Genomic DNA, 72,089 nt, shown 5'->3' with positions numbered 1-72,089 from the left:
ACCGGGAATTTGAAACAGCTAAATGAAATAATTGGGCTTAGCGTCCTAGTTCTACACTCCTATTTATCTGCTCCATTCAGGCGAATGAAGACGGACATGCGCTATGCGTGCTTTGAGGGACATTTTGCCGGGAAAGCCGCGATGCGATCTAGTCTTCATTCTAATTCCAACTGTCAAGGGTTCACTTACGAGCGCACCGATGAGACCTCGGTTTTTCCTACCATTCGAAGGACTAGACACCGTTCCTTGCACGGCCGTCCACACTGCTCAATTGACAAGAGGAAACCACAACTAAACGAGTCAATGGTTTAAATTAAATGTACACGCCCAACGTACGTCGATCATCGTCAATATGACATTTAATGTATTTGTCTTATCAATGTAAATTCAATCCAAGTTCAATATAGATACTATAGACCTACTAATATGTCTATATTAGGCGTTGTAACGTATATTACTAAGGGGCGTGATTATCCTCTATGTGGGGGTCACTTCTATATTTATTGTGAATGCATCGTCAAAATATAGGTTACCACTCGACACCATTTATTACAGCTTGTAAGCTAGGCCTATATATAGTATCTATTTTGTTCATATAAAATGTGAAATTTGCTTATTTGTACGGTGTACACGTAAGAGAGAGAGAGAGAGCGAGAGAGAGAGAGAGAGAGAGAGAGCGAAGGATCCGAAGAAAACCCACAAACAAGCGAGGAATCGATCGAATCCACACCAGTTGACTAAAAGACAGACATTATGATACAACGCTAACCATTCGCCCCCCCCCACCTTATTTCAGTGATAAAAGGCCTTGTTTTCTACAAACTACATTACTACACAAGGACGTTAAACCCCATTTCATTTCATTTCACAATACTACACCTCTAGTCTAAAGTTTAAATGATAATGACAAAGGATGCTAGATTGACTGATGGACAATTACCTTTGACCTCAAATTGAAATCTTGGTGAAAATCCTCGAAGCAAGGTTATAATTGAAAGGTGAACAAGATTATTCTCGAGATAAGTTTTACGTTTCGTTGTTCAGTCCTCCACACAACCCAGATAAGGGACCGTTTAGTGTTAATTTCTCAACGGCCATTAACAATTACGGCAAGATACTATTTAAGCACGATATTAAATACTATTTGGATGGCCTAGTGGTCTAGAGTGCTGCGCTTCGACCTCTAGCTGGCCGGTCACCTTTGGCTTGCGGCTGTGGTTTCGATCCCTGGTGTGAGCGTATGTGGCTTGGAGATAGGGGGCGCCTACTCAACCTCGTGGGTTTACTCCGGGTACACTGAGAACAACACCAACTATTTACCTTTACCCAGTGATGTGGTTGGAAAGAAAGGGGACAATTACCGAAAAGGTTGAACCACCCTAATAATGTAAATTAGTGACTGATGCGGTTCACAATTCATATGTTAAAATTTCTATCCACAGACGACCTGCAGCCACGGTGGCTCAGTAAGTAAGACGTTGGATCGCTAACCTGGAGGTCCCATGTTCGATCCCGGTGTTGCCCGAGAAAGTTCGTGTATGACGGAGCTTGTGGCAATGGACTACGTTAAGTCGTTCAAATGGTACGGAAAACGGGGGTCCAGCATCCACATTGGCTTGAACGTAAAAGACCCCTGAATAGTTGGAATTCAATACAAGATTAGGCCGTAGTGCCGCTGTCCGGGCAAAATGTTGCACATAGCACACTGTATGGCGTATGTCCGTCTTCATTAGCCCAGTCGGAGCAGAACAGCAGGACGTCAACCCCCATTTCATTTCAGAAGACGACCTTTCCGTTGTAACAGGTCATTTATGTTTATAAGTAATGGTGAGCCTTAAGATGCCCCTTAACAAAACCAATTTACCTGCAACGATCTCGACATTCGTTTGTGCTTCAAATTAGAGACAAGCAGCGTTTAATATCAATTTTCATACTTTAAAAAGACAACACAACATTAATCTTAGTAAAAAAAAAAGTATCTTTTTAATAATTTTGTTAAAAAAAGGGTACGTATATTCAACAACAATAAAATGATTAAGTTAATATAATTCAACAGATGGGGTATGTATTAGGAGTTTTTTTTCATAATTCACTTCAGATTTAGTTTCACAGACTAACATATGGTTAAATGTTATTTGAATAATTCGCTTCAGATTTAGTTTCACAGACTAACATATGGTTAAATGTTATTTGAATAATTCGCTTCAGATTTAGTTTCGGGACTAACATATAGTTCAATTTTATTTCAATAATTCATTTTAGATTTAGTTTCACAGACAAAGTTTATCACAAAGATGCTTGCTAGTACATGTACTGGAGAATTTGATGGTTTAGAAACATTTTCTGTGAACGATAGCTGGACCGGATTCATCATATTCTTGTTTGGAGATCCACATCTGTTGGAAGGTCGAGAGAGAAGCCAAAATAGAGCCACCAATCCATACGGAATATTTTCTCTCTGGTGGTGCAATAATTTTTATCTTCATTGTAGGGGGAGCCAAGGCTGTAATTTCTTTCTGCATTCTGTCGGCAATACCAGGATACATGGTAGAACCTCCAGATAATACAGTATTGGCGTACAAGTCTTTACGGATATCAACATCACATTTCATTATAGAATTGTAAGTTGTTTCATGAATACCAGAAGATTCCATGCCTAAGAAAGATGGTTGGAAAACAGCTTCTGGGCATCGGAATCTTTCGTTACCAATAGTGATGACTTGACCATCAGGAAGTTCATAACTCTTTTCCAAAGATGATGACGAGGCAGCCGTTGACATTTCTTGTTCGAAATCAAGAGCAACATAACACAACTTTTCTTTGATATCTCGGACAATTTCTCTCTCAGCTGTGGTAGTGAATGAGTAACCTCTCTCGGTCAAGATTTTCATCAAGTAATCGGTTAAATCTCTACCAGCCAAATCCAATCTCATGATGGCGTGGGGAAGGGCATAACCTTCATAGATGGGTACAGTGTGGGTGACACCATCACCAGAATCCAGTACAATACCAGTGGTACGACCAGAAGCATACAAGGATAATACAGCTTGGATAGCAACATACATAGCTGGTGAATTAAAGGTTTCAAACATGATTTGGGTCATCTTTTCTCTGTTGGCTTTGGGGTTGAGGGGAGCTTCAGTTAAAAGGACGGGATGTTCTTCTGGAGCAACTCGAAGTTCATTGTAGAAAGTGTGATGCCAGATCTTTTCCATATCATCCCAGTTGGTGACGATACCGTGTTCAATGGGGTATTTCAAGGTGAGGATACCTCTTTTGGATTGGGCTTCATCTCCAACATAACTGTCTTTCTGTCCCATACCAACCATGACACCCTGAAAAATACAAGATACAATTCATAAGTTTAGAAGTAATCATTTTATTTCGTATTATAGATATCTATAATAGATGTCTTTCTAGACAATTTATTTTGGAGAACTGTAGTGAAAATATACTGAAGTGTTCATAAGCCAATGTTTTGTTTATGTTGATATTCTATGGCAATCTTTGTCAATTATGTTGATGCCTATCAACTTCAAAATCAAACGATCGTTATCTAATCCGTTTCAAATTCAACTGCATTACTTCAATTTAGTGAGACGAAGAACCTTTTCGTTAGTCATGGCCCCTTCTGATTAAAGCTTGTGAACGCTCTAGCAGCTAAAGCGATCGTTGTTGACATGAGTGACCTTATAATCAGACTGAATTTCAAAGATTGGCGTTAATAATGTCTAGAGTTATGGCCCTTATTTAATTTATAAAATGTTGTGAAGCTTCTAGCTGTACAGGTTATCGCCCAATCTGCTTGAAATTTAGATTAGTGAAATTAGCGAGTAATAACAAGCATCCTCTGGGCCGTGGCCACAACAAAACGACAATTATATAGGAACTACACAGGAAGGTGGAAGCAGTCCCAGTTATGGGCAAAATCACAACAGAAACGATCCTATCATAGTTCGCAACCTGATTAAAACAGATCCTATTTCGTTTCGTTTTTATAGTTCAAAATTTCGTTTTACTTGTCTTTACTACACTATGATCTGGAAGAGTTGTTATCATTGACGCGTTCTGAATAGTGTGAGGTATTAGCCAATGAAACGGTCTGTTACGGCGAGCTTTAGGCGTGTTTTGCACGAAATTGTGAGTAATTCACTTAGTAACATCAATGCTGATTGGTTAATCAAATGTCTGACGTCATAGGGTCAAAAGCCGCTCCTATGACTTCTGACACGACCTATCGCTACAACCGGTCAGATCTTCATGTAGTGTAGGCCATGGAAAGTATTAAAAAAAACGAAACGAAATATAGATCTGTATTTTAATCAGATTGTCATAGTTCGACGATTGTAATCATCTGATCCGCTTTATATTTACGTTATTTTTGATTTTGTCGATGAATAATAATTACAGCAGTTTCTGATAGTTACATATAGAGTTATTGCCCTTGGAAGGGTGTCCCGCCATAAATAAATATCTCCAAATATCTCGACAATTACACCACAATATCTATATATCCACCAAGCTTTTATGACCATTTATTGACAGGGAGTAGGGTCGCCTGTCCAACCTCGTGGGTTTTCTCCGGGTCCTTCTACTGCTAAAGACCCCTACGCGCAAGCGTGTTATTGAAATAAAAAATTTAAACCATATTATGTTAGTCCCGAAATGACCTAGTTTGTGTCGAGTGGACGTTAAATCTCTCTCTCTCTCTCTGGCCATCTAATGTAATTCCGTCGGCTTTTCGGGTAGAAATCGTGAAATAAGCTTTATTTTGTAGGTTTTGATGTTTATTGACAAAAAAACAATGTTGACATTTTTTCTGAGTAGGTCTTCATACTATGGGAGGGTATTATCTGAGGGCAGCCATTTTGCGATAATATTGCAACTTGGTTTTTTTTATTTTCACCTTATTTATCATGTTATCGACATATCAACTGTGATTTGGCAATGCTTTGATATTGACAGGGGTCATGACTATATTTCAGATTTTTTTCCATCACTTCATGAAGTTATTTCCAAGATGGCGACCATTTTGGGCGGGAAAATCGGACCATGTGCTGATTTTGATTAAGTACCAGTGTTTGGTGTCAATATATATGTTTTCGGGGTCACAGATTCCATTCCTGACATTTACAGTCTTGTCTTGCAAAATGATCACGTGTTCACATACTTAGCATATTTCGAAATGGCGGCCATTTTTTACGGGAAAATGGGACGATGTGCAGATTTTGATTAAGCAGTAGTGTTTGGTGTCAATATATATGTTTTCAGGGGCGCAGAATCCATTTCTGACATTTACAATCTTGTAAAATGAGTATATGTTCACATATTCATCATATTTACAATATTGCTGTCACTTGTGGCGGGAAAATCGGACGATATTCTGATTTCGATTAAGTAGTTGTCTTTAGTGTCAATTTCGCATATTTCCAAGATGGCGGAACGTTTTCTAAACACATTATCATCATTTTGTTCTGTGTCCAATTCTGCTACGTAGGCTATTAGCTTGTAGCACATTCCTGAAAGCCGGTACCGTGTCGCACCCATTTGGTATATTATCCAACGATGAAAATTCCTCATCCGAGATGATCACTCAGCTGAAATCGATTTTCCTATTCATTCGGTCTCCTGACATGAAGGCGAGGTAACGGCAGCATGGGGCGTGTGGCAAGAAATTGACACGCGCACATCATGCTCATGCCACACCAAGCGATTACTACGCCCAGTGCGCTCCAGTCAAGCTGTGGCTACGCGCAAAGTGTTCCACCATGATCTTGCAGTTACCCGTCAGACCGGGATACGTTCTCACCACACTCCAGTGACGTGCCTACCGGGCGCAAGACGCTCTCTTGCCACGCCTACAGAGACTGTGCAGTGCTCACCCCGTCCTCATTCACTTTCAAAGCAGATAACCACCCAAAGTCAAGCAATCAAGAACATTTTATAGTTTTCTTGATGTTTCCTCTTTGGATGCTAGACTGGAGTTGATGGGCGAAGCTCAGTGTCTTCCCTATATAGATATAATGGCCATAACAGCGTAGCAAGCATACGGCCATGAGCTTCGTTCGACCTTGATCTTGCAGTTACCCGTCAACCCGGGACACGTGCTCACCACACTCCCGTGACGTGCCTACCGGGCGTAAGACGCTCTCTTGTCACGCCTACAGAGACTGTGCAATGCTCACTCCGTCCTCATACACTTTCAAAGCAGATAACCAGCCAAAGTCAAGCAATCAAGAACATTTTATAGTTTTCTTGATGTTTCCTCTCTGGGTGCTAGACGACTGGAGATGATGGGCGAAACTCAGTATCTTCCCTATATAGACATAAGGGCCGTAACAGCGTAGCAAGCATGCGGCAAAGAGCTTCGTTTCAGCCTGGTGGCAACGTGGTTAAGGGTGGTGGGGACGTGGCTGTAAGTGAAATACATGCTAAGTAGCCCTCGTGGCATATATTAAGTTATAAACTGACTTCCAGGCTGAATGTGGAACGAGCATGTGGAATACTGTTGAGTTGGAAACATAAAGTATGTTACCACTTACACAACAACGTGGCCGGCCACAAAGGTTTCTTATAGCAAGTATTACTATTTCACTTGCAGTCATTAATTTTTTTTCTCCGTATACCGCTTTATAATATACATTTCTGTTCTACTTTTTAATTTATTAATTACCTTTTCAATAGTTTCATATTTTTAACAATCGTTAATTTTGTATCTATAACTGACAGACAACATAAACTAAAAGTCTCGATGAAGCCACCAAGTTTGAAAAACAGATTTGAGTCCCACTACTAAAACGCGATCGACCAAATAAATGTGCTATTTTACTGGTACTGGCTTTCGGGAACATGCTACAAGCTTATACATAGCAGAAATGGATTCAGAAACCTTTTCAGTAATGTGTTTAGAAAAATTTTCTGCCACAAAAGGCGGCCATCTTAAAAATATGCTGAATGGATGAACATACCATCATTTCACACAGTTGTAAATGGCAGAAATCGAACTGCCGCCGAAAACATATATTGCACAAAAACCCGACTTCTTAATCAAAATCAGCACATCGTCCCATTTTCCCGCCACAAATGGCAGCCATATTGGAAATATTCTAAATATGTGATCATTTGACACAGTTGTAATTGGCAGAAATGGAATCTGCGTCCCGAAAACATATATCCTGATAGCAAAGACGACTACTTAATCAATATTAGCTCATCGTCCCATTTTTCCGCAAAAAATGTCCGTCATCTTGGAAATATGCAAATAGGTAAACTTGTAATCATTTTAAACAGTTGTAACTGGCAGAAATGGAGTCTATGCCCTTGAAAACATATATATTGATACCAAACACTAGTACTTAATCAAAATCAGCACATCGTCCGATTTTTCCCAACAGAAATGGAAAAATATCTGAAATATAGTCATGACTCCTGCCAATATTAATACATTGCTAAATCAAAGTTGATATGTCGATAACATTGTAAATAAGGTGAAAATAAAAAAAATAAGTTGCAATATTATCGCAAAATGGCTGCCCTCAGATAAATGCCTCCCATACTATGAAGACCTACTCAGAAAAAATGTCAACATTGTTTTTTTTGTCGTTAACATCAAAACCTACAAAATAAAACTTATTCCACGATTTCTACCCGAAAAGCCGACGGATGAGAATTATGTAACAAACCGAATCGGACTATTAATCATCCATAAATAATACACTGAAAGATGGTTACGAGTGTCGGCCATAACATCCGAGCACATGTGAGTAAAAAATAGGTTACGTTCCCTTGTTTTGAAAGTAGTCTCGCTTAACCAGTCTACAGACCATTCTACGTTTCATTGACAGGCCAGGATAATCAAGACTACTTTTTTTACGAAACAACAGAAAGCTGGAACAAGAAATTGAATTTAGAAACACGCACGTTGGAAACTCAACAATTGTTTTAGGAACCTTGTAAAAGTAAAATGAAACTACTGCTAGTATCATGTTCTTGCCCAACGCAAGTATTTCAGAGATATTATGTGTACTAAACCAAAAGATGCCACTCCTAACGCTACAGTTAATGATAAAGCAATTTAAAAAATAAAACGAACGTAATTTCTAAAGCTGCTGTAATAACCAATAAGCTAAATATTACAGCTATTCAGAATCGTAAACAATAGATTTTTTACGGCTGTAATAGTTGATAGATGTGTAGAGAATTGCACGTGCGATGGCTATTTATAGTATCATAGACCCTACCGCTGAGTATTATCATACTGTGCCGTAAGCGAGAAATCAATTCGAGAAAAGCCACTGAAGCGTGTACATTCGCCGTGTCGAGACCAACTTTCTGTTCGGTAAATTTTGGGTGCACGGGTCACTGTACCCTTGGTATATTTCAGAATCTTGTAAACGGATCAAGGATATAAAGCAGGTATCAGGATTTTGCTTTTTATTTACTTAATAAGCTGTTGTTCTCACAGAACAAAATGAGAAAAAAAAATGAGAAAACGCCCAACCCTAATCTATGCCAATATTGTTTAAATATCGGTTGAAAAAAAGTCCGCCGCTGCATGGCTACGAGACAATTCAGCTGAATATATAATACAGATTGTTAAAATACAGTGATATAGACGTCAATGGGAAATTCAAATTGCTCAAATAAAATTTCAATTTTCACATACCTGATGTCTTGGTCGTCCAACAATTGATGGGAAAACAGCTCTTGGGGCATCATCACCGGCGAAACCGGCTTTGCACATACCAGATCCATTATCAATAACGAGTGCTGCTACGTCTTCGTCCATTGTGAAATATTTTGTATTATATTATAATAGTTATATGGATATACATGTACTAACAAACTGAGCTCTTTCCTGAAGCCCGGCTGTTTCTATAATATTGAACCGCGTCGTTCGCTCATTGTATTTATATGCGCTCGAGGATTAACCCGCGTGGGGTTACTGTTTAAATACCATATAAGGACATACTACACTGCTTTCCAAGAAATCGCATCGCTTGAGTGATTCTTGACTTCTCGCACAGGCGTACCAGCCAGGGGGCGGGGGATGGGCAGCAGCCCCTAACTTTCGGACACTCACTTTTCGGGCAGACGGGTACTGAAATGAAATGGGGTTTAACGTCCTACTGTTTTGTCAGACGGGTACAGTGAAAACAAAAATTATTTAGTTGGAAAAATAAAGTGCCCGAAAATTAATAAAACGCTTTACTCTTTCTTTAATTGAATACCACAAATTTGTACTGATTGAAGTGAAGTGGGGTTTAACGTCCTACTGTTCTGCTCCGAACTGGGCTAATGAAGACGGGCATACGCCATACAGTGTGCTATGAGGGAAATTTTGCCCGGACAGCGGCACTACGGTCTACTCTTATATCGAATTCCAACTTTCAAGGGATCTTTTACGTGCACGCCAATGTGTACACGGGGCCTCGGCTTTTCGTCCCATCCGAACGACTAGACAGCTGTCCTTGTCAGGCCCTCCGTCCTGCATCTCTCACAAGGGGATGGGGAGGAACTACGCCGAAAAATCTGGACGAACTTTCTCGGCCAATGCAGGGATCGAACACCCAACCTCCAGGCTAGCGAGCCAGCGCCTTAGCCACAGTGGCCCCAATTTGTACTGAATTTACTATGGATTAAAGCATTTTGTCCGTAGCCATTCTACTTTGTATAACATTTTTCTGACATTGATTATAATTTGTGAATGCAGCTGGAACGGTCTGCTTGGGTGGTTAGAATTCAGGTCGGCATAGAGTGGGATCTCGGTTGCAAACCTTGAAGTTACTTAATTCACGGGCTAGAATAGCAGAAATACGCATTTGAGAGTCCCCCATACCCCGTGATATGTCGCTACCCGACCCAATCTTTTTGGGTTAAAATCTTGTCGATCAGAATTTTTTGGTATCCAATCCAAAAAGCACTAGTCAGGAATTTTGGGTCAAATATTTTGACCCCAAATTATCAAGACGTGGCAAGGAACAACGTTTAATCCTTCAGATGTGACGAAAAACGGAGTTCCAGCATACACATTGGCGTGCACGTAAAAGAACCCTTAACAGTTAGAATTCGATATGAGTAGGTTGTAGTGCCACTGTCCGGGCAAAATTTCCCGCATAGCACACTGTATGGCGTATGTCTGTCTTCATTAGCCGAGTCGGTGCCGTACTGGGGGTTAAGCCCCATTTCAGTTCATTTCAGCAGACAATCTTCCCATTGTATAAAGTCATTTAAAGGAGCTTAATCGCTCATATTTGGGAACTAGAAATTGACACAAATGTAATATGAATGTATTGATTTACATTCAATCGTTTCTGTTTTTACTGTAATTTCTAATCCGCTATGTTCGGTGAAATACGAAATATAAGAATTCCCTCTTTTCCCGGTAAGATCACAACAACGTTGATTTAAATTGACAAATAATTCGGTTTTCAATGTCGAAGACTTTAGATGATATTGGAGTTGGAGACTTATTTAAAGTAAATGACAAGCCTTGGGACGCCCCATAAGAAAAATCAATCTAGCTGCGATGATCTCGACATTCGATTGTACTTCAAGGTTACAGCAAGAAAACACAAAACAATCTTACAAAAAAAATTGATTTTTTTTTAATTTTGTAAAAAAAAAATGGTAGGGTTCAACAACAATAAAATGATTAAGTTAATAATTTAACAGATTGGGTATGTATTGAGAGTTTTTGTTCATAATTCACTTCAGATTTAGTTTCACAGATAAAGTTTATCACAAGGATGCTTGCTAGTAGATGTACTAGAGAAGGGGATGGTTTAGAAGCATTTTCTGTGGACGATTGCGGGGCCGGATTCATCATATTCTTGTTTGGAGATCCACATCTGTTGGAAGGTAGAGAGAGAAGCCAAGATGGAACCACCAATCCATACGGAATATTTCCTCTCTGGTGGGGCAATAATTTTTATCTTCATTGTAGGGGGGGCCAAGGAGGTGATTTCTTTCTGCATTCTGTCGGCAATACCAGGGAACATTGTGGTACCTCCAGATAATACAGTATTGGCATACAAGTCTTTACGGATATCAACATCACATTTCATTATAGAATTGTAAGTTGTTTCATGAATACCAGAAGATTCCATGCCAATGAAAGAAGGTTGGAAAAGCGTTTCTGGGCATCGGAATCTTTCGTTACCAATAGTGATGACTTGACCATCAGGAAGTTCATAACTCTTTTCCAAAGATGATGACGAGGCAGCCGTTGACATTTCTTGTTCGAAATCAAGAGCAACATAACACAACTTTTCTTTGATATCTCGGACAATTTCTCTCTCAGCTGTGGTAGTGAATGAGTAACCTCTCTCGGTCAAGATTTTCATCAAGTAATCGGTCAAATCTCGGCCAGCTAAATCCAATCTTACGATAGCATGGGGAAGGGCATAGCCTTCATAGATGGGAACTGTGTGGGAAACACCATCACCGGAATCTAGTACAATACCAGTGGTACGACCAGAAGCGTACAAGGATAATACAGCTTGGATAGCAACATACATAGCTGGTGAATTGAAGGTTTCAAACATGATTTGGGTCATCTTTTCTCTGTTGGCTTTGGGGTTGAGGGGAGCTTCAGTTAAAAGGACGGGATGTTCTTCTGGAGCAACTCGAAGTTCATTGTAGAAAGTGTGATGCCAGATCTTTTCCATATCATCCCAGTTGGTGACGATACCGTGTTCAATGGGGTATTTCAAGGTGAGAATACCTCTTTTGGATTGGGCTTCATCTCCAACATAACTGTCTTTCTGTCCCATACCAACCATGACACCCTGAAAAATACAAGTAATTAATTTATTTCGTATATCTTTAGATGTGACGTCATCCTTTGATGTTGGTGTACCATTATTTCAGTTGATTGTACGGGCAAAGTGCCAAGCGTACATTATTTATACAAGTTGAAATATTGAAACGGGGTGACATATTTCATTGAAATGCACGGCTTAGTGTCTATATTTTAAGTTGTTTATACATACATTATGCAAGAGGTAAATCTGCCTATTTCTGATCTTTCTTTAGGCCTGAAATGTTATCTAAATTAATAGACATTAACTTGTCCTAGACCATAATCAACTCGATGACATCGCTAGCCCACGATATTTACTGGATTAGGAACCGATTTGTTGCTCAACTTTTATTCAGGATTTAATCATGAAATGGATAATCAAGGCTATTTTTTTTATAATAACGACTTTAGTAATGACGATCAAGGCTAGGCCGAAAATTCAATCGCTAAAATCACGGTTCATAGTGAATCAATTGGATTGAAATTTTCAGCAAATTTCCTTTACATTATCTAGTTTGTAACTATTATAGTGAAAACTGTCAGCTCTTTATCTAATCTCCCATAATGTGCCCCTCGTGCAATATCAATATATTACTTAATGTCTCGCACTCGACCATTAAACTACACGTAATAGATGGCTTTCTAGAATATTTAAAGTGAAGAACTGAACGTAGTAAACATATACTCTAATTTCAAATCAGTTATGTTCGGCAAAATACGCCAGAAGTCCCAATCGAATGGCAACTTCTAGTGTCCGGTTATTCCAGTCTATTCCGCATGCTCTCCGAATAAGAATATATAGTCACCGTTAGACATAATTTCTGGGGTATTCTAGCCTTGTCCTTCGAGTCCCTTGTTACAAATTGCGCTGCAACGCATTACGATACACGATTCGTGTACCAATGGTAAAATGTTTATTTTGTCTTAAAAATATTGGATATCAGAAGCCCATCTTTTCCAGGTAAGGTCACAACATCAATGTTGATTTAAATTAAGTAAATCATGTTTTCAATGTGGAAGACTTTGGATGATATTGAGTTTAGAGTCTTGCCTCCTTTAAAGTCATATTGAGTTAAGAGTCTTGCCTCCTTTAAAGTCATATTGAGTTAAGAGTCTTGCCTCCTTTAAAGTCACTGATCGTCACATGAGATAATTGGATTCCTTTGCAAACTACAATTTATGCAAGTTACATCTCTAAAAAGGAAATGCAGTCCAAAATGGTTAAATTCCGTTCAGTGTTCACAAAGATATATCGGGGGCTACGGTGGCTAAGTGGGTAAGACGCTGGCTCGCTAGCCTGGAGGTCGGGTGTTCTTCGATCCTTGCATTGGCCGAGAAAGTTCATCCATATTTTCCAGCGTGGTTTCCCCTTGTCAGTCATGAAGGACGGGGGGAGGGGGGCTGACAAGAACAGCTGTCTGGTCGTTCGGATGGGACGAAAAGCCGAGGTCCCGTGTACACATTGACGTGCACGTAAAAGATCCCTTGGCAGTTGGAATTCGATATAAGAGTAGGCCGTAGAGCCGCTGCCCGGGCAAGATTTCCCTCATAGCACAATGTATGGCATATGCCCGTCTTCATTAGCAGAATAGTAGGACGGTAAACCCCATTTCATTTCATTTCACAAAGATATGATGGATTGAAAATTTGGCAACTGCAGACGATGTAGGATTCTAAATGGGGGAGGAGTGGTGGCTCAGTGAAGCACGCGTTGGCTCACATACCAAACTGGCATTTCGTGAAACGATGGCGGTTTTTCGAACTTTCAAATTCAATACTAATTTTCACAAACCTGATGTCTTGGTCGTCCAACAATGGAGGGGAAAACAGCTCTTGGAGCATCATCACCGGCGAAACCCGCTTTGCACATACCAGATCCATTGTCAATAACGAGTGCTGCTACGTCTTCGTCCATGGTGAAATATTTTGTATAAGATTACTACAAGTATATCGGTATTAACGAAGTAATGTCTTTCCACAAGCCCGGCTGTTTCTAGAATGTTGAACCGGTCAGCTCGCGTATTGTATTTATATGCTCGATGTATAACTCGTACCGCAGTACTTTCCAAGAAATCGCACCACGTGGGTCATTTTAGACTAATTAATATTCATATCCAGTCTAGCATACTGCATTTCGGCGGACGTTGGCTCTCCTTATAAGGCAATTGCAATAACGCACGCGTATCGTTGGCGTTCTAATCTGATTGTGTAACCACTAATCGGATTGTCAGACACTTCGGACTTTAGCTGAAACAACACTCTCCTTTGCAATCAAGACACTTCGGCATCGGTGATAAACCATGCATACAACTACCATGAAACTTATTATTTCAGAAGAATTTACACAAAATTAACCAAAAAACTATTCATCAGAATAAAGTAACATGTGATTTCAAAAGAAATGACGATGGGTTAAACGTCCACTCAACACAAAATATGTCATTTCAGGACTAAGACATGGTTTAATTTTATTTCAATAATAAAAAAATTAGCTTGCTTGCGCGCAGTGGTCTTTAGCAGTAGGGGGAACCGGAGGACCCAGAGAAAACCCACCAGGTTGAACAGGCGACCCTACTCCTTGTCACGTCCAAGCGAGAAATGGAAACCTCGCGTTAACCATTCCCCCACCCCCCTTCTTCAAAGAAAGGAAAATTGTTTGAAATTTTGTTAACGGTCATTTGTCCTGTTTTATTTTTACAGGAGATTGCAAAGGAAATGATCTATGTTCCGAATTGACTTACTATGGTATGATCTACCTGGTTTCAAGGGCGAATCATCTCAGGATAGATTATTACCTAATAAGGCTCTGCTGTAGGTATTTTCCTAGAAATTGTATGGGCGCTGGCCAACACGTGCATATGGCTATTAATAGATTGGGTATTACATTCTTAACGTTAATCAACAACTTCTGGCTGTTACATACGATTTACTTTCATTCATGCATGTTTAAAAACACAAAAACAAATTACTTGCGAATTTCAAACCCGCTTTCATTATTACTAAGAACCTCTATTTTAAGTTTGTGTTTATAAAAATTTAAAAACAAATTACCTGCGAATTTCAAGTCGGTTTATATTATTATTAGAAACTGTTTTCTAAATATATGTTTAAAAATATTTAAAATTAAAGTTCTTGCATCTGAAATGTTGTGGTCGTTGGAGGAGCCACGTTGATCTACAATTTAACTTACATTATGCAAGAGCTGAATCTGCCTATTGCAGGTCTTTAGACCAACAAAGTAATTGTTCAACAAAATATCATACAACGATATCGAATTAAATTTTCAACGGGTGGATGGAAACGAAAGTCTTGCCGAGCCAACAAAATTTACTTGTGATTTTTTCGAGTAGAGAAAAACACGACAAAGTCGCCCAGTTTAATTGTGTTGGTGTTGGAGGCGTAGCTATGTTTCCTACCGAAAAAATATATAAGAAAAGTTTGGCTTTCTTTGACATTTTGAATGTCGAATGTGCCTAAAGTGCCTGGGTTTTTTTTACTCTTTTTATGCTGGCTGGACTTGAAATGTCTGGGTTTCCTTTACTTTTTAAGAGTTGGGTGCGCCTCAAATACCTTGGTTACTTTTACTTTTTTATGCTGGATGTGCTTAGAGGAGCTAAATCGCTAATATTTAGGACCTAGAAATTGACACAAATGGGCTGCAACGCATTTAATAATGTAATATGAATGTATATAAACTGATTTACATTCAATCGTTTCTGTTTGTACTCTATAATATTTAATCAGTTATGTTCGGCGAAATACGCTAGTAGTCTCAATCTAATAACAAGTCTCAATCGAATGGCAATCTCCAGCGTCTGGTTGTTCCAGTCTACACCGATAGTATTTGTTGCGCATGCTCTCCAAATAAGAAGTTGGCGTCACTATTTGGCATGACTTGTGGAATATGCCCAGCCTCGTTCTTCGAGTCCCTTGTTACAAATGGAGCAGAAACGCATTATGCTCGGTTCCTTGTCCATATAATACGCATGTACCGGTTTTGGAGACTGTCGGGTTCCTCCCACTGCTAAAGACCCCTACGCGCAAGCGAATTATTGAAATAAAATTAAACCATATGTTAGTCCCGAAATGACCTAGTTTGTGCCGAGTGGACGTTAAACCCCATCTCCCTCTCTCTCTCCCTCTCTCTCTCTATCTATCTATCTCTCTCTATCTCTCTCTCTCTCTCTCTCTCTCTCTCTCTATCTATCTCTCTCCCTATCTCTATCTATCTATCTCTCTATCTCTCTCTCTTATCAAATTCTATTCATGATTATCCTTGGTGTAACCACTGAAGAAATACTGTTTAATCCGCGTCATACAAACAATAAACAACTTCTAATTATCGCTAATTCTAAGATCATGTATTAAATAAGCTGACTCATCATAATAAATCAACAGAATCATAATCCATGTGGTACAATCAATAATTGCCGCTAATCCTAAGATCATGTCTTTATTTAGCTGATTCATCAAAATGAATCAACAGAATCATAATTATTAACTCATTCACGTGTTCGATGTTTTCTAACATTCCATTGACCATTGATCTTTTGTTTTCGTGAAAAACGCCCAAATCTCCATTATCATCCAAATGACGAGATGTGAGTGGATTAAAATATCGTTCATAATGACGTCATTGTTCACGACTGTCCATTGGTACTTTTGAATGGGGGGATTATTTGGTCTGGATTTAGGTCAAGCATATATAGGCCCTACATGCAATCTATCTAATATATAGGAGCGGTGTAGATGTATATGAAATAAAATGAAATGAAATGGGATTTAACGTCCTACTGTTCTGCTCCGATTGAGCTACAGTGTGCTATGAGGGAAACTGCCAAGGGATATTCTACGCCAATGTATACACGGGATGTCGGTTTTTCGTAACACCCGAACGACTAGACAGCTGTCCTAGTCAGGCCCCTCCATCCTGCGCTACTGACAAGAGGAAACCCCCATCGAAAAATCTCGATGAACTTTCTCGGCAAATGCAGGGATCGTACACGCGACCGACAGGGGCTCCTCGATTTAGGTCAAGTATACATACAATCTAGTATATAGGAGCGGTGTAGATATATATGATGGTGATCTACGTATGTATCATTATTCATACTGCCTAGTAAACAGAATATGTGTGTGACTGCGTACTTAGTATATTCGACTTGACTACTTTATATATCTAAGACAATGACGCATATTGTCAAGTTGTTTACGTTACGATGACAAACCTTATTGCGTTATACGGCATTTACACCTGGTTGTAAATTTGATCGAATAGGCTACACTTATCACCAAAGATATTGTTAAAGAATTCGACCTTTGACGCAGTCTCGACCTCAAATAAGAAGTCCAATCAGATGTTATAGAAAGAGTAAGCTGCCCCGCCCCCCCCCCCCCCCCCCCCCGCCCCTCCCTAACTTCCGTGCAATCTGATCTTTCGGGGAGACGAGTAAAGTGAAAACAAAAATCATTATTTCATCTAGTTGGCAAAATAAAGTGCCCGAAATCTAATAAAACACTAATTTTACTTTTCGTTTAATTGAATACCACGAATTTGTACTGAATTGACTATGGATTAAAACATTTTGTCTGGAGCCACTCTATTATTTGTGAATACAGCCCCAACAATCTGATTGGATGGTTAGAATTCAGGTCGGCATAGAGTGGGATTTCGGTGGCAGCCCGATTGGTCACTTTGGGGTTGCTTAAGTCACGGGCTAGAATAGCAGAAAAACGCATTTGCGGCGGTTAAGTTTGTTTTAAAATTTTCTCCGGGAGCGCGAATCCCCCCATACCCCGGGACGATTGATTGGTTGTTTGGGATTCGGGTAAGTCACCTAAGGTGGGCTATATTGGACCACATTGAAGTTGCTGTATTCACGGGCTGGAATGGCAGGAAAACGCGTTTGCGGCAGTTAAATTTTCAAACATTCATCGACCTCGTACGCCCATGCATCACGGGACCATTTTATGTAAAAATTTATCTGATATTTCTAAATTTATCTTAGCAAGAGGCCACCGGTGAAACGTGAAACACCCTTCATAAAAGACTTCTGGTTATTAAAAAAATTTAAAAGTCGCGTCATAATCCAAATGTATAAATAATGAATTTATTTATCGTTGATGTTATACATACGTATACAATTTCACACACCGTCTTCTTTATAATATTATTTGCATACTTATTCAACAAGGACGTTACTCAAATATCTATTTTATTTTTACACATGTGACGGCATTAAGGAGCATAAAAGGCCAGACTATTCATTTTATTCGAGCAAACCAGTGAGGTGTTACAATAGTTACATAGACATAGAAGATGTTAATACAATTGTATCACGATACGCGCCACGAAAACGCGTTAGCGGCCGTCAAACTTTCCAAATTTTCTTGGGGTGGGGGGAGGGCTATACGGCACCCTCGCCTGTAACTCGATTTTTTTTTCTGGAATATCAGGTTCTGCCCCATATCGAGCCCGTACGCCTATGGTGGATTCTGAATTCATAGTCCAAGTTTTCACAATCATTACATGTCCTATTTTCACATGTACATATCCCAAATTTGGTGCCATGTTGGCTCAGTGAGTAAGACGTTGGCACGCTAGCGGGAAGTCCTGTGTTCGACCCGGTTCGACCGAGAAAATTAATCGGGATTTCAGGCGCGGTTCCACTTTGTTAGTGGTGCTGGACATTAGGACCTTAAACCCCATTTCAATTCATTCGATTACCTATATTTTAATTTACAGAAAGGGGGGTTGGATGGCCGAATGGTTAGCACGCGCGCGCTGTATCATACGGTCTGTCATTGAGTCAACTGGCGGGGTTTCGATTCCCCGGTTGTACGTGACAAGGAGTAGGGTCGCCTGTCCAACCTCGTGGGTTTTCTCCGGGTCCTCCGGTTTCCTCCCACTGCTAAAGACCTCTACGCGCAAGCGAATGATTGAAATAAAATTGAACCATGTGTTTTTCCCGAAATGACCTAGTTTGTGTCGAGTGGACGTTAAACCCCATTTCTCTCTCTCTCAATTTACAGAAACTCGGGAACGTCTAATTATCTAACAATAATTAGCAGTGATCTTCATTAAGAGTCTGTTTATTGGATGTCAATTATTATGGCGCAATGATAACATCTGTTCTACGCTACTGTTTCATTTGATCAATGTTGTTCTGTTATTATCCTTTACAAATTAGCCAGCATCTCGTCTAATGGGACTGTCATATCAATATATCAATCATTCCCCTTCTCATGCAATTACCATCTCCAAATTAACAACATCTCTAGAACTTTTCTGCATCAACTGGGCTAATGATCCCCGTTCTTCAGTAATTACCATCCGGCGTGGTTCTCCTTTGTCAGTGATGCAGGACGGAGGGCCTGACAAGGATAGCTGTATAGTCGTTCGGATGGGACGAACAACCGAGGTCCCATGTACACATTGGCGTGCACGGTAAAGATCTCTTGACAGTTGAGAATTCGATATAAGAGTAGGCTGTAGCACACTGTATGACGTATGCCCGTCTTCATTAGCCCAATTCAGAGCAGAACAGTAGGACATTAAACCCATTTCATTTCATTTCCATTTGTAAATGAATGGCTAGCGATAGCCAGCGGATCTCAATGAAATGAGGTTTAACGTCCTACGTTTTTGCACCACTGGGCTAATGAAGACGAGCGAAACTATTGGCCGCCGGTGGCTATTATCAGTTCCATCAACATCGTTAAACCATACAAAAGTCTACAATTAGCTCCGCTTGACAACAGACATGAAGTCATTGATCGACATTTTAATTCCTATACAAAATCAAAGATCTTAGTCGAAAACACTAAGTATACTTCTTGAATTTGAGAAATATTTATCCTGGTTCCATTTAATAAAGGGGGGTAAGATGGCCGGATGGTTAGCACGTGCGTGCTATATCATAAGGCCTGTCATTGAGTCAACTGGCGTGGTTTCGATTCCCCGGTTGTACGTGATAAGGATTAGGGTGCCTGTCCAACCTCGTGGATTTTCTCCCGGTCCTCCGGTTTACTCCCACTACTAAAGACCCCTAAGCGCAAGCGAATTATTGAAATAAAATTAAACCATATATTAGTCTCGAAATGACCTAGTTTCTGTCGAGTGGACGTTAAACCCCATTTCTCTCTCTCTCTCTCTCTCTCCATTTAATAAATTTTAAAATTAGTGTAAAGGCTGTAAAACGGATTAGGACCACATTACAAAAGAGTATACCAATTTTTGATACTTCTCTGTGAACAGAATACATTAAAGATACATTGTCCCGAAAGTATTTATCGGGTGGTTATTTCCAATAAAAGTATGGCAAATTTATATATACGGAAAGTATAAACACCCAATCTTACTAGAAAAATATTGGATTACCCGAGAAACACCCATGGAGCAAGCACTGGGCACAAAAAGCAGGGTATCACTAACTGGCAACCCGACTGTTGTGTGCTAGCTTGACTGAGGGAGCGGTTGTTATTTCTTGATCAAATGGTTAGGTGGTTTTGGGAACATTGAGGGGTGTCAACGTACAAAAGACTCTGCAAAGTAAACGGCGAAAAAAAAGTTGACAGAACATAATTAAGAATATATTTATGATAAATGGACAGTAAGTAATGAAGAATACATTCTGAAAAATGAACCCTCCCCACAATGAAGTAAGGTGACAGACATGGCGTCTAACAACAGTTTATCTATAGCTACAGGAATCTCCCGGCGAATAAAATGTTTTGAGAGTGATTTGAAGCAAATGTTTGATAGATTAATTAGTTTGAACATGTTTTTTAGTCTAAATATATCATCAAATCACACAGTTGGTACTCAATTCAATATAAGAAATGATCTTTACAACTGCACTAAGTTGACTGACGGTGGCTTTATTCGGCGAGACGTTCTTAGCATATTCAACACTTATGGCTGAAAAGACGTCCATGTCATCTCGACCCAATAGTATCTCAGGTAAAATGTGTTTAAATGCAGGACCGGCGGAGTTGCCCCCCCCCCCCAATTTGTCCTCAAGTACTGTTTTCTCCAGGTTATTGCGGCCCCTGGACCCACGCCTATAAGGACCTAGGATGGAAGCGCCCCCAATCAAGAATTGCTTCCGCCGGCCCTGAAATGGTATTATTCTCGGACACCCAGAACATCGCAGTCTTCAATATTTGTAGAATTTGTCTGAATGATGGAGACAAAAAATTTATATGCCATATTCGAACGATCGGACACCCCCTAAATGATTTTTTTTTATGTTTAAATGGTATTATTCTCGGACATCCAGAACATCACACTCTTCAATATTCGTAGAATTTGGATTTAAATGATAGAGACTAAAATTTCATATTTATATTCCATATTCGATTGGACACCCATACACCTCCTAGTTTCACATTTTTCAAGCCCGTGGTGACGTTAAGAGATTGTATGCTGATCGGTTGAAAACTGAAAATAATTTTTTTTTTATTTATTCATAACTTTTCATAATCATTGGCTTTATGGCATTCAAATCCGCTGGAAATTGTCGAACTCGTCTATAGCAAAGCCGATTGGCTTTATGTGTTTATGAATACTAAAATTCCCTGAATTGTTCAAGTATAATCACAATTAAAAGTCGATCTATTCAGAATTTGTTTACCGTGTCGTAAGCAAACATTAGAACATATATCTCTATGAACCTATATGGTCTATAACTTTAATCAATATTACAGGTGAAATCTATCGTCTATGTACGTATATGGTCATATGGTCTATAACTTTAATCAATACTACAGGTGAAGTATATATAAGATCGATACTCTATGTAGACTAATCTCGTCTATAAAAACATAGTCATATCTTTAAATACATTATTATTATTATTGATTATTGTTGATGTCTTTTTCTTGGAAAACGGAGCCCGGGATATATTATTACCTTACCTGAATATGGACAAGCACTATATATAGACACTGATCTCTGAAGTATGACCATATATGGTCGTGATATTGTATCGAGGTTTATGTTATATTACCGTATATTGTCCATACAGCAAGGTTGTTAACATAGAGGTGTATATTGACACCTCTATGGTTGTTAATGGCGTAGAAGAAAGCTCCACATTTATAAAACTAAGGTTGAGGTATATTTTTAAAAATGAGAACATGTGCGCCCATAGACGTACGAGTTCAATGAATTTTGGGAAGTCGACTTCCCCCGACAAAGCGCTGAAGGCGTCTCGGACAGTGATCAAGCGTCCGAAAACTGGTGCCGATGTCGATTTTTTTTTCTCGATTTATTATCAGTGCGCCGGGATAATTTGGAGGGCTACTAACCCGAAAAAAGTTACCTCATGCTGAACATTTTCTTCCCTGGCGTTGCCAGAAAATAATTACTTTCAAATCACAATATACTTTCTCTGCCAACATCAGGAATAAACCCGAGACGGCCTGGCTTGTCTGCCATCTTGACTTCTAGGTGCATGGTATCGTTAAATCCGCTTCATACCTCATTAGATGCTCACAAAGAGCTGGCAGTTCTCACTATAATTATAATAGTTAAAAACTGTATAATGTAAAGGGAATTTGCTACAAATTTCAGTCAAATTGATCCAATCTGAACCGAGATATTAGCAATGTTTTTTAGCGATTGAATTTTATGCCTAGCCTCGATCATCATTACTAATGTCGATTAGATTATCCATTTCATGATTTATTCATGAATGAAAGTTAAGCAGCAAACCGGGTCCTAATCCAGTAAATATCGCAGGCTAGCGATGGCATCGAGAGTTGATTATGGTCTGGATAAGTTAATTAATGTCTAATTAATAATTTAGAAAACATTTTCGGCCTAAAGAAAGACCTGCAGTAGGGAGTTTTATCCCTTGCATAATGTATATTTAAAGACAAGTGTTTCTTTCACTCACGACAAAATGACTTTTTATTACTGAGCGATGTTTCAACCAGGTTTCTCTTATAGTCTTATATCAAGCAAATTATGCAATCCAAATATAGAAGACTGTTCTTATTGTATATGTAGGCGTTTATAGTATATTATAGTATAAAAAAAGGGTGTTGGGCGGATTTTAATTTCTAAAGAAAAGGTATTAAATGACATTAAAACTTCATACAAGATGTCGGATATGTTTCCATTTTTGCTGTTAAGACATCCTCACTGGCCATGGACTATAAGTTAATTAACTCTCTATCTGCTATTGTATATCTTAATAAGTGTTGGTGAAGGCCTTTGATCATGTTGTTGCTATGTATGGTTTCGGTTATGTTGTTGTATTTTGTCTATATATATTTGCCTCATACCTGTTTTACTGTATTAGCTTGATAACGTTGAGAGAATACTCTACGAAATGTCGCCTTAAATACACTAGTAGCTGTTTTCCATAAGCATGTGTTTTGTTGTTCATACAAGATGTTTATTTGCATTAAGAGGGTATTATAACAAGTATAACTTCAATTTGTAACTTAGCCACGTAACTGCTTAAGACTGAATTATGTATTTTTTCATTTTGTATGTACGCTTATGGAAATGAAATGAAATAGTGTTTAACGCCACACTGTTCTGCTTCGACTGGTACGATAATGGAAAAATAAAATAAAACACGCATTTACAGCTACTGGTATAGGTGTAAGATATATTTTAAAGCTATTAAGTGGGATTAAAATTTAACAGAAGAATGAAATGCTTATTTGCATAGAATGAAAGGTTAAGGGGAGCGGGAGTATGTAGCTTGCGCATTACACAACCCATCTGTTATAATCTACAGATATTATAATAAGTGTCTATAGTTTTTGTATAAACTGTGATATATGGATATATTAAGATGTCACTGTTAGCTCCCTCGGGCCTATATTTTGATGTTTAATGTTGACATTTACTCATATATCTTAATTAAAAGCCAAGGTTCCAGGGTATTGAAACGACGAGGTGGTGACAGGTTTGAGAATTACATGAGAATGAAAATTTAATAGCGGTTAGTTAGTTAAATTTCACGCCTATCCTTATTTGGATGGGTAGACAGGACCGCGTGGGTATGGTGGTCACATAATTTCGGGCAATCGTGTTATTTCTATCTTATCCATTGTAAAAGCTAATAATCTCTGGTTGTAAGTCTTAATTGAAACACATGAAATGGGGTTTAATGTCCTACTGTTCTTCTCCGAATTGGGCTAATGAAGACGGGCATACGTCATACCGTGCGTGCCAATGTACACACGTCGCCTCGGTTTTTCATCCCATCCGAACGACTAGACAGCTGTCCTTTTCAGGCCCTCCGTCCTGCATCATTGACAAGAGGGGGGGGGGGCACGCCGGAAAATCTAAATCGAACACCCGACCTCCAGGCTAGCGAGCCAGGGTACCACTTAGCCGCATCATTGACAAGAGGGGGGGGGGGGGGGGGCACGCCGGAAAATCTAAATCGAACACCCGACCTCCAGGCTAGCGAGCCAGGGTACCACTTAGCCGCTATGACTCCCCACCCCTTAAATGAAACAAACACTGTAATAGATGTATAGCAAGTTTATGAGGAGCATATGTGTGTGAAATAGCTTTATTTAACGTCCGCTTCCGCCAAGGTGATGAGCATAATCTGGTATTCATTTTTATAGCTGGATTATACATTCCTAGCGAATGGTTGACGCGTGTGCGTTGATCACACAGCCTGTCATTGAGTCAAGTGGCGTGGTTTCGAATCCCCGCTTGTACGTGAGAAGCAGTGGGGTCGCCTGTCCAACCTCGTGGGTTTTCTCCGAGTCCTCCGGTTTCCTCCCACTGCTAAAAACCCCCACTTGCTAGCGACTTATTGAAATAAAATTGAACAATATGTTAGTCCCGAAATGGCCTAGTTTGTGTCGAGTGGACGTTAAAATTCTCTCTCTCTCTCTCTCTCTCTACCCGATCTAAATCTACTTGTTAATACTACCCTCGAGGAAATGTCATGGTGATTATTTACAAAGACAATGGGTTATTTTCTCCCGCTGGATATTCGGAAATGTGTAACAATGACATTATTTATCATTGTTTTTCGTCATTTATCAGTGAGCTATAATTAAACCCCAGGGGCCTTTTATCAAACAAGATATTGTCAATAGCTTGTTGCGGTCTATTGAAAGGATTAAAAGATTTATTTGAAACAAAAGGAGTTTTACAGGTTTGGTATTCACAGATCAGTTAGATCGATGCGAGATTGTTAGATAACATGGACAATAGCCGTCATCCCTGCAGCCTTTCCATTCTTCACAGACCATTGACTAGTGTTTATATCGTGCAAATTTCTATCAAAAGTAACATAAGTGTCCTTATTGACATATAGCTATATCATTTTGAGAGAGAGAGAGAGAGAGTTAGTCTAAATACATTCTCTGGGCATTGAGGTGAATGTTCATATCGTTTATCAAAAGAGAGAGAGAGAGAGAGAGAGATTCACGTCCACTCCACACAAACTAGGTGATTTCGGGACTAACATATGGTTCAATTTTATTTCAATAATTCGCTTGCGCGTTGGGGTCTTTAGCAGTGGGTGGAAACCGAAGGAGCGGAGAAAACGCACGAGGTTGGAAGGCGACCCTCTCATCAATCAGCACCCACTATAAATACATTACCAAATATTTTTATTAATTTACAAACTCTAACTAACGATGATAGTAATAATACCTTGCAAATGAAGACGTACATTTTTAATACAGTCCACAAATTTATACATTTATCTAAAAGATCCCAATAACCAATGTAAAATACTAGCTGAATTAATTACTTCCAGACGAAGCAAGCATATTATGACATGGTAAGGCACTGAAAGAGACACAGAAAATAAAAAAATGCCTTATTCTAAGTACTAGATGTGTTAGTGTCCTACTTGTTGTGTAAATTATCCATTACATCCTATTTTATTTGTCCAGAGGGCTCGAAAATATTTTTAAATCCAAGTCACATTTGAAAAGATTTACGTTAGGCTTTTCAAATTATTTAGTTGAATTTCCCAATTTTTTAAATTAGATGTGTTAAGATGAAATTTGTATCATCAATTAATTGGAATATTGTAAAATGGTACAATTTGTTGACTAGAATAAAGATTGGGACATGGTATTCATTTACAACAAGAGTGGTATTGAGCCTTTAAATTACTTACATGCACGATTATTAGTAAATATAAAATACCATACAGCTAAATGTATTTTGTATATGAAGTGTACATATTATAATGGTATTTGTAGTATATTTATTAAATAAGGAGACGAATTAATATAAGCCCTTGGCTTGTTTTTTGACTCCTTGATCTATGTATTCATTACTTATCTTTATATTTGAATAAATATTGTTTAAATCAGGCCTGACAAGGACAGCTGTCTAGTCGTTCGGATGGAACGAAAAACCGAGGTCCCGCGTAAACACTGGCGTGCATGTAAAAGATCCCTTGACAGTTGGAATTCGATATAAGAGCAGGCCGTCTGGGCAAAATTTCACCCATGGCACACTATGGCGTATGCCCGTCTTCATTTGCCCAGTTCGGAACAGAACAGTAGGACGTTAAACCACATTTCATTTCATTTCATTTGTTTAAATCAACCAACACCCACTTTAGTACAGACTATTCAGGAACAGTGCGTTGGTAAACATTAATTTGTTGAGTGCGTTGGTTTTATTCCAATTTAGCGTTTATAACCGACAAGGAAGATATTTTTTATATGATCAATAATTACTGTTAACTATAACAATTACACGTGCACTAACTCTAACCAGGTAAAAACACAACAATGGTATAATTAAATCAGTTTCTCTACTTCCCGGTTGAGATTGAAAGGGAATTTATGATTCAGGTAAAATCATGAAATAAAATATTTCCGCTCTGTCTCGCTCTGTGTGTGTAGCCTATATATAGATATATTTCAGCAGACTTGTTTTCATACTAATAGAAATGAAAATGAAATGAAATGGGGTTTAACATCCTACTGTTCTGCTCCGACTGGGTTAATGAAGACGGGTGTATGCCATAGAGTGTGCCATGAGGGGGATTTTTCCCGGTCAGTGGCGCTACGTCCTACTCTTATATCGAATTCCAACAGCTAATGGATCTTTTACTTGCATGCTAATGTGTACACGAGACTTCTATTTTACGTCCCATCCGAACGAATATTCATAATAATAATAATAACCATAGATATATAAACCCTCATGGCGTCTTAAAATTTGGCTCTGTGTGTGTGTGTGTGTGTGTGTGAGAGAGAGAGAGAGAGAGAGAGAGATTTTCCCGGGTGGTTTCCCCAAGGTTGCTAGTGGTGTAGTACGGGGAACGGTTAGTGCTAAATGATAAGGCCAGCTCAATTTTTCGTCATAGGTCTCAAGATGTAAACAGGGCTAGTGCTAATCCCAACCCGAACCCTAACCATAGACCTAGCCCCAATGCTTACCCTAACCCTAACCTACAATCTCGCCAACAATCACGTGCCCTAACCTTATTTTAATCTCAGCGACCTTGACAAAAATTGAGCTGGCCTTAACAATTAGATTTAGGTAAGAAATTGAACTGTGTCTCGTCGTTCGGATGGGACGAAAAGACGAAGTCCCGTGTACACATTGGCGTGCGCGTATAACAACCCTTGACAGAAATGAAAATAAAAGTTGGTCGTAGCGCAACTGTCCGAACCTGGGGCTAAGTGAGACGGGCGCAATGACGAGCCTGCGTCACGGTTTTCAGTTTTTCCGCCCCCTTGAGTTTTTGTGCCCCCTCACAAATGTCAAAAAAATCACGCGGTTTCAATGCGATTTTCAACATTATAGTCATAATCATAATGCTTAACCAGTGTCAAAACATATACCGTGGGTCAGATTTGCTACAAATCGACTCTAGCATGTTCTACACAGCCCAATATTACTCGGCGGCACTGGGAGCCCCCCACCCCAGAAGACACAAATATTTAATGTTTTTGGGGGCCCGGACGGGATCTTGATTCTCAAGCAAAATCATGGGTCACCACGCCCCTGGTCCGGACGAAAAATGTTCTCCATGACACACTGTATGGCATATGTTGGACATTAATAAACACCGTTTCATTTTAAGTGAAATTAAGGAATATGAAACGATATTGGCATTAATAAACGCCGTTTCATTTTAATTCAAATTAAGGAAAATGAAACGATATTGACCTTGGTTTTACTGATTTTGTCCCATATGACATGACGCGTGGAATGCGGTATTGAATAACAACATATAATGTTACACATCAACCAATAATATGTCCTGTTACAAACAGGATGAAATATGTTTCAGGAAGTTGAATTTGGTCTTGACTAAGATAGATGTCACGATTAGTGAAGTGAATAGTTTTGTGTACATGTTACACGTTTCCGAAACGATTCGTTTAATCCTTCCTATTCTACCTCACACTGAACAGCAGTGAATTTTCGCTAGGCTGCTACAATCACTGATAAGGATGACACCGATGCGACTAAATGAGTCCCAAATATTAACTTTTTTCTTCCGTCAAATTAAATTCTAAAGCATTTTTTAATGTATGTTTAATTCTTTTCATTTCGTTTGAAAATTAATTTCGTTCAAATTTAAAACTGTCGATTTCAAGGGTTTTTATAGGTTGATTCAGGGGCGTGTTTGGATATTTGAGCATCGGAAGTGGGGCGGGGGTGGGGGGGGGGGGGTAGGAGGCGTCGGCGTTCCAAGGTGGGAAATTACCCGAGAATTCAATAAATCAGAAGCCCTTGAGTCACTCACACTTCGTGCTCATTTAGGTGCATACGTGTTTAGGATTATAGTGAAGTGAAGACAAAGCGGAAGCAACATTTCTCAGGCTTGTTTGGTCGACGTTATTTGACACAGACCTGTACTTTCGTAATGATTCAATCCCTCACTAAGGTCTTAATCCGGCGAACAGTAAAACGTTAAACCCCATTATATTTTATTTCTTAATCCAGGGGGGGTTGGATAGCCGAATGTTTAGCACGTGCGCGATGCGCGTTGTATCATAAGGCCTGTCATTGAGTCAACTGGCGTGGTTTCGAATCCCCGATTGTACGTGCCAATTAAGGAGTAGGGTAGCCTGTCCAACCTCGTGGGTTTTCTCCGGGTCCTCCGGTTTATTCCCACTGCTAAAGACCCCTACGCGCAAGCGAATTATTGAAATAAAAATTTAACCATATGTTAGTCCCGAAATGACCTAGTTTGTGTCGAGTGGACGTTAAACCCCATCTCTCTCTCTCTCTCTTTCTCTCTCTCTCTCTTTCTCTCTCTCTCTCTCTCTCTCTCTCCCATTTCTTAATCCAGCGCTGCACAGGACACGCTTTAGGTGCCCGTCACGTGGTCTAAAGTTAATAATAAACACGCAAGGGATACACGATTGAACGTTCCGGAATTGAATTCTCTCAATCCATAAAGTAGTTAGTCTCGGTCACCCAAAACCTCCTAGTCTTCAACATACGGAGAATATTTTTCTGGATGATAGAGACTATAAAGTAGTGAAATTCGAGTGAAAAGGGGGATTTCGCGCAACAATGCATGCATCAAATGCATAAGATAATATCTCAAAGCTTAAATAACTTCGTTGTGTTTTTAAAATTACGTCACGATTCTATTCACACCACCTCGGTTGTCGGGACTGACAGCATGGGCGCAGATCCCGGTGGGGACAGGGCCAGGGTCCTTGAAGTTGTACAGCTGCACCCGGTGGCCGATTTTTATTTAACGGGGAATAGGTGATAATTCATATTATAACAGTAAATAATTAAAATATTTCATAGGGATTGTAATCAAATATATATATCATGTAGGATGTAGGTGTGCTATCTGATACGCTGGGTATTAAAGGAATAACTGAGATTTTGTTTTTATCTGGTATACTGGATGATAAATCGCCTAACTAAAGGATTTAGTTTGTATATCAGGGGGACCCTTCATTGCTAGATTTGCTGCCATACTAAATAAACGTATTTTTAAAGACTGGTTTCTATCTCTCTGTGGAATATAGGCATTTAAATCTAAAATTTAAGACTCGAACCCCCTATTTTTTGGAGTACAGTAAGCTGAGCCAAGAATCATGTACTTATTATTACAAGTAAGTGAAAAATTTTTGCTGTTTTGAAGATGGTTTAGAAATTTAGGAAATTTATCGGAAAAGGCATTTTTTAAAACCTGTCATGGGCCGTCCAGAAAGAAGACAAAGGGAAAAGAAACGTCAAAGTGGATATAAGTGTACTGTTCTTTAGTTTTAAATATATTAAACACTTTATTGAATGTTTTTTTTCGATTAAAAAATTGCTCTCTGAACTATTTTGTTATTGGTAAAAACTCCTCAGAATCGCTGAGAATACATATTTAGACACCATTTTGTAACAAAAATTTAAAAAATTGTAAAAGCACCCCCCCCCCAACCCTTAGCAGCTAACGCCAGTGGCCTTCGGTTATATAGTCGGTCCTTTTGTTTCACAAACGAACCCGCCCACCTTCTTCCAGCCTACGGGCCCGACTCTGTATGAACACTTATGAATTTCTAAAGAAAATATTCTTTAAATTATTATTAGGATCTCACTGCGTCGTGGAGATGTCCCAGAATGAAAAACAAAAGCCGTTAGGCCGGAAGATAGCTGGAATCTCATAGTGTAAATATTTCTAGTTTTTGTGGTGTACATGAGAGAATAAATCGTGAACGGTGGCTTGAAGACTTGTCTTTAGATTCGATTTCGTATCATTTGCTGCCTCGGGGATTAGATTTGTTTGCCAGAAAATGATGCTGAAAATACCCATAGTCGCCCGCGCATGGACTGTCCCCACCACTAATTTTTGGCGATCTGTGCCCCTGACTGACAGAACTGTGACAGGACTGAATTCCGTCTCACTCAATTGTAATTCTGTCAATTCGGCACGTTCCGGGCTTTACAATCGAGAATCTCCGTATAGCGTGTAGATTAGAGGATTAAAGGGAGATAACTATGTAATTTGAATAGTTTCACGAGTATTAATTAATAAATAAACACGCGATGTCGTAAAGTGTAAAATTAGAGGATTAACGGGTGATAACTATTTAATTTGAACAGTTTCACATACTCTCCCAGTTGGCTGCAATATGCATACAACTTGAGTAAATTCCTCACTAATATTTCGTGTTAAAACGACAATGTGGGTTTCTAATAGTAAGTGCAGGGGGACTGCACCACACCAATTTGACGTAATTTTAACACAGAAGTCTTTGCAACGATTTGACCCATAACAATGTCATTCAGATATCCTGGATAAAGATATTGTTTCAAAATAAAAATAAAATAGATTAGAAGAACCAGGAAGTGGCACACAAAAAAAAATAGGAAAGCAGTTATCATTACTGGCCGAAGGAGTGAGCGATAACGGGTACACAGAGGATTGTCAGCTCACTGACAGGGGGTGAGGGTTGGATAATCGAATGGTTAGCGCGTGTGCGTTGTATCATTAGGTCTGTTATTGAGTCAAGTGGCGTGGATTCGATTCCTCGGTTTTACGTGACAAGGAGTAGGGTCGCCTGTCTAACCTTGTGGACTTTCACCAGGTACTCCGGTTTCCTCCCACTGCTAAAGACCCCTACGCGCAAGCGAATTGTTGAAATAAAATTGAACCATATGTTAGTCCCGAAATGACCTAGTTTGTGTCGAGTGGACGTTAAATCCCATTTCCCTCTTTCTCTCTCCTTTGGCGACGAAGAATTGTTATATGAAACTGTATGGGATCATTAATCCATAAAACCACGATCTTCTTTCTTATACCATTTTAATAGAAAAATGAAATGAAATGAAATGTGGTTTAACGTGCTACTGTTCTGCTAGTCTCTATCATCTAGAAAAAATATTCTGCGAACACGTTGAAGACTAGGAGGTCCTGGGTGACCGAGACTACTGTTCTACTCCTACTGGGCTAATGAAGACGGGCATACGCCATACAGTGTGATATGGGGGAAATTTTGCCCGGACAGCGACACACCTACTCTTATATCGAATTCCAATTGCCAAGGAATCTTTTACGTGCACGCCAATGTGTACTCAGGACCTCGGTTTGTCTTCCCATCCGAACGACTAGACAACTGTTCCTTGTCAGACCTCCCGTAATGCATCACTGATAAGGTTTTTCTAAGATAATTTAGTAGGCCGGATTTCCACGAGTATGGTACTTTTGAGATAATTTAGTAAGCCGGATTTTTACGAGTATGGTATTTCTGAGATAATTTAGAGTGCCGGATGAGTAGTACGTCCAGCTTCTGAAATCAATATTTAAGTAGTGATCGAGGTTGTGTATGATGTGGGGTTCGCTTACTCTGTTCATAACACCGGAATAAACATCAATTATCGCTTCAAATATAAGTAAAGAATTAACCAAAACTAGGTAAGTCGTAGAACTGTTCTTTTTTTTCTAATTTTTTCCCTCGACTTTTTCTGATCTCGTGGTAGTTAATTATTTTTTTTTATGAATAGTTCGTTTCTAACTGATATTATATATCCTTACATAATCTCATATAACAACTCTTCGTCTTCATAGGAATTATCAGTGACCAGAGAGAGAGAGAGAGAGAGAGAGAGAGAGGGAGGTTAAACCTCGTTGACTCAACAGAAACAGAAATTTCGGGACTAGCATATGATTCAATATTTGCGGGTAGGTCTATAGTAGTGGGGAGTAACCGGTGGACTCTGAGAAAACACACGATGTTGGACAGGCGACCCTACGCCTTATCACGTACAAGCGGGCATTCGAAACCACGCCACTTGACTCAGTGACAGACCTCATGATACAGCGCGCACGCGGTAACTATTCGACAACAGCCCTCCCCCCCCTAGTTGGAATTTGAGGAGTTCTCCGTAGTGAAATAAAATGGGGTTTTATGTCCTACGCGTTAACCATCCCCCCCCCCCTCCCCAACCGGGAAGAAAGGGCGCCCTTTAAAATATACCAGTGCTTTAAAATGTGGAAGTATCAAAACCACGCCACTTGTCTAACTGACTTCAAGGCCTGGCAGGACAAATGAATATAAGCGCAGACGCCATTTTCATAGGTGATTTTCACAATTCATACCTGATTATTCCCTGATCCATCGGCTTCAGAAAATGTGAATTTAAACACGATTTTTTCGATTCTAGATAAATCAAAAACGACAACACAAATTACCATGAATAAAGATAAAAGACATGGAAAGGAACAATTGCTATAAGCACAGAGACTGCGCGAAATTAGGGGTAAAATTAATAAACTTAGACTGGTAATCTTAATCTTAATCTTTGAAACCAAAAGAGCCCGAGATTTTAAAGCTTTTCTGGTGAAAATATTAATGGAGGCTGATCATCTTGAGCCTCGAATTCAAAGAAACATCGGTGACGTCACTTTTAGGGGAATTTCTCTATAGCCGACACTTTCTGATCCTTCCTCGTAAAAATATGTGTCGATATAATTATCGATGTAGTATACTACTAACAGGTCCCAGGCAAGGAATAATGACTCACTATGTTGCACATCTATATATGTTGATCTGGCTTTAACTCCGTATATCTTATCGAGCTTGATGTTGTAAAACTTGCGATAGTTACTCCAGGAACGTGTATGTTGCAGAGCTTTGGGAGGCCATTGTCGCTCAGTGTGTAAGGCGTTGGCCCACTATCAAGTCGATCTCGGATTTTCCGGTATGGTTTCCTCTTGTCACTGATAAAGGATGGAAGGCGTGGAAAAGAACAAATTTTGGTCGTTTGGATGAGACGAAAATCCTACTTTGGCGTACACATAACAGAACACCGAAAACCCGACTTTGGCGTACACATACAAGTTTAAAAGTGCAGTATTCGTTCACAATATCACTTCGTGGAAGCGTACGTTTAATAACGCTGATTTGGAAAATTCTTAATAGATCGGCAATTAAAGGAGCCAATTGATGGCTATTTCTTGTCAAAACTTCAAACAATTATAGCTTCGTTCACAACAATGTAATTTGACTGAAATTTACAAGCTATATTAATTTTTCATCCGATATATGAACGGTTACAGCAGGAATGGTCAGCTCTTTATTAAAATACAACATAAGGTTGGGTTAAATTTTTAATATTTATGTATAGTAACGCAGTTATCCGGACAAAATTGTCCCCAAAACACTTTGCATGGATGCATCTTCATTTGCCATGTTGGAGGGAAAAGAGTAAGACATTAAAACCCATTCATTTCAAAAGTCAGTGGTCTGTATCCATGTTGACATGTCCTAATAGAGTTATTTCCCTTGCCCTATGAAACGCTGCGATTTTTGTACACAGCGCGTTCATTTCCATCTTATGTATGCATACGATGAAAGTGGTAAATCTTTTATTGTTTTATCATAAGTAGGTGACTTTTTAAGCTGGTAAACCTTGTTATGGGATTATATATTAATTCTGTTATTTAATTATTGTTTAGAGCTAAATCTTAGTCTCGAAGTCTTAACACGAACGAAAAAGAAAACACTAAAAAAAAAACCCCTTCAAAATATAAACATATCTTTATAGAAATATTTCTCTTTCCTCATGAATCTTATCCTCTTTTGTTTTTTGGAAACAGTGTAATAAAAACCATAAGATTTTCGAACAAGATGATGATGCCGTAAAGTAACCTGTTTTAGGTTAAGCTGTGGCCATTCGTCACACTCGTGACTAGTGGTGTAGTATAGCAGGCCTACATGATAATCCAGACAAATACCCGCGGCGCTAGAGAAAAAAAATAGTGTCTGGTCGTTCAGCTGAACAGACATCTAGACCAAGTAAATATAATATGTACTGCGTGAAAGGACCAGTGACATTTGAAAATTTAAGAAAAAGTAAATTTATAATATTTGCACACGATAAGAACTACCAGATCCAAAAATTGTCCTTAAATTAGGCCTCACTGTGATGTTCGCCATGTTACATTTACCTTTTAGTCTACGATAGCATTTGATATTTTCAACAAAAAAAAAAAAATGCACACCACGTACCGTTAATCTGAGTAAACCCATCCACCAAATCTATGTAGACCTACTATTTTTTGTGTCGAGTACATATTATCCCCCCTCCCCCTCATTAAAACTCACACGTATGAACAGTGGTTCTCAACCTTTTTTTTTTTGCTATGGGCACACCCTGGAACACATAACAAAATAGCGACACACCTGGCTAATGAAAAATATTTGAATTTTGAAAAATAAAAACATGGCAAGTCAGACGGCATACACCCGTAGACAGAGACTAGTCATAGACGCACAGAATGACTCAAACTAAATAAAAAAAACAGCTATGAACTTATAAGTAGACACCAGTGAATACTCAATTTTTAGCATTTTCTTAGTGTGCCGTTCAAAATTCCGTGGCACACTTAGGAAGATCTCGCGGCACACCTGTGCGCCGCGGCACACTGGTTGAGAATCACTGCGTATAAATATGGCTGTGTGTAAGTGAAATGAAAAAAAATAAAGCTAATTTAAAATGGACATAACTTTATAAAATGTGATTCTTTTTTTAAAATTTGTTTTAGTAAATCTATAGCCGATATCATGGACCATATAATACATAATTATGTATTATAAGGTCCATGCCGATATTAACAAAAGAAATACATTTAATCTTGAGACAGTGAATATTTATATACTTTGGCCCTAAAATTGACCTTTATTAGCCTACTTGTCATACAGTATATTGTGCTGATACACAAGGTCTCCCAAAACTTAGACACCCATATAAATCAGACAGTGGAGTAGAGGATTAATTAACACAATCCCAGTTTAATGGAACAGTCCAGGGACGGATCCAGAGATGGAGTCAAAGCACCCCCCCCCCCTCCTCAGCTCAGCTACATAATTTTTTTCTTAAAACCCCCTCCTGCAAAAATTCTTGGATACGCTCCTGCGGCCCCAATTAGTCACCAGTGTACTAACACAGTTAATCACGGAAGGGTTAATTGGAAAATCTTTTGAAGTTATGTCTGTGCTCATTGAAAATCTTGTTCGATCCCTGCATTGGCCGAGAAAGTTCATCCAGATTTTCCGGCGTGGTTCTCCCTTGTCAGTGATGCAGGACGGAGGGGCTGACAAGGAAAGCTGTCTAGTCGTTCGGGTGGGACGAAAAACCGAGGTCCCGTGTACACATTGGCGTGCACGTAAAAGATCCCTTGGCAGTTGGAATTCGATATAAGAGTAGGCCGTAGTGCCGCTGTCCGGGCAAAATTTCCCTCATAGCACACTGTATGGCGTATGCCCGTCTTCATTAGCCCAGGTTAGGAGCAGAACAGTAGGACGTTAAACTCCATTTCATTTCATTTCATTTCATTGAAAATCTCCACATATTATGTTGAATGAATAGGTTTAGTAATGATACTATTATGTTTTAGAATTATTTCTTTTATTTTATAAATCTTTTAATCAAATAAAAGCAAAAAAACCTGTTGTATCAGGGTAGATGAATTCTTGTCTGCGATATCACACTAGCTGGTAGTGGAAGTTAAACCCCAGGAACGCAGGAACGAACGGTAGATGTATTGTCAGTATAGCTGAATAAAGGAGTAAACGGAAATTAAACAGATTAGCGCATGCGCGGTCGCAAGGTGAACTCTACGCCCAACATCCACATGCTGTCTTTATTGACATTTTGAGTTCGAGTACATTTTCCAGGAAAATGAATACTATAAAGTATTCCAATAGACTCGTTAAATTCCTGTGCATTAGAACGGGCTTTCGTGGTTTGTGTAGGAAGACAGCTTATCCTTTTCGTGAAGAACACGTATGTTGGCGAAAGGTGTCATTTTCCGTATTAAGGCACTTCCGTACAACAAGTCAAAAGTTGGATTTAGATGGCAATCCAAAAGTGACAAGACCAAAAGCACAAACAACCATAGATGAAGAAGAAATTAAAAGGTTTTCAGCATTAGCTCAACTCTGGTGGGATGAAGAAGGGGAATTCAGTGCACTGCATACCATGAATGAATTACGTGTTCCATTAATTGTGAATGCTTTAATTGAACAAAAGCAAAAAACTAGTGCTGAAAAATCTCATCAGTTTAAAGCTCATCATAGTCCACTAAAAGGTTTTAAGATATTAGATGTTGGCAGTGGTGGAGGTATATTGTCCGAACCTTTAGCAAGATTAGGAGCTTTTGTTATAGGTGTTGACGCTTCAGTAGAAAATATTAAAACAGCCCAAGCTCATGTCATTCGAAATGAACACGTGGCTTCTAATATTAAATATATCTGTGCCACTGTGGAAGATTTGATTGAGTCAGAAGAAAGATCATTTGACTGTGTAATTGCATCAGAAGTAGTTGAACATGTACTGGATACATCCATGTTTATAAAAGCATGTTGTAAACTTGTCAAGCCAGGTGGCTCAATGTTTCTGACTACGTTAAATCGAACCAACCTATCCTATGTATTAGGCGTTGTAGCTGCTGAACGATTATTACGGCTAGTAGAACCGGGTACACATGACTGGAATAAGTTTATATCTCCGCAAGACTTACAGTATCTCCTAGACCAGAATGGTTTTTCCACAAGATTGGTGCATGGTATGATGTATAATCCTATAACTAAAAGATGGAGCTGGACAGAGAATACGAGTATTAACTATGCTATTCATGCTGTATGTACAGATGAAGTTCTACATGATAAACATGATAAATAAATAGTTCTAACCATGAACTGAGGTTGGGTGTCCAATCCCTGCATTGGCTGAGAAAGTTCATCCAGATTTTCTGGCGTGGTTTCCCCTTGTCAGTGATGCAGGACGGAGGAGGACGAAAAACCGAGGTCCCATGTACATATTGGCGTGCACGTAAAAGATCCCTTGGCAGTTGGAATTCGATATAAGAGTAGACCGTAGCGCCGCTGCCCAGGCAAAATTTCACTCATAGCACACTGTATGGCGTATGCATGTCTTCATTAGCCCAGTTTAGGAGCAGAACAGTAGGATGTTAAACCCCATTTCACTTCATTTCATTTCTAACCATGAACTATAACCTGAAAATAGAACTTCACATTAAAACTGTGCTACATATAGAAAGAAAAAAAAAGTCTAACTGGAGATGCATCATCACTGCATGCTGTGCCAAGTGCAATATTGTTGGCGACTATTGTCACCATGTCAGCGGACATGTCCATCCCTCAGAAGATGCCAAAGTTCCTCAGTACACTACGTAAGGGAGCAAGAGTGTAAACTACCCAGATGCACACACTCTATAATATATGGGAGGTTGGGTGGCCGTATGGTTAGCGGCTTAGCGCATACACATTCAATCATAAAGTCTGTCATTGAGTCAGATGGCGTGGTTTCTATTCTCCGGTTGTACATGACAAGGAGTAGGGTCACCTGTCCAACCTCTTGGGTTTTTTCTCCAGGTCCTCCAGTTTCCTCCCACTGCACAAGAGAAGTATTGAATAAAATTGAACCATGTGTTAGTCCCGAAATGACCTAGTTTATGTCGAGCGGACATTAAACCCCCATTTCGCTCTCTCTATTAACCATCACCTGCTACATTTAAAAAAAGAAAGGTCTGATTAAAGTACAAATCTATATTTCGTTTCGTTTCGTTTTTTTTAAACTCAAAATGGCCTACACTATATGAAGATCTGACCAGTTGTAGTGGGAGGTTGCACCATGTCATGCGAGCTGCTTTCGACCCTATGACGTCAGGCATTGATTAATCTATCAGCGTTGACATTTCTTGTGGTTTACCCAAAGTTCCGTACACCTCAGCCCCAAAACACTCGCCGTAACAGACAGTTTCATTGCAGGGGCGGATGCAGGAATTTTTGCAGGAGGGGGTTTGCCAGGTTCCTGAGACAATGTATCTCCCCCCCCCCACCTCCTCCCGTATGGTCTCTATCGTCATTTTGGCGTATATACATACACATTGAGCTTTTAAACACAGTAATTCAACACCTTGTTTGACGTCAATTATTATTATGAATTAATACAGTGACATTGTGATTCAATTTCATGGATGCAAATTAATTTTGATATCACATAATGACATAATGTCTATATCATTATCTCATGCTTTGAGTGCCCATCCTGTCCCACATCTGACGATAAAGGATAAAGCACACGGCCGAGAAACTTTTCTCATAAAAAGTGTTGATTTACAAAAAAATTTATTTAGCTGAGAGGGGTGTGTGTGTGTGTGTTTGACCCCCCCCCCCCCCCTCTGGATTCGCCCCTGCATTGTCTAATCCCTCACATCATCCAGAACGCGGGTTATATAACAACTCTTCCAGATCTTAGTGTTGTGAAGACAAGTAAAATGAAATTTTGAACTGTAAAAAACGAAACTAAAAAGAGTCTGTGTTTTAATCTGTTTATTTTGGTTACCCCTACAACTGAAACAAAGTTTGGCAGACTTGGACACAATGGAGATGTGCTATCACTGCATACTCTGGCAAGTGCACTACTGTTGGTGACTATTGTAGCAATGTCAGCGGACATGTCTATCCCCCAGAAAATGCCAAAGTTAAGTTCCTAAGTACACTACATAAGGGAACAAGAGTGTAAACTACCCAGATACACATCCTCTACAGCAACCAGATATGTGCTATAATATTAGAGGGCGGAATGGTTAGCGCATAACCATTGAATCATAAGGTCTGTCATTGATTCCCCAGTTGTACGTGACAGTGGAAGGACGCGGAGAAAACCCACAAGGTTGGACGGATGACCCTACTGTCGCATACAACCGGGGATTAAAAAAAAAGTGTGTGTGAAATAGCTTTATTTAACGTCTGCTTCCACCGAAGTGATATTGCAGACAATTACCTGTTAAATAGCGAAAAATTGAACAGTTTAATTAAATATTTATATATATGTACATAAAAAACAAATTATTTATATTTATCAACAAAATCAATAAATGATTTATCTTGTATTTCTGTTGGACTGTTCTATTATTTAGCCTGTCATCATTAGTCCAGTCGCAGCAGAACAGTAGGACATTAAACCCCGTTTCATTTCATTTCTATTATTAAGCAAAGGTAACAGCATTTCAATATGTTGTGCACCCAACCATAAATATTGGTTTTTTTTTATGATGTCTAAGTTTTAGAAGGATACCATACACACTGTTACATATACTTGCGCTGTGTGTAAATAACATATTATATATTATATAGAGTGTATTGACATATTGCCTGGAGCTATCAATTACTAGGTCAAATAACTTAAAGCTGCATACATAATTTAACAACCTGGATACATAAATTAATCATATGTCTCTTTATACAACACCATGTTTTATACATCATGGGGTAAATATTTGACATAGTTAGGGGAATTAAAAACATGAGAGTATCCAATATCTACCTCCGCCTGACTAATAATATTTATACGATTAAATATTATGAGGTTAAACTGTTCATGAATAAAGGTATGCAGAATAGTGTCTAGTCGTTTGGATGGAATGGAAAAATGTATACACGTAAATGAATAAGATGAAAAGTGGGCAGGAAGGCCGCTGCCCGGGCAAAATTTCCTTGTAGCAGATAAGTAGGACATTAAGCCCCATTTCCTTTTATTTCATTTGTGAAGCTATGCATTGTTTCAGTTGATTGGTTATCTCAATTTTATATAATGTCGCGCCACCTTGCTCAATATAAGTTTAAATGCTAAGGCTTCTTATTCCCACTTAGTTTTGTAAGGTGTTTTTAACTCTGTGATCACATGTTTTAGCCCTAGTAACCCATCTCTTCAACCAATTTAATCTAAGGATACAATCTGCCCACCTAGTTCAGTGTTTTAAATCCTGTATCCTTCTCTTCATTCCCAGGATACAGTGTGCCCAGATCAGTCCCATGTTACAACACTATGGGGTTGTCTCATCTCATCCAGATTTGTACCTTGTGTTCAACTCCATGAGGGGGATCACATGGCTAAGTGGGTAAGACGCTGGCTCGCTAGCCTGGAGGTCGGGTGTTCGATCCCTGCATTGGCCAAGAAAGTTCATCGGGATTTTCCGGTGTGATTTTCCCTGGTCAGTGATGCAGGACGGAGGGGCTGACAAGGACAGCTGTCTAGTCATTTGGATGGAATGGAAAACCAAGGTCCCCCCATACACATTGGCATGCATGTAAAAGATTTCTTTCTCTTGGAATTCTGTATGAGTAGCCCGTAGAATGCTGTCCAGGCAAAATTTCCCCCATAGCATGGCATATGCCTGTCTTTAGTAGGATGTTAAACTCAGTTTCATTGCTGTAACTCATCTCCCACCCAGTTTCAGTGTTTTGAGTAACAATCTCCTCACACACACCCAATATAATCCTAGGAGTTGATCACTCCACTCAATTCAGCGTCACATGGTTTACCTTGTGTATTCTGATAGACCATCCGACTAGTATGCAAAACTGTTTCACAATTTGTTCAATCCATGACAAAAATAAGAAATCTGTTCCATCCCCCAGTTGCCATGGCTATGGGCCCAAGATTAAAGAAGTCTTTCTACCACTACACTTTCTCTTACAATCAAGCTCTATTACCGGTAGGATGGCCGAATGGTTAGCACGCGCGCGCTGTATCCTAAAGTCTGTCATTGAGTCAACTGGCGGGGTTTCGAATCCCCGGTTGTACGTGACAAGGAGTAGGGTCGCCTGTCCAACCTCGTGGGTTTTCTCCCACTGCTAAAGACCCCTACGCGCAAGCGAATTATTGAAATAAAATTAAACCATATGTTAGTCCCGAAATGACCTATTTTGTGTCGAGTGGACGTTAAACCCCATTTCTCTCCTCTATTACCAAATAACTGTCTTCATTAGCCCAGTTGGAGCAAAATAGTAGTGCGTTTAAGATGACTCCAGTCCACTTGTGACGTCAAATGTGCTCTGGTCCCGACTATATAAAGATGGCAATCACACATCCTCAATGAAGTCTAAAAGATTTCGAATAGAACGAAACTAGTAGCAGAGAGAAATCTTGGAAGGCTGTTCGCCTATTTACAGATTTTTTTACCCATTTCACCAATTAATAAAAAAAAAAATAATCATTTTTTATTTTATATATTTATTGTCATTGAAGCATACAATTTAAAATAGTTCACTTCACTCAGACTGTCATTCATACAAAATCACCATATTTATAATATAACTTTATTTTCACAAAAAAACAGCTGTGGATGCCTTCCATTTCAAGCAGAAATATGTACATTATAATTACACTACTATAAATCAAGCAAGCTATTTATTATTATTTCTACACAGTGATGTGCTACATTAAAAATACAACTTAATCAACAAACATATCTTGTCCTAATATTCAGCTCAAAAACCAATTCAGAAATATTTTAGACAGCATCAAAGAATGGAACTTTGACCCAAATAAATAGATCGCTACAAACGATATAAATTTCGAAATTTATAGTTCGATATGGTTAATGCTTGAAATTATTCAGAAATATTTCCGACAGCATCAAAAATTGGATCTATGACCCAACTAAATAAATGGCTGCTAAGAGCAAAATGTAATCATATTACATAGAAAATAATTTGAGAAATTTTCATTGAAATAAGAACTGGTCACAGCTCCAAAATGTATTCAGAAATATTTATTAAGACAGCATCAACGACTGAATATGTAACAATTGAATTTTTGTTTCATATGGTATAATTTGAGGAATTTTTAGCCCAATAATAACAGGTTATATTTCTATGATTAAGAATATTTTAAGTAGAACACACTCTAAGCTCTAATCTATGAACCCTACATGAATAATCAACAAAATAAGAATAGCAACCTCCTTATTTCACCGATAAATATTGTGCATAGTTTTATTTTTTTTTGTCATTTTAATTGTGATTATTTTTTGCTTATTTCTAGTGTACTTTGTTGACTCTTCGTTGTAATTTTTTGTTTTTTTTGTTTTAAAGATTGAAAAAAATTCTTGGCCTTTAAAAGTTTGGCAAATAAATTGGATTTCATCTAAATACATCTACCAGTATTAAATTATTTCCTAGAAAATTTACATACAGTAAGACAAACAAAATAAAGGAACACTATAATGAGATAAGGGTTTCCACTTATCCTATAGAATAAAAGAAATTAATGGTTAAAATCTATATGCATACGTTTAGTATATATTTATTATGTAAAATAGCAAAGAATAAAATAACCCAACGAACTGAGAGCATAGACAGAAAAAATAATTCTTTTACATAAATGAAGTATATTTTTGCCATTTTCCTTAGTACCTATGTGAAGGAAAATCATGAATGTCAGGGGATTTTTTTTTCATAATATTTCGGTCCGAATCATTATCAACAATTTTCTTATGTTAATAAATTAAAATAAAGAATTAATTTTATAGTAATTTACCAAATTTTTACATGCAAGAGAAAAATTATTTTCATGTTGTACATGATTGCTCTGAAAGGGCATGTCACCCACATTGGGTCTATAGGGTATTCTTTTAACAAAATATATTCAACTTTTGAGGTAGAGAAAATAGAAGCAGAGAATATATATAACCTAAGTAATAATGCATAGACGAATAATCTCAAATAAAAATTCAAATTTCATTTATAGCCGTAACTTCAACAAAATTGTCAACTAATAACACAAAAAAAGGTAGAATTTGACAATCAACAGGTAACAAATTAATATGTTATGATTATTATAGAAATAATTAATAAAATTTAACATTATCTAATTAATATAGCACTAAATTGGAATAAATCACGCTTAATGCACCCACAGGCATTCTCTCTCACTCGTACACACATAAAAAAAAACAAAACCTGAAAAAAAGTAAACAACAATCGTACAAATCATATAGATGACCACATTTATACTACACCCAGGTCTCTTCGTAAACTCTGAATAAAGCTAATCAAAGATTATCATTGTTATTTTCGAGTGATAAATTTTGATCGAATAAAGCTAATCAGAGATTATCATCGGTTATTTTCGAGTGATATATTTTGATTGGCTTCAGTCAGTTTCAGGAATACGACCATCAGTAACCAAAAAGTTATATATAAGCTTATCTTACATGACAACGCAAACCACACCTCAAATTCACGATATTTACAATATTTACAACTAATTACAAAATTTACATGATGAAACAAAGTCACTATCCCCAAAAAATAAAACAAACCCTTTTCTAATATATGAACTTACCCAAACCATGACATTGCAGTATGGTTTTTATATCAGACTAGTCCATTTATCAAAATGAGGTGTTTATTTTTCAAAAAGTACCAATTTTCATGTCTAACTAAGGGATTTGTACAGATATAGGGTAAATGGCAATTTGTACATTTTCAATATTTACAAGAGTGCAAAGATTTTTTTATTATCGAAAAACAGATAATTTTTTTTTCTTTTTCATAATTTAAAAGTCAGGTGTATTTTTTTTCGTTTTTTCTCTTTAAAACTCAAAGATTACTGGAATGTAAAAGAAAATAATTTTTCTGTTAAGGTTTTGAAATCTGAGTAGGCCTACTGATTGGGTATAATTAGTACCATTAATGTGTAGGTTACTGCAATGATTTAAAGGGGTCAATGTATCAATGCAAATAATTTGTCAAAACCAATGCTAACATGTACCAAGGTCAATTAAGGTCAAACAATCTTGACCTTTCAGGTCATGACCTGACATAACTCCATGACCTGTTAATAATAGCTCAATGATGTAACAGGTAAATATTTGAGATAATTTTTGAATCAATCTACAAATTGCAATTCATTAATGAAATCAAATCAATTGGAAATTTAATTTTTTTTTGGTTAACTCCACCATCCGATTTTATAAAATGATCGAGCATTTCAATTTTTATAACATATTTTGAAATCTTTCAATACAAAATTGAATTAACCCCTTTCAGTTGTTGATTATGTATAAGATCTTTTTTAAATAGAGTTATGTAATGCTATCTGAAACATCTTGGCTAGCACAATCTACAACAGTTAGTCCTATAGAGGGGGGGGCACGGACTAACGTCGTTTTACACCAATGACCAGTGTTAATATACAAGTATCGATTATGATATTATACAACGATGATTTAGAATTCTAAACCACACAAATACCAGATATATTAAATAATAATTTGAGATAACTCCACAATATATTGTTCTTACAGCTGTTGACGACGATATCAGATCAAAAAATAATAATAATAATAATATAATAAATAAAAAGATCTTAAACTCAAAATATGACGATTGTATCAAAGGCTTGATATTAGAAGCTGCCATACAATATAACAATTTATACAATACGAGGCCACGAGGCCACATTTAACAAGTTCGGCACCGTGTACGATATATATTCAGAACTAGTATATCCAAAGTCTTCGAACGTACAAACTTAGATTTACAGGCTAGTGATATTAAAATAATGTAACTCATAAATTAACACACACATAAAAAGAAAAATAATTCTCAAGGTGCACAAAATAATAACTTAACAAATATATTACTACTCTGGTATCATATATTACATTTCTTACGCATTCTCACATGCACGCGCACAAGCACACAACCGAGTCAAACTATCGCGTTGACTTTCTTTGAATCCATCTCTGACACAAGTCTTGGGGTGTTGAAGAACGTGGAGAAGGCAATATTAAGTTGGTGATGTCAATGAATGTTTTGAGACAAACCGTTTGATGCAATAATGATCTTCTTCATGCTTGATAGAACACAAGATATGATTGGTTGATGACATTGATGAAGATTTAATTGAGAGATTTAAACACCAATCCAATTAAAAACAATTTGCTTTGTCTCGTTTGACACTTCGCAGTCATTAGAAATTTTTAAAAGTTACACAAAGTTCTCTCAGACAATTTCATTGGTGGGAGGATTTAATGGCTGCAGACTCTGCAAAAAAACAAAAAGAAATAACATTTAAATAAAAACACAAAACATTAAGAAGGTCAAATGGATGTAGAAATCAAGTCTTTCAAAATGAAATTTCAAAGGAGAAATAATATCAAGTATTAGAAAAAGAAAGCATGTCTGGCATTATTACAGTAATTTTCAATGATAGCAACAGTTTGACTTTGACATACGAGTGCTATTATTAAGAAGAGATAGTTAACTCCACTCTACACATGCTAGGTAATTTTGGGACTAACATGGTTAAATTTTATTTCAATAATTCGCTTGTGCATAGGGGTCTATAGCAGTGGGAGGAAACTTGAGGACTCAGAGAAACTCACAAGGTTTGACAGGCAACCCAACTCCTTGTCATGTACAACTAGGGATTCGAAACCATGCCAGTTGACTCATTGACAGACCTTTTGATGCAGTGCACACGTAATAACCATTCGGCCATCCAACCCGACTCAATGAAAGAACTTATGATACAATGGCACACGCTAACAATTTGTCCATCCAACCCCTCCACTAAAGAACGGTCTACAAATGAAATGAAATGGGGTTTAATGTCCTACTGTTCTGCTCCTGTACTGGGCTAATGAAGACGGGCATACGCCATATAGTGTGCTATGAGGGAAATTTTGCCCGGGCAGCGGCACTATCGCCTACTCTTATATCGAATTCCAACTGCCAAGGGATCTTTTACGTGCATTCTAATGTATACACGGGACCTCGGGTTTTGATCTCATCCGAAGGACTAGACAGCTGTCCTTGTCAGGCCCTCCGTTCTGCACCACTGACAAGGGGAAACCACGTTGGAAAATCAGGATGAACTTTCTCGGCAAATGCAGGGATCGACCACCCGACCTCCAGGCTAGTGAGCCAGCGTCTTAACCACCTAGCCACCGTGGCTCCGAACTGTCTACAACAGGTTATGATAGACGTGTATACTTACTGGAGGTAATTTACTATCTTTATCTATAGAGAACTGGTCTTCGGTTGTTTTACGATAAACAGGATTATCAAAGTTCATACTTTTCATATTCTTTCGTTTAACTCGTTTCAATATTACAAATAATACCTGAAAGTATAAAAATATTTCTTTTATGTTTAAAGTATAAAACAAATAAAGTTGTAGTTGTTATAAGAATACAAGTATAAATGAAACTTGAAGCAGTTAAGATGCAAATGAAATGAAATTTCACGTCCTACTGTTCAGCTCCAACTGTGTTAATGAACATGTGCATATGCCATACAGTGTTTTATGAGGGAAATTTTGCTTGAGCAAAAACCGCCTGTTCACTACTTTAACTATGAGTATACAGGTCACAATTCTATGGAATACAATTACTGCCTATTACTGAGCGACATTCCCTTTAGGTACACGTAATTAAGGGGTATCTCTGGTTGGTCAGCATTAACTAAATATTGTTGTGTACATGTTTATATTGTCTTGTTATATTTTCATATTTTATCATTGCTTGATATGACTAGAGAAGCCTAGACGAAACGTCGCTCAGTAAAAAGCAGTAATTGTATTCCATAGAATTGTGACCTGTTTTAACTATGACAATGGTTTTTATAAATCGAATCTGTAAAATGATCAACTTACAATTCCAACAATAACTGCTAATCCCACAATGGCAGCTATGACAATTAATGCCACCTGTCCAACATTTTCGTCCGTTGGTTTGGGTATAGGTGCAGAATTTTCGCTTGCCGTAGAATTATCCGTTGTTGTTACTATGTTATAGCCACCTTCTGTCGACACACTCATATCCGGATGTAGGACAACAACAGGCTCTTTAGTTACAGGAACAACAGGCTCTTTAGTTACAGGAACAACAGGCTCTTTAGTTACAGGAATAACAGAAGTATTTTTGGTGGTCAACAAAGGTTCATGGAATCCTGTAAAATAGAAACCTAAGAATGAACTATGTGATTGAACTAGAAACAGAAAAATAAAACAAAAGTACAAAAAATATTATTGTGTGTAGTTACAATGGCATTAGGTAAGATTGAGATAAAGAGATGATAATCCTTGCTATAATATAGTTTAAAAAATAGATAATGAAAAGAGAATATGCAGAAAATTCAATCAAATTAGCCTCGATTGTCATTATTACTGTTGATAAAAAAAAATCTCGATTATCCATTTTTACGGTTATTTCATCCAGTACAAAACTTATTCCAATCTACTAAATATCGAAGCCATCCAATGACATCGGAGTTGATTATTGTCTTGGTAAGTTAATTAATGTCTAGTGAATAATTTATATGACTTGCAATAGGCAAGAGAGAGAGAGAGAAAAATGGGGTTTAACTTCCACTCGACACAAACTAGGTCATTTCGGGACTAACATATGGCTTAATTTTATTTACATAATTCGCTTGCGCGTAGGGGTCTTTAGCAGTGAGAGGAAACCGGAGGACCCGGAGAAAACCCACAAGGTTGGACAGGCGACCTGCAATAGGCAAATTTAGTATGTTTAACTAATGGCTGTGTGAATATTTTTTTTATTTTTTGTTGTCGTTGGTGCAGAAAAATAGGATATTAAAACCCATTTTATTCTATTTTATTTTTTTTTATTTGTTTCCATATGTTAATGATAAATTTTAACGTTTAAAGGGGGTAAGATAACTCAATGTAAAAGCCTTCAGTTATTCTAGGTTAAGTGACAACAGATCTACTGTTGCCGTGTCACCCGTAACCTAGCAACACAGAACATCTGGTAAACATTAACTATGTTTTACACAAGTTGTCTGGGTGCAAAAAATTACTGCATTTAATAGAAATCTGGTTTACATTAGAAACCTAGCACAAATTTTGAATTGGGAAGTTTTCTTTTAATACAAACAAATGTCTACCGATATCAACTGAGACCGTCTGGCTGAACACAGGATTTTAAGCGACATAAAAAAAATGTAATAGACGACTGAGATTTTATCACTGGATTCTGTTGGGTTTTTTCTTAATAGAATAAATGAAATGGGGGTTTAAGGTCCTACTTTTCTGCACCAACCGGGCTAATGAAGACAAGTATACGCAATGAGAGTAGCACTACAGTTTACTCTTATTTTGAATTTCAACTGCCAAGGGATCTTTTAGGCGCATGCCAGTTTTTTGTCCTATACGAATGACTAGACAGGTCTTCTATCCTGCACCACTAACAAGTGGAAAGTGGAAACCGCCGCTGGAAAATCCCAAGAAACTGGTTAGCAATTAAGCGAGAGAGAGAGGAAATGGGTTCACCGTCCACTCGACACAAACTACGTCATTTTTGGGACTAACACATGATTCAATAATTTGATTGTGCGTCTTGGTCTTTACTAGTGAGAGGAAACAGGAGGACACGGAGAAAACCCACGAGGTTGGACAGGTGACCCTACTCCTTGTCATGTACAACCAGGGTAGCGATTAAAATAAGAATACTATCCTTAATACTCTAAAAATAAAAGTAGCATTTGATATTTGAACTAATATCAATTAATAATAAAAAAAGTGTCAACTTACGTCGTCTATGTTTACTTTTATTTGGAGAATTTTCATCTGCTGTACTATCTGTTGGATTAGGATTAACTGATGTTTTATTGGCTGTGGGGAGAAATAACAATAATTACATAAATTTATTATTTAATTCTATAATAGCTTGCATGATCCTATCTATAAATAGAACTATGAGAGACTCTTTATTTTTCTACAAGTCAATTACTTACACAAATAACTAGTATAATATTAGCAAAAAAATTAAGGAGAGAAAGAAAGAAATGGGTTTAAAGTCCACTCAAAAACAACTAGCACATTGCGGGACTAACATATGAAACTAACATACAAGCTGGGAATCGAAATCCCACCGATTGACTCACATGACAAACTTTATGATTTAAAGTGCATGTTAGACGCCCGACACCACCTGGAAATTAGGGAATCAACATACCTGATTCTGTGCATGTCTTTTCATTAGAAGAAAGTTCAAAGTTATCTTGACAGACACATCTATATTTAGGACCATCCTTTGATATGGGGGAGGGAAGACAGAAATGTTCACAGCCACCATTGTCTGTACCACATTTATTTTCAGCTGTAAAGACAAAATCATTTCAATTAAATATTTAAAAAAAAAAAAATCAATTTGATCATTTACTGTTAATTTTTTTATGTTAAATGTATTGATTCTTTTCCTTTATTCAACTGGTTTTTGTATTTATTTGTCCATGAAGAGCACTGGAAACAGGTGAGAGAGAGAAATGGGGTTTAACGTCCACTCAACTTGATCATTTTTTGGACTAACATACAGTAAAATAATTTGCTTGTGTGTAGAGTGAGGAAATCAGAAGACTTGAGAGGAAAACCCACGCAGTTAGATAGACGACTCTGCTCTCCTTGTCGTGTATAAATGTCGGTAAGTTATTGGTATCATCATGGAAGCATTACGACTAGTGTACTTACATGCAGGTTGTCGGAATTCATGGAAAATATGGACATCCATTGGTTCGTTTAAATCAGTAACAACAGATACAGGTTCTCCTACTCCAAATTTACTCATCTTTCGTACAGATTCAGATTTCCAATCAGTCCAGAATAGGGAGTCCTATTAAAAAAAATTCCATTATTTATTACAGGTGTTTCTATGTAAAACTGTCGGAAAACTCTAGCAGCCCAGAGAATTATAAATATTTCGAAACACACCCCTTCCTCAACAAATCTCTTTTTATCAATTACAGTTATTTCTATGTAACAAAATAACAAGCTTGGAAAATTCCAACAGCCCCAAGAAGAAGAAGAAAAGTTTCAGGAAACCCATCAAATCCTTTAAGCAATCAATTAGCCAAGTTGTCATGAAATTTTACAAAGACTACTGCTCTGGCCTGGAAAATGTCAGGAACTAATGAACTAGTAAAAGGCATTTTGAACTTTGTGCAGGCAAGTGTTAATAATGTCAATAAAACACTGTGAGAGATGACAGGTCACCAGAGGGATGTAAATGAAATGAAATGAAATGGGGTTTAACATCCTAGTGTTCTGCTCCGACTGGGCTAATGAAGACGGAACCATGTCTGTGACAGGTGCCTTATTTCCAGGCTTACTACAAGCTATTCGTAAACTTAGATAAAACTACCAATAACCTACCTCAAAGACAGTAATACCAAATGGATGATGAATGGAGACTTGAGATTTATGAATAGTTCGACGAGCTCTACCATCTAAATCAACACTATCAATAATATGAAGTTTAGCATCAACCCAATACAAACGTTGATCAACATAATCTACAAAGAAAACAAATACAAATATTAAAGATTGTGATCGTCATTGGATAAAATTTGAATCCTTTCAAACTACCATATTGTTAAAGTTTAAATCTCTAAAAGGAAATGAAATGGGGTTTAACATCCTACTGTTCTGCTCCTAACCTGGGCTAATGAAGACGGGCATAGCCATACAATGTGCTATGAGGGAAATTTTGCCCGGGCAGCGGCAAAGGGATCTTTTACGCGCACGCCAATGTGTACACAGGACCTCGGTTTTTTGTCCCATCCGAACGACTAGACAGCTGTCCTTGTCAGGCCCTCCATCCTGCATCACTGACAAGGGGAAACCACGCCGGAAAATCTGAATGAACTTTCTCGGCCAACGCAGGGATTGAACACCCGACCTCCAGGCTAGAGAGCCAGCGTCTTACCCACGTGATCCTCTAAAAGGAATTTCTGTTCAGAAGTGGTTCAATTCCGTTCCGTATTTACAAAGACCTTAGACTGAATATTTTGAGACATTCGCCATTCTCTGCAGACGATATAAACAAGCCACTGCCACCTATAAAATCATTTGATGTGCCCCCTTTTAATCAGATTGAATCCATGCCGTCAGATGATTTACTTTGTTTTCTGAGGACATTATAGAAGGCTTTGAAGGCTCAATACTACTCTTGTTGTAACTGAATAATATGTCCCAATCTTTATTCTGGTCAACAAATTGTACTATTTTACAATATTCCAATTAATTGATGACACAAATTTCATCTTAACACACCTAATTTAAAAAATTGGAAAATTTTTTGAAAAGCCTAACGTAAATCTTTTCAAATGTGATTTGGATTTAAAAATATTTTCGAGCCCTCTGGACAAATAAAATAGGATGTAATGGATAATTTACACAACAGGTAGGACACTAACACATCTAGTACTTAGAATAAGGCTATTTTTTATTTTCTGGAACTGTCAAGCCAACAAGAGTGTTATTGTCCCTTTAATCCTCCGTGACATTCTGAGGACATTATAGAACGCTTTATTAAGTTTTGTACTCACCAAGTGTTATTCCGTTTGGCCAGAGGATATTGGTCTGTACGATAGTTTTACGCATAGTACCATCCAGACCACATTTTTCTATTTTAGGTGTGTTACCCCAATCAGTCCAGTACATATACCTGAAGAACAAGTAATTTATTTAAATAAAAAGTTACTATTCACAGATATTAAGCTTTTCTTGTTCTCTTGTTCACTGACAAATAAATATTGATGTACCAAAAAACTCAAATGTATGGCAATACATAAAAACAAGTCTGGTAATTTATTAACAAAAATATTTTTTCACAGGATCGCTACTTGTATAAACCAGAATTTTTTTATTTTTTTATATGGTCTATGGTAAAATACAAAATAGCACACCTTAAAAAACCCCAAAAAAACAACCTCAAAACAGCAAAACAAACGAATTTGCGCTTCTGTGATTATATTTTGCCCCCCAAATATTAAAACTGACTAATCTCACAAATTGGTTTATTGGCACTGATTACAAGAATAAATACATAAATACTTACCCACTCTTTGGATCTACAACAATAGCTCTTGGTTCATCTAAATCACTATTGATCAAAACACGTCTCATTTTACCATCTAGAGATGAAACTTCAATCTTATTGTAACCTGTATCGGTCCAGTATAGATGTTTGTGGACCCAATCGACCGCGATACCATCAGGAGTACTGACGAGATTCTCGGCTATAGCTATTACATTCTTATTGTCCTGAATATCAGCACTGAAAAACACATCAAAAATTTATAATACTCTACGTTTATTTTAACTTATTTTGCACAATAAAAGAAAAATTATCTGAATAATAAACAGGAGAAAAAAAAAAAGGAACCTAGGCCAATTAAACAATACAATCTGTTTCTCACATATTTGGCCATGTTAAATATCACATGAATTAGCAACTAGAATAGTTGTAATGAATTTAAATTCACATCCATTGGAATCAATGAAATCTGACTAGCTATAATTTAATAACATAAGTATCAGTAATTTTCTTATAATTGAACCGTATGTTAGTCCCGAAATGACAAGGTGTAGGGTCGCCTGTCCAACCTCATGGTCCTCCCACTGCTAAATGACCTAGTTTGTGTTGAGTGGTTGTTAAATCCTATTTCTCTTGTTCTCTGTTATGGTTACTATTTCAAGAGACTTTCTTACATGTATGTTTGAGATAATATAAAATCGTGACTGATACCTTAAAATTTTTTCCAATTTGACATCGGTCCAATAAACCTTGTTGCTACGAATATCATAATCCACAGAGATGGCACACTCGACCTTTTCGTCTTCAACCAATAATTCATACACTGGTTTCTTGTTGTTCTCGATATTGATTCGTCGAAGATCTTTACGATTAGCCAATAGAAGTTCAGCACTGCCATCGTTAGCCCGACAGTATTTTTCGTGAACAAGCGTATAACCCTCCGTACAATGGCACTTGTAGCCTCCTTTAAAGTTCGTACATAACTGAGAGCACGATCCAACTAACTGACATTCATCTATATCCTGGCAAAATGTTGTTGAATTTGGAGATAATTCAAAACCTTTATGACATTCACACCTATGATTTCCTGGATATAAATTCACACATTTCTGGTAGCATCCTCCATTGTTGGTACTACATGGTTTGTCTGCAAAGGAAATAAAATATTTTCAAAAAATAACAAAACCAACCACCCCCACCAAAAACAAGATGTTACCAAATCAATAGCAGGCCAAGCCAACCAATCAATTATAATCTAATCCAAATATCATTACCCTTAAATTTATCCACAAACACAACACAATTGGTTAGTTCACAAAATTGTCAACTGCTTTTGGCAGTAAATGAATACAACTTGTTGATCAAGTGTAAACTTAGTCTGGTTTTTCCAGTCCATTTAGTGACATCTACTAACAGTGACTACATTTTATAAGTATCTGTATTAAGTGTTAATTTTCTCCATACCATTTTTAGTGGCAAAAAAGAAAGACATCTACAAAATGGTGACATTTACAAACGACAATATTAATCTTGTATTGTTTAATAACGACGAAGACGTTAATGAAATTATAAAGTGCAATTTTTATAAAACTAATCCCTTTTACCATTTCCGTGTGAAAACGAACATTTACAGACAACATTAAACGGTGGTATTTAATCTCTAAACTACAAGTTAAGCTGTTAACGTATCACTGTAAACAGGGTATCATTTAATCTGGCGTATTTAGCACTAATTTCTTTCACATTCATCAAATCTTTGTTTAAAAAGTTGTAAAAATCCTTTAAAATCACTCCAAATCATCTAATTTGTACTTGTGTACTTAAAGTTGACTGATTAATTATGATAATGAGTGTCCAATTTACAAGTATTTAATTTCCTGACAACTGTTCAAAAATTAATCATTATAGATCAATAATCAATTGGGTTGTTTACTTTTTAACAGTGATTGAGAAATTAAACGCTTGAAAATTGGATACTCATTATCAAAACTGAATGGTCAACTTTGAACTGGACAAAAGTACAAATTAGATGACTTTGGGTGATTTTAAACGATTCTTACAAATTTTTAAACAAAGATTTGATATTGAATGAATGTGAAAGAAATTAGTTCTAAATACACAAGATTAAATGATACCTGGGTTACAGTGATATTTCCCTAATATTACATACTAAAATCATATTGTGCTAAATATTTCTATTTTAATTTGTTTGTTTTAGTTTTCGTATACATGTACATGTATCAATGAATCACCCCTTTACTGTGCAATCGTCAATACGAAAATACAAATATCCACTACAGTACCAAACATTTGTGGGAAAATGTGACGAAATGTCACGTGACAGCCCATGTGATTTAAAAAAAACAACTAAACAACGAAAGCTGGAAGCTACAACAGATATTATACCTTTTTTAGAATCAGAATCTTCGTCTACTGAACAAAATAAAACATAGTGTTACAACTTGGTACTTGATAGTCGATAGTTTTAGTCAACGTAAAAGTGGGTGTGATAATATTCTATGTTATTGTGATCTTTTAGCGTCATTTAGTAACTGGATAGAACAATAAACTATAACACATACTTATGGAAAAACAGCTACTTATGTATTCAAGCAACGTTGTGAAGGGTATTCTCTCAACGTTTTCAAGCTAATGACATTAATAAAGAGAGAGAAATGGGGTCTAACACCCACTTGACACAAACTAGGGCATTTCGGGACTAACATATGGTTCAATTTTATTTCAATAATTTGCTTGCGCATAGCGGTCTTTAGCTGTTGGAGGAAACCCACGAGGTTGGACAGGCGACCCTACTCCTCGTCACAACCCGGGAATCAAAACCACGCCAGTTGACTCAATGACAGACCTTATGATACAGCGCGCACATGCTAACCATTCGGCCATCCAACCCCGCTGACATTAATAGAATACTCCAGCTTGATAATGTTGAGTGAACACTCGTCGAAACCTGACAAAATAAATTAGTAGATGTTTTCGATAAGTATGTCTTTTAGGTATTTTTTGTAAATATTATGGTTATTAAAATTTAAAACAACCATTTGTTAATGGTGTTATATTTACTGTTATTTCACTCGTTTCATTCATCAAACAAAATAAGATAGAACAGCGAACTCTGTGAAAATGGGCTTATTTGAAATCAGAAATAAACATCGAAATTTCCATATCTTTGATTTTCTTCTCCCTGATTAACTTTAAAGATGGATACTGTACTTTGGATTCAAATATTGTCCTAAATTTCACAGACTCCACTTTCTTCCATGATTAAATTTAAGAGTTCAACTTACTAGGACAGTCAAGTTCTTTAGCTTCATCTTCAAATTGTCCGCAATCATTTTGTCCATCACAGACCATATCTAACGCAATACATTTCTTCCCATCTTTAAAACAGTCAAATTCATCCTCTTTACAGCTGTCTGGTCTAGGAGCTGAAAATAATCAAATGGAATGTTTATTTCTTTTTATATGAGGTTTAACATCCTATCGTTCTGCTCCAACTTGGCTAATGAAGACTGGATACACGACCTACCATTATTCTTGTTCTGTACGGTTTTACTTACATTTATAGAGAAAGAGAGATGGGGTTTAACGTCCACTCAACACAAACTAGGCTATTTTGGCACTAACATATGGTCCAATTCTATTTCATTAATTCATTTGTGTGTTGATGTATTTAGAAGTGGGAGGAAGAGGTTGGACAGGCGACCCTACATCTTGTCATGTGCTATGAGGGAAATTTTGCCCAGACAGTGGCACAACAGCCTATTCTTATATCAAATTCCATCTGCCAAGGGATCTTTTACATGCATGCCAATGTGTAACTTGTGATAGATACAGGACTTAAGAAGACTTAAAAGTCTCAATACCACTCTTGTTGTAACTGAATAATATGTCCCAATCTTTATTCTGGTCAACAAATTGTACTATTTTACAATATTCCAATTAATTGACGATACAAATTTCATCTTAACACACCTAATTTAAAAAATTGGAAAAATTCAACTAAATGATTTGAAAAGCCTGACGTAAAGCTTTTCAAATGTGACTTGGATTTAAAAATATTTTTGAACCCTCTGGACAAGTAAAATAGGATTTAATGGATAATTTACACAACAGGTAGGACCCTAACACATCTAGTACTTAGAATAAGGCTATTTTTTATTTTCTGGAGCTGTCAAGCCAGCAAGAGTGTTATTGTCCCTTTAAGAATGTAATTTATTTTGAGGTAGCATGTTACTTACGACAACCATGTTCATCTGATCCATCCAAACAATCATCATTACCATCACATTGTAATATACCATGAATACAATAACTATCTTGTACACACATAAACTGATTCGGTCGACAGGTAATTTTACCTGCAAAATGGAAAAAAACAATAAATTTATTTATCACATTTGGTGGATTCAGGTGGAAGCACATATGACTCAACTTCATTTCAATAAATTTGCTTGCACGGAGGGGTCTTTAGCAGTTTGAGGGAACTGGAGGACCTGGAGAAACCAACGAGGTTGGACAGTTGACTCTACTCAGTCCTTCATGTTTATAAAATTGTGCGGGAGCCATAAAAAGCTCCTGATACCATGAATATATGCAGTTTAAAAGTAAACAAAAACTGAAAGTAGTTTATTAATCTCAATATTTAGGAGAGCGATTTAGCTAATTTGCAGGAGTCTTTAATGACTCCTTCGAAGGAAAAGCCGCCGTGCGTCGAGAGGAGCAGGAGCAGGAGCAAAAGCTCCCCTTAAACGTGAAGGACTGCCTACCCCGTATCGCGTACAACCACCCGTTACACCTTATAAGCCAACCAATAAACAGAAAGACACTACTAAACGGTATTCAATTGTTAGCGATATAATTCTTGCTGGAAACGGATGCCAGGATCAACCAACTGAAACTCTATGCTCATATTTGTTCAGTTATTCACAAATATCAAATTGATGTTCGATTTTCCAAATTACAATCCTGAAAATTAATTGTAAGTCAAGTTATTGGGTAAAATGATGTGGCCATTTATATTTTTTTTTCACATTGTTTTGTTTACCTAGAAGTAGAAAGTATTGCCTTTTTATACGAACAATTTGGATGAAAAAACTAGTGTTGAAACTACTATTTGGATATTCGTTAACGGATACAAAATAGGGGTTATCCGAATCATTTTACTATCCATTTACTATTCGTTACAATATATTCTGACATTCCGTATGCTCTATATTTAGCCATTTTTACGTCTGATCACTTTGAAATTTTCCCCAATGCAATTGATCACGTATGCAGCTCCATGAGCATAAATGTCAACATTAGGCCACACAAAATAAATGTCTTGTTTCTCGGGCAACTGACAGCTGAAACTGTAGGGAGGGAGGGCGGTTACTTTTTTTTTTTTACTCATTGATGGTGCAAAATAAAATTTGGCTATTGCTGAAAATTGTTGGGGCGGGAGGGCGGTCTTTCTTTTTTTTTTTTTTTAAATGAGAAAGTCATTACTTGTTTACGTTTTTGCTTTCCGTTATATTCAACTTTATTGTACATACTTAAAACATAAACCCAAAATCAAGTCTACTAAAACACTGAGACTGAACACTGACTGAAAGGAAAATAATTTTCCATATTTAATTCACATAATTGAAATTGGTTTAAAATAAAATTCCATACGACTATGTAATAGCCCTCCATAAAGACAACAATATTTTTAAAAACTAAGCCTCTTTCACCAGGTGTATCAAAAATAATAATCATGGTAAACAGTATTTAAAACTAAATCTAGTATCGCCGGTTTATTTATAATTATTTACCGAATTCCAACCAATGCATGTCACACCGTGTCATCGGTATTGGAGATTGCCGGAAATACTGTTTCTTGGGATATTCGGTGTGTTTCTCAGGATATTCGGTGTTCTATCCGGTGTTTATATTGAATGACTATTTAAATCTAACTAACAACTGGTCAGTAAAACCATCAAATCGGTAATCCAATTATTATTTTCCGGATTATCGAAACTACCGTAAATGTGCTAATAATGACCCAGATTCTAAGGTATGCATTATGACGACTATCGTCATCGTATCGTATTCTTAGCTATAATTAATTAACCTGTTCTACGGTTCATTATTATTTTATCAATAGGATTTTCCAAACAAGGACCGATTGAAGCCGGCAATAATGAGCCGATTACGATCGAATGATTGAAATATTGTCGCCAATGACTTTTAACACGAATCAAATTCTAGTTTATCAGGGGAGGTAATTAATATCACGTGATACAAAATGGAGGTTCTTTCGATATCAATAAAAAAGGCAAATCTGCCAAACTTCGCCATTGTTCGGATAAAAAAGACAGCATGTTCATCTGAATCAGTTTTAATACATTTGAATAGATATACATGTATGGCGGATGTAGGTACATGCGGGATATTTTTTTTACGACTTGCTTGTCGATGTGCGGGCGGGCGTTACATATTTATTTTTTTTCATCAAGACTAATAAATAGACTGCACGCGCAATCAATTTTGCGTGCGGGCGGTGCCCGAGAAACAAGTTATTTTATTTGTGTTGCCTTATGCGTATTATTTAGTGATAGTAACTAATAAAATTATTAATGCAGTGCAACGAAAACAGTAGGCTAAATAAAAATAAGTGGGAGGGTGCGGATAACAGGAGTAGTTATACTATACAAATTCCTTCACCTCATTGATTTTTTGGGATGTTAGATCGATGTCATAGATAGTCTTAATAATTACGGCTAAAGGTAGGCACGTTTTTTTCTTCGCGGCTCAAACAATTTGCAAATCGAAAGTACAATTTCATACTCGGCATACAGACACTCATAAACATTGAAACAAGTAAGAAATTATGAGTACCGGTATATGAACTTTTGATGTAATTGTGTTCAAGAATTTCACGTCTCCGAATTATCCGAATAGTATTCGGATAGCCAACAAAAGTATTCGGATCGAAATTTTCAACACTAGAAAAAACTTACAATCTTGTTGTTCATCCGAGCCATCTTCGCAATCATTTTCACCATCACATTGCCAGGAAACATGGATGCATTCTTTGGAATCGACGCAGGTAAATTCCGATGCAGAACATCTACTCATGCGATCGGTAGCAGAACAATTTTTTTCATCACTCTGATCATTACAATCGAAGTCTCCGTCACATTCCCACGATTTTTTGATACAGATCATATTTGAGCACTGAAATTCTTCTTCATCACAAACTTGATCAGCTGAAAAAAAAAAAGGAAAATATTAACATACCTTGAATTTGTAAAATATAATTTAAACATACATTATGCAAGAGCTAAATCTGCTTATTGCAGGTCTTTCTTTAGGCCCGAAATGTTATCTAAATTATTAATTAGACATTAATTAACTTATCCAGACCATAATCAACTCTCGATATCAACTCGCCTGCAATATTTATTGGATTATAATCCGATCTGCTGCTCAACACTCATTCATGATTAAATCAAAAAATGGATAATCGAGATTATGTTTTCTTTCGTAGTAATGATGATCGAGGCTAGGCCCAAAATTCAATCGCTAATATCTTGGTTCAGAGTGGATCAATTTGATTAAAATTTTTAACATATTCTATTTACGTTATCTATTTTCAAACTATTACAGTGAGAACTGCCAGCTCTTTATCTTATCTCCAATAATGTATCTTTGAGGAAGAGTTTATTTGCAGTAGAATGGTCAGTTCTGGTGCTGTATGATTATATGGAAAAACATTGACAAGATTCAAAAGAACTAATAGACAGTGGTCCCTTGCTAAATGCATTGTGTTTCACCACTGACGATGGGAAACCATGTTGGAAAATCCGGGAGAGCTTTCTCAATAAACACAGAAAGCAAACCCGAGACTTCCTGATTTAACGAGACAGAGCCCTATACTGACTGAGCCACAGGGGCTCACAAGATTCAAAAGACATCATCAATACTTACGACAGTTGTCCTTCTTTTCATCCGAGTTATCCCCACAGTCATTGTCTTGATCACACTTCCAGCGTTCACTGATACATCGGCCATTTTCACACTGGAATTCACCCTCTTTACATGTAGTTATCTCTGAAAAATTAAAATAAAAATAAATCGAAACTTGGATCAATTGGTTGATCTGAAAAGGTTAAATGTAATTAATTAGTACACATCCCAAACTTGATCAATTAGTTAAATTTATTCGACTTTTATACATAGTATTTGTAATCTATAGCCAGTACAAAACTTTAATGGGATGACTTCAACTAAGCAAGCTGCTCTCGGGCGCTTTAGGTAAGTACAACTAATATAAAATTACAACAATCACAACACATTTATCCATAATAAAAGACATGAACAAAAAAAACAGAACATTATTTAGTATACATGGTAAAAGTCTGACACTATATTCAATCAGTCGTATATTTGATTAAAAAGTTTGGTTTTAATAGAATTTGCGATTGTTTTTTTGGCAGAGAATTTGATTAAGCTTACCACATTGTTCTGGCGCCTCATCGTCGCCTTTGGTACAATCATTCTGTCCATCACATTTCCAGCCAGCTGGAATACAAGCTCCAGTAGAACAAGCAAACTGATCAGCATTACAGGTCTTGGCAGCTGTAAGATGGAAAAAAGAAAATCCATTAAAATTAATTAGACTTATCCAAATTCAACAATGTTTCGTGCTGCTCGATTGTTTCTTGAAAAAAGAAATTTTTTTCTTTTAAATAAGATGGGTTTGGGTGGTCGAGTGGCCTAATTCCTAATGCATGAGTTTTATTAGATCATAAAATGTCCGGTCCATTATTGAAGAGGAAATGTTTCGATCCAAAGCTTGTATGTGATAAAGAGTTAGGTTACTTGTTCAACATGGTGTGTTTTCTCAAGTTTCATTGCCCCCTACATGGCATTTGTTGAAATATAATTGTACATGATCTTTTAGTGTCATTTAGTAACTGGATAGAGCAATAAATGAAATGAAATGAAATGGGGTTTAACGTACTACTGTTTTGCTCCTAAACTGGGCTAATGAAGATGGGCATACGCCATACAGTGTGCTATGAGGGAAATTTTGCCCGGGCGGCGGCGCTACGGCCTACTCTTATATCGAAATCAAACTGCCAAGGGATTTTTTACGTGCACGCCAATGTGTACACGGGACCTCGGTTTTCCGTCCAATCCGAACGACTAGACAGTTGTCCTTGTCAGGCCCTCCGTCCTGCATCACTGACAAGGGGAAACCACGCTGGAAAATCTGGATGAACTTTCTCGGCCAATACAGGGATCGAACACCCGACCTCGCCAGCCAGCGTCTTATCCACTTAGCCACGTGATCCCCCTAACTGGATAGAGCAATAAACTATAACACATACTTATGGAAGAACAATTACTGATTTGTTTAGTCGACGTTTCAAAGAGTGTTCTCTAAACGTTTTCAAGCAAGTATAGTAACACATGTGTAGGGCAATTATATATAGACAAGCAGTAACAAATCAGAAACCATGCATTACAACAACAAGATCAAAGGCATGAAAACAACCTGATCAAAGGCAAGGTGCATATTAGTGAGATCACTGATGATTGACATTAAATAACATTGGAGATATTAATAAGTAATCATTATAGGGGTAAATAATTTTAATTAAAAACAACCAATAATGACAAATCAGAAACCATATGTTAGTCTCCGTCTCAAAATGACTTTTTTTTTTATCGTACCGACTTTAGTAATGATAATCGAGGCTAGGCCTAAAATTCAATTGCTATTATCTTGGTTCAGAGTGCAGCAATTTGACTGAAATTATTAGCATATTCCCGTTACATTATCTAGATTTAAACTATTATTATAGTGAGAACTGCCAGCTCTTTATCTAATCTCCCATAAAGCCCCCTTAATACTTTTGCTTTGACAAAGTCACTTTAAGAATAACGCGTGTCCCTTGTATGTGTATTCTATGTATTTCACACATGCTATTTGTTTACTTAGCCTCATTTTTTACACTCTAAGGTAATACTAACCAGCCAGCCTGCTAGCTAAATTTATACCACTTCAGTAGTGGAGCTCAAAGCACAAGTTGACCTAAAAATACTTTTTAACTCAAGCAGTCTAAAACTGCATGACATATGTCGAAATATATCAATTTGGATATCTTTAGATTGAAAAAACACATAACTTTCAACATAATCCCCGAATTCCCAAACTGCCCCCCACCAGCCTAGCTCTAAGTAGCAATATCTAAGCTGACAATGAATCAATCCCAACATCCTGGAAAGTTTGATCTCACTACCTAACCTATCTTTGAAGCCAGATCTAACAGAAATTGTTTCAATGGGATTGAGAGTAACGGTTATAAAAATACACGGGTGACATTTATCTTCTATGGAAAACAACTGCATATTGTTTATTACACAACAACATATTCACTGGGAGTCTTTATCAAGCAATTTGTGAACCTGAACATTTAAATAAAAATTTAATAATATTTGACAGGTATTGTGCATGAACCAGGGTATGCAGTCCTTCATTTTTAAGATGCGCTTTCGCTCCTGCTCCTCTCGACACACCTCGAATTTCCAAAGTGGGAGTCATTACAGACTCCTGCAAATTCGCTAAATCGCTCTCCTAAATAGTGAGATTAATAAACTACTTTCAGTTTTTGTTTATTTTTAAACTGCATATTAAACAAGACTAAAGCATAAATACAATTTGGCTCTTATTAATTCAAGAAAATGTAGAATTACTATTACAATATAATCAAGTAGAGATTTTTATGGGAGCATTTTTCTCATTTTTGAGAAATTGCCCAGAGCTTTTTATGGCTACCGCACAATTTTATAAACTTGAAGGACTGGGTATGCTATGCTTACTCTTTTCTAGAAAACCTTATACCATTTATTATTTGACAATTTCACATAGCTAACAAATTCTTGTTGCACTGAAGTATTTTAGACATTTCATGTTCATATGACGAGTTTTCGACATCAAGTTATTTTCGGTTTAGCTTAAGGGACATTTCACAGGTTTATTTTGACATTAAAATATCACATCTTTCAACAAATATGTACTTTTTTTTTTTATAACATTATACAAACATAAAGGTACCTCATTGTGAAATCAGGTCAATGGGTAAGGCTTTTTGACAACCGGATGACCCAACAAGACTGATAACGTTATTTTATGAAACCAAAGAACTGAGCTATTATAATAAGGAGTGGTCTTCTCCTTAACCCTTGTCAGTTATATCTGAATATAAATTACTTTTATTATACCTCAAACACTGACCTCACTGGTGAACGTTTTATTTATTTTCCATAAAATAATATACAAAAGTTTGCTGTACCTTTTATAAGAGAGTGAGGGGAGAATTGGGGTTTAACGTCCACTCGACCCAAACTAGGTCATTTTGGGACTAACATATGGTTTAATTTTATTTCAATATTTCGCTTGTGTGTAGGGGTCTTTAGCAGTGGGAGGAAATCAAAGGACCCGGAGAAAACTCACAAGATTGGACAGGCGACCCTACTCTTTGTCACGTACAACCAGGGATTCGAAATCACGCCAGTTAACTTGATGACAGGCCTTATGATACAGCGTGCACATGCTAAACATTCAGCCATTCAACCTCCCTGTACTTTTTTTTATGTGAAAACCTTTATTTACTTTCCATGTTATGATAGTTTGTTTGAAAGGGAATATTCATTCTTAATCTTATCTAATTCAAATTCAAAATTTGAACAGCAGCTTAACAACCATTTCTAAACTCCGATCCTTAAACGGAGTACCTGTACACTGTCATTTTTGTAAACCCCAAAATTAACCAAACTCATAGAGTCATAAGAAAACATAATTAAATTCTAAAATTCAAATTGGGCCTTCTAATTCTTCCCAAACTTGATAGTGCTGTTAAATAATAAATCTTGCAACTACATGCACTCTAGCAACAAATTTCCACATGACTGCATGTAGCCGGTACTCTTGCAACTACCGGTACTCTAGCAACAAATTTCCACACGACTGCCTGTAGCCGGTACGTTAAAATGGCGAAGGATGTTTTATTCATTAAAACACCTCAAGCACAACACAGTCTCTCCAATAAATAACAAAGACGTATATTTTCACCTTTTACCTTGTTTAACGTACCATATTAAATTTTACTTAAAATATCAAGTTTTACCGGTTTCATTTCTCAATGAGATATCTTTTTTTTCAGATTTTTTTCTATGTGATAAAGATTATTTTAACACGCATGCAAGTCTTATTGTCCATCATCTTTAACATTTGAATAAGAACACTGAAATATTTGGTAAAGTCATTGCCCGAGTCAAGTTTTTTGCGTTTCTGTTTAAAAATTTATATTACCTTATTTAGTTATTTATCCTTTAGCTTTATAATATTAGAGACGCACAAGTGTTCGTTGGTTTAAAAACTATTTGTCAAAATGTAACATAACAATTTTAAGGATATGATACAAAAACAAGCTAAAAGCTTACATAAATTGACTTATAATACTTATATATATGACTATATTTCAAAAATCTCTTATTATTATATATATGGTAAATATCTTCTTTATCAAACTTATTTGCACATTGTAGGCATATAAAACAAATTTATTAATGTTTTTGTTTTTTTAATCTGATTCCTGGGCAGTGGACAGTATAGTTTATTCTTGATTAAAATCAATTTTGGTTAATAGAAACTACATGTAGTACTAGTAGTAGACCTAGTTTACTTGAAAAATTTTCAGCTAAGTTAAATTTAAATTTAAATTTATCCAGTAATATAATCGAGTTAAGTCATCACAAGATAGATAACGTAAGGTATAAGCTTGCCATATATTAACCGGTTTCTTAAAATACATCACATGATCATAAATCACATAAATAGTCATACAGTACTAACATGATTACAGAGAGAGAGACAGAGAGAGAGAGAGAGAGAGAAATGGGCTTTTAATGTCCACTTGACACAAACCAGGTCATTTCGGGACTAACATGTGGTTCAATTTTATTTCAACAATTTGCTTGTGCAGTGGGAGGAAACTGGAGGACCCGGAGAAAACCCACGAGGTTAGACAGGCGACCCTACTCCTTGTCATGTACAACCGGGGAATCGAAACTACGCAACATGATTAAAAAAATCTACTTTTTTATCACCCCATTTTGACAGAGCAGCAGGATACCAAGTAATCATTCCATCTAATTCAAACTTTCGACCCATGAATTTCTATCATGCTTGTATTATGTGTGGGGGAATCACGGTTGCTCAGTTGGATTAAGAAAAGTTTGAGGTTAAATAGTTTATTGCGTTCCATTTTGTATATAATGCGGCCAAACTTACAATATATGACCAGAAGCCAAACAAGAAGCCATTATTAGACATTTGAAAATGTACTTACTACAGTCCCCTGTTAACTCATCAGAACCATCATGGCAGTCATCTTCATCATCACACTGCCATCTTTGTGGTATACATTTACCATTTGTACACCTGAACTGATCATCTGCACATGTTGCAGAATCTAAATTAAAATACGAAATAAAATTATTTTTATTTTGTAATAAATCGGGGGGCTTATGCTTATTGACAAAATCTTAACCGAATATATTTAAAGAATTCAACCCTTTCATTGGTCAAGATGTAAAATTTGTACTAGGGTTTATAGCTCTCAACCAATGAAATGCCTGCATCCTTAAAATAAATATTTGTAAATTTGGCCACAGAACTACTAGAATTGTCAATTTTTTGTATTTATTCACTTCAAGATGTATTTCTTTCATATTTTGAAGGTTGGGGTGGATTTTTAGAACTAGAAGGCAATATCTGTACTGATAAAACTAAAATTATTCAAGCTGTGAGGTAATTCCTAGACTGGCTGTTACTAGTGTTACAGAGGTTAAATATTAGTGTCATACTGTCATTAATTAATGATTAATTATTTCAACATCTATAGGACTGTGTGAATATTGATATCTGTGTGATAAAATACATTTGTGATTGTTGACAAGTCCTGACTTTATGAAATCTAGACTGACAGATTTGTTTGGTGCATTTGTTTTTTTGTTTATTAATATTACTATCCTGTGGCTTCACATAAACCAATTAATTATCAACAATTTCCTGTTATATCCGCCATAATGAGACATGTAGCTAAATCAAAAGGATGCAGCGCTGTCTGCAATGTTGACAAGAAAAGACCTTTTGGTGTAGGATTATTAGATAGCCTATTAATTAATTAACAAACAGGATATATTGCAATCAACAGCTACTCAAAACATAATTGTCAACTACATCCTAATCAAAATTGATAATCATGCAAAAATAAACATTCTGGACCTATTCATTTGACTAAACTTTTAATTTATAGACTTTCGCAGGTAAATTGTTGTCAATGAAATGGGATGTTTTGTTTTTCTTTTAAAAGTTTTAGGAGGTTTTAAACTATTAAATGATGAATTATTAAAATTTTCATAATGTGACCTATTCAATTCTAATTTTAATTAAAATTCTACTAAAATCCAAAAATAGTTTGTACTTCTAGGGCCTATGGATTTCATTCATTTCATGTGCACAGTGCAGTTAGTTACACTGCAAGATTCTACTGACGGAAGCATTCTTAATTAATAACTATATTTACAGAATTTCAGATTTCTGTCTGGTATATCGCAGGTTCCTTTTTTTTTTTTAAACAAAACAAACTTTGGTGCTTTGCCGATGACTCATAATGTAACTGCCAGAATTACGGGTAGCCGGGTGTACAGCAAGAGCTGTCATATATTTTATACACTGCGGATTCGCGAATGTTTCAGAAGCTTGCCTGTCACTGATAATTTATTTACAGCGTGAAATAAGCATAGGTATCTAAAAACTGTAATTTCTATTAATTTCACCGGTTTTTTAGGGTTTTTTTTTTATTGCAGATGAATCAAAAACGCAAAAACAACATAAAATTTCCTTCTTTAGGAGGCGCGGTCGCCGGTTCGTTTTACTTTCAATTATCTCAAAAATTCCATCTATTATTGTGGGTGTGTCAGATGTCTGGAATAGCACGATGCGTCGATTGGTTAATTTCTGATAGTGCGACTTCTATTAACCAATCAGATGAATCTGGGTCAGGCATTTGACCTACATTTTGAGTGGGGGAGAAATTATGGAGAGATATTTGACTTTACTCGCAAACCTGTAATTTATAAATCAGATAATTTATAAATAACCATTTCTTGAAATGTCGCATAGTTTTAGCAAAAAGCAAGCCTACGCCCACTTTCATACATATTACACAATTCTATATTTTTTCCTAGACAAAACAAGCGGTTTCCAAAGCTCTTGAAAATGATGATGAAATAATTTTAACTCCTGGCTCGCGCGTCATATGAATCAGAATACAGTTGTGAAATAATCAATTGTTTGTTTAGGTGAAAAATCTTCTTTTTTTTAAAAAAAATCTAGATCTAACTTTATATTTTGACAAAACGGTGTTTAATTATCCTTGACTAGGCCTGACAATAAAAAAATTGATGCGGTTTATAAAGCCATTTCCAAAAATTTTCTGTGGGCGTTGTGTTGTGCCAACATGTTTGAATTTGATCCAACACGCGGCAATATCAATATATCGATCCTTGTGATGTAAATAGGTACAAATAGGCCTACAGGTAAAAAATTAGTTGTTTACATAAAAAATACTATATGACTAATAAATTAAAGATCTTATTTTCTTTGAATTAAAACTTACCGCATTCATTTTCGTCGGATCCGTCAGCGCAGTCATCATCTTTATCGCAATACCAACTTGAAGGGATGCATCTTTCGTTTTTACACGTAAATTGGGAACTAGGACATTTTGCCACTTCTGTAGCTGTAAAAAATAATATTTAGACTTATAAATTTAGATCCATACAACAATTCTTTTATAGCATCCAAGACCAGGTCGTAAACTATTGCAAAATGTCTCTTGGCTTCAAAGAAGCTGCTGAATCTTTTTACTACAAAAGTTGGCTAGAAAGTGAAATCTTTGTCTAATTGAATTTTTTAATCAAAAAGTCAAATAAATAAATAGAATGGATTTAGATTACACAAATGGATTTCGGCATTTCTGTCATCATTTCGTTGGGTCTAGATCTACTCATCTAGTCTACATTTTTCTCAGAATAATTAGGCTAGGCCTATCGTGAAGATAAACAGAAATATTCAAAACGAAATAAAATGCTCAAATATGTAAACTTTGGTGGAAGACTATTGATATCAAATAAATCAATTATGTAATATTGGCGACGTTGACATGGAATGATATCCATTTTTAATTCGTTGTATTTTTTACTCACTGTTTTTTCCTCGTGTCGGTTGTAGTAACAGTTGTATCACCAAATACACCGACAAAAAAGCCAACGACAATTTCTTCATTCTTCTGTTCGATGGTCTTGATAATACCAAATTTACTCTTCACCTCAAATAGATCGGATAAATGCAATAATTCTTTAGAAATGTCCCAAATCCGGAGTGATGCCGGCGTGTTGTTAATACCCGCGAAAGATCGTTGGGGATCTAGAAACCGCCTGCTCAGCTATTGCACTAGTTGACGGTCCTCCCTCTGCACAACAACAAAAAAGTATATGAATGACCTCAAAATTTGTTCTCTTGTTTTTCTTCTTTAGAGAGATGTTTCAGTTCCCTGATGAATAAGGGTCACAAATAGTCAGATCTTATCCCAGGACTACCAATTACTATGATGTCGTCTCAAAATATTCTAATACGATTCGACCCGAACAACATGAATATTAATGATCAATCGGATGATTTTTCCAGCCGGCCAAGGGCAGAATGACACAGCTTTAATTTTTCCAAATGTCGCTTACTTATTAAATGGAACACACCACAATAAAGGTAGATATGGTCCAAGTTCGAGTGCTTCTATGTTATCCGGCAAACAGTGAATAATATTATGAAGTTTGAGGTGTGATTTTCTTAAAACACTGTTATTGGCAACGTGAGTGACGTAGAATCGTACGATACTCAGTGTCCATTCATTGAATGGTGCATTTTGATTGGTCGAACCATGTACTATATTTACTATATCATACGATATTGTGGGATACTCACCTTTCCGTGTCGCATAAAGCCGTCCAACTCATTGCATTAAATAACATTTAGAATGACATTTATTTACAGAAATAAAAGTATTCGTCAATGTCATAGCGTTAATGACTGTTGAAAAGGAGCGCTCAATCTGCTTCCATATTTCATTTTCCAAGGGATTTTTTTTCTATTTTGAACAACGTATAGGCCTACGTTCAGTACAGGTAAGGAAGGTAAATCTCGACCATAATACTCTGATTACTTTGAGACTTAAGATAGGCCTATGGTATTTTTCTTTTTATTTCAATTGTTACGTTTGCTCCAGGGTCGGGGTGGGGTGAGGGGTCGAAAAAAAAAACCTCTGCATTTACACCTATTTTATATCGAATTTCAACTGCCATTCACACGCACTGATCGACCTCGTTTTTTTTAACCCATCCGAAGGACTGTACACACTTCACAGACCAGAATTGCATGCCCCACTTCGATAGATAGCGACTAAAAACCGGTTAATTCACGCTTTGACCGGTGAATATTTTAGTATGAATAGGCCTACCAAATGTATGGCGATGTCACATGTCAAACAGGATACGGTATAGGCTTCACTAACCGGTCCATTTCGCAATTTCAGAATTTAGCCTAGTTTGATTTATAAAATCGATATAAAATTAATTAATTTATCTGATTTCGGAGAGCTTATAATTTGATTTAAACTATTAACGCCTTGTGTGTGTTTCCGTCCGACCATTTGTTTACATATACACTCTTAGTAGGTGGTCCATTTAAATTTAATGAATAGGATATGACTGCGCGACCTTGAAGTATTAATGACTCAATAGATTACTAAATATTTACGTTTCTATGTTTATCAATAGTGAAATACCAATTAACAATCCATGACGTTACGTTAGGCCTATAACAATCTCTATTGAATTTTGTAACCAAGAAAATAAATGTCTGCGTAATTCTCGGTTATAGCGTGTACATGGAACCTCGGCTTAATGGCGTATCCGAACGACTAGGCCACGTTGGAAAATACCGAGACCGAACCCCGGACATTCCGTTTAGTGAGCCAGCATCTTACTCACCGAGCCACCGTGGCTAATAACTTAAGAAGAATGCGCGCCGAAAATATATTGCTTTTTAGAAAGTAATTTAAAAAATTAACCCACAATATAGGTTTTAATAAAGCTAAAAAAATTAGCCCCCATCTTATTTTCTTACAATGCCATATGGCATGTGAAAACTCAAGGTGAACCGGAATCTGATCAGCTCCATACTTGAGGAGGAACGAGTTGGGGATTCACGCCACATTTTTTAAAAGGGATTTTGTTCAATTTTAGATATATCAATGAACTTGATAGATACTAGTATTATACATTTACTAAACAAATAAAAAGATCTATTATAAATAAAATATCTTCGTTTGCTTGTAAAACATTGAATTGTAGTTTGTTTATTTTATTAGTCATGTACACATTCACTCTGACTAATCATTCAAATTAGTTTATTATATGGAATAAAAAAAACAACATAAGGCCCAATAACAGGGTGGCGAATTGAAGCGGTTAAAACCACATATAATACAACGCAGTAAGCCAGTATGGATGAATTGAAATGAAATGAAATGAAATGGGGTTTAACGTCCTACTGTTCTGCTCCGATACTGGGCTAATGAAGACGGGGGATGAATTGAAAATGGCCATTTATTAGCATATTTATAAAATAAATGAATAGGTACAAAAATATATTAATATGATTTTACTGAAATTTGAAATGCAATAAACATATATAATAACAATACAAATTTTCCAATACTGTATTGATCAAAGAGGAGGAACAAAAAAGTACCGGGGCCTGTTTCACGAAATTTTAACTAAGATAAAATCCAAATTTTAGTAATTTGATTGGATAATATTAGATTGATTTTAGTGCTTAGCCAATAAAATTGAAGTATCTACTAAAATTTGGATGTTATTTTTAGTTAAAATTTCGAGAAACAGGGCCCTGATCCCTAAATTATAAATATATATATACAATAATAATAATGAAAAGTGTTATCAAAAATTGGCAACACGGGTTCGAACTACTAACTGAACCACCGTGGATTTCAAAAATTGGGCCTCTTGGCTAGAGTTCATCTGTATGACAGATATTAATTTGGTCCGGACTCCTACTCCTACAAAGTATCGTCGACAGGGGCAGTAACTCTGTGAAAACTCTTTGCCCTATTCAGAAGTTTAGTAGTGTTCCTCATTGGAACCAACAGAACAATCCCTGGTACAGTGTAAGTTCGGAGAAAAAAGGCCCAAACTATGATCTGTAGAGCGTTTACAAGCTTTGTCGACAGTCGGACGGATGGGAAAAGGGTGACTGCAATACACTGCCACGTGAAATATGGGCGTATAAAAGTGAATAGATATAATGTTTATATAAACAGATGAAACGTATAGATTTGTGAGTAGGCATGGGGGCGTATCATATTTATCTGATAAAATATGAAATGACTTGAGATATAAATTTGTATACATGGCTTGTGTAAACTAGCCTTGATAAAACTCTCCCGAATAACTGATAGGGCAGCTTGGGCCTACTTGACCCAATATGGTCATAA

At 37.0% G+C, this 72,089-nt stretch overlaps 4 protein-coding genes across 5 annotated transcripts; 1 reads left to right on the top strand and 3 right to left on the bottom strand.

The window, feature by feature from the left end:
• Positions 1–1,958: 1,958 nt before the first annotated feature.
• LOC126819440 (actin, cytoplasmic) lies at positions 1,959–8,882 on the bottom strand. The gene is made up of 2 exons (XM_050547475.2): positions 8,666–8,882; positions 1,959–3,335 (listed from the first exon to the last, which is right to left on the bottom strand). Exons 1-2 carry the CDS (start codon positions 8,786–8,788, stop codon positions 2,331–2,333), a joined length of 1,128 nt encoding a protein of 375 aa, XP_050403432.1. The 5' UTR covers positions 8,789–8,882; the 3' UTR covers positions 1,959–2,330.
• Positions 8,883–10,622: 1,740 nt separating this feature from the next.
• Positions 10,623–13,785, bottom strand: LOC126819441 (actin, cytoplasmic-like). The gene is made up of 2 exons (XM_050547476.2): positions 13,596–13,785; positions 10,623–11,789 (listed from the first exon to the last, which is right to left on the bottom strand). Exons 1-2 carry the CDS (start codon positions 13,716–13,718, stop codon positions 10,785–10,787), a joined length of 1,128 nt encoding a protein of 375 aa, XP_050403433.1. The 5' UTR covers positions 13,719–13,785; the 3' UTR covers positions 10,623–10,784.
• Positions 13,786–36,343: 22,558 nt separating this feature from the next.
• LOC126819444 (ubiquinone biosynthesis O-methyltransferase, mitochondrial) lies at positions 36,344–37,440 on the top strand. Its single transcript, XM_050547482.1, has one exon. It carries the CDS (start codon positions 36,417–36,419, stop codon positions 37,416–37,418), a length of 1,002 nt encoding a protein of 333 aa, XP_050403439.1. The 5' UTR covers positions 36,344–36,416; the 3' UTR covers positions 37,419–37,440.
• A 5,048-nt stretch (positions 37,441–42,488) lies between these two features.
• Positions 42,489–69,355, bottom strand: LOC126819424 (very low-density lipoprotein receptor). Of its 2 annotated transcripts, XM_050547443.2 has the most exons (19): positions 68,725–69,355; positions 68,136–68,258; positions 65,802–65,924; positions 60,898–61,020; positions 60,370–60,492; positions 59,400–59,648; positions 56,655–56,774; positions 55,701–55,841; positions 54,802–54,828; positions 53,107–53,542; positions 52,417–52,635; positions 51,905–52,023; positions 50,730–50,869; positions 50,049–50,190; positions 49,537–49,680; positions 49,113–49,193; positions 47,211–47,506; positions 46,554–46,679; positions 42,489–45,598 (listed from the first exon to the last, which is right to left on the bottom strand). In XM_050547443.2, the coding sequence occupies exons 1-19, from the start codon at positions 68,801–68,803 to the stop codon at positions 45,557–45,559; spliced, it is 2,853 nt and encodes a 950-aa protein (XP_050403400.1). In that variant the 5' UTR covers positions 68,804–69,355; the 3' UTR covers positions 42,489–45,556. The 2 variants fall into 2 exon arrangements, with proteins under 2 accessions (XP_050403400.1, XP_050403401.1); XM_050547444.2 differs by lacking the exon at positions 54,802–54,828 and having other exon boundaries at positions 68,725–69,354.
• Positions 69,356–72,089: the final 2,734 nt, after the last annotated feature.

The sequence above is a fragment of the Patella vulgata genome, chromosome 4, assembly GCF_932274485.2.
Source record: "Patella vulgata chromosome 4, xgPatVulg1.2, whole genome shotgun sequence".
Taxonomy (NCBI): domain Eukaryota; kingdom Metazoa; phylum Mollusca; class Gastropoda; family Patellidae; genus Patella; species Patella vulgata.
This window is presented reverse-complemented; position numbering and strand designations above follow the sequence as displayed.

Coding starts and splice junctions, on each gene's coding strand:
- LOC126819440 (XM_050547475.2), bottom strand. CDS start 8,788: ATGGACGAAGACGTAGCAGCACTCGTTATTGATAATGGATCTGGTATG. Junction 3,336..8,665: donor TTGGACGACCAAGACATCAG/GTATGTGAAAAT, acceptor TGTATTTTTCAG/GGTGTCATGGTTGGTATGGG.
- LOC126819444 (XM_050547482.1), top strand. CDS start 36,417: ATGAATACTATAAAGTATTCCAATAGACTCGTTAAATTCCTGTGCATT.
- LOC126819441 (XM_050547476.2), bottom strand. CDS start 13,718: ATGGACGAAGACGTAGCAGCACTCGTTATTGACAATGGATCTGGTATG. Junction 11,790..13,595: donor TTGGACGACCAAGACATCAG/GTTTGTGAAAAT, acceptor TGTATTTTTCAG/GGTGTCATGGTTGGTATGGG.
- LOC126819424 (XM_050547443.2), bottom strand. CDS start 68,803: ATGAAGAAATTGTCGTTGGCTTTTTTGTCGGTGTATTTGGTGATACAA. Junction 65,925..68,135: donor ATCCGACGAAAATGAATGCG/GTAAGTTTTAAT, acceptor ATTTTAATTTAG/ATTCTGCAACATGTGCAGAT. Junction 53,543..54,801: donor AGATTCTGATTCTAAAAAAG/GTATAATATCTG, acceptor TTTCCTTTGCAG/ACAAACCATGTAGTACCAAC.